Source organism: Rhinoderma darwinii, chromosome 6 (genome assembly GCF_050947455.1).
Source record: "Rhinoderma darwinii isolate aRhiDar2 chromosome 6, aRhiDar2.hap1, whole genome shotgun sequence".
Lineage (NCBI taxonomy): Eukaryota > Metazoa > Chordata > Amphibia > Anura > Rhinodermatidae > Rhinoderma > Rhinoderma darwinii.
This window is the reverse complement of record NC_134692.1, coordinates 7,304,054-7,367,100: the sequence shown is the minus strand read 5'-3', so window position 1 is coordinate 7,367,100 and position 63,047 is coordinate 7,304,054. Positions and strand designations below refer to the sequence as shown.

Sequence of the window (63,047 nt, the reverse complement as noted above, 5' to 3'; positions counted from 1 at the left end):
CCGCCACTGCTCCGCAACATCCATTGTATGCTGCGGACACCAAATTCCGCACCGCAGCCTATGCTCCGCAGCGGAATTTTCAGCCTCGTCTAAACGAAGACTACTAAAAAGAAGTGGAAGGCAATGGAGAAACGGGTCCGCCGCGGATTAACGCTGCGGAGTGTCCGCAGCGGAATTCTAGAGCAATTCCGCCACGTGTGGCTTTGCCCTAAGACATGAAGCAGTTCAATATCAGTACAAGAAAAGAAAAGCAAAGTAGTTTCAAAGTTACAGAAAATTTTTGCAAAGACTGAAGTTATTAAATTAGGTTGAACATTGCAAATGAAGCTACAGCAATCAAGGGTACAATGCAGATGAGGCTGCGAGGGACCAGCGGATGGATGTTTGGCACTGACTAAATCAGGGGAGGAAGATGAGACTCCACTAAAACAACAGTTCTGATCCAGAAAGAAAATCTTATACAGCAGATGGACATTTTGCCTGTAAAGACCAGTATGTGAGTAGGAGATAACAATGAAGGAAGGAGAGAGACTCCGGGGAAGAAGCTCATTACAATATTATTTCTCTGCATTATTTGAGGAAGGACAGATCCAAAACTAAAGTCACAACTTGAGAAAAACTTCTAGATAGATGCACATACAGCATGCGGAAAGATAATATAAAGAACCGGCGGCAAATCCGTATGAATCCCGCAGTGTGATGTAATATAACATTAAGGGCATGGCCAGACGTGGCGGAATTGCTCTGGAAATCCACAGCGGACATTTTCTTCATTGGTTTCCACACCTTTTTAGTTAGGTTCGTGCAGACGTGACTGAAAACTCCACTGCGGAGCATAGGCTGCGGTGCGGAATTTGGTGTCCGCAGCATACAATGGTTGTTGCGGACGTGTAGCGGACTGGTTGCGGACTTATTGCGGAATTTCTCCATTGACTTCAGTGGAGATTCAAAAATCTGCAATGAAATCCACAGATGTTATGTGTGGTGCGGAGCGTATTGGTTTTTTCGAACAGGATATTTCTTCATTCTGGCTGGACCTATGTATTTCTAGGTTTATAGCTAGATGCACACGAACGTAAAAACGCACGTAATCACGGGCTGTAATTACGGCACGGGCAGGCCCATAGAAGTCAATGGGTCTCCCGTAATTATGGGTGACTACGTGTGTGCACCCGTAATTACGGGAGCGTTGCTAGGCGACGTCAGTAAATAGTCACTGTCCATGGTGCTGAAAGAGTTAAGCGATCGGCAGTAACTGTTTCTGCACCCTGGACAGTGACTACCGATCACAATATACAGCAACCTGTAAAAAAAATAGAAGTTCCTACTTACCGAGAACTCCCTGCTTCTTCCTCCAGTCCGGCCTCCCGGGATGACGTTTCAGTCCAAGTGACGGCTGCAGCCAATCACAGGCCAATCACAGGCTGCAGCCAATCACAGGCCAATCACAGGCTGCAGCCAATCACAGGCCAATCACAGGCTGCAGCCAATCACAGGCCAATCACAGGCTGCAGCCAATCACAGGCCAATCACAGGCTGCAGCGGTCACATGGACTGCCGTGTCATCCAGGGAGGTCGGGCTGGATGCCGAAAGAGGGACGCGTCACCAAGACAACGGCAGGGTAAGTATGAATTTCTTTTACTAGGGAAAGTGCTGTCCCTTCTCTCTATCCTGCACTGATACAGAGAAGGGAAGCCCTCTACCCCTCAATATGCAACGGCTAGTCCGCATCAATTTAATGCCCATTTTAGGCAAAGCCGCAACAGAATCTGCAACGCAGATTATGTGCGGCATTGATGCGGACAGTAGCGGAATAAATACGCCATGTCTGGGCATGCCCTTATAGTAGTTATATTCTTGTATGTAGAGGGCAGTATTATAGTAGTTATATTCTTGTATATAGGGAGCAGTATTATAGTAGTTATATACTTGTATATAGGGGGCAGTATTATAGTAGTAATATTCTTGTATATAGGGAGCAGTATTATAGTAGTTATATTCTTGTATATAGGGAGCAGTATTATAGTAATTATATTCTTGTATATAGGGGGCAATGTTATAGTAGTTATACTCTTGTATATAGGGGGCAGTATTATAGTAGTTATATTCTTGTATATAGGGGGCAGTATTATAGTAGTTATATTCCTGTATATAGGAGCAGTATTATAGTGGTTATATTCTTGTATATAGGGGCCATTATTATAGTAGTTATATTCTTGTATATAGGGGGCAGTATTATAGTAGTTATATTCTTGTATATAGGGGGCAGTATTATAGTAGTTATATTCTTGTATATAGGAGCAGTATTATAGTGGTTATATTCTTGTATATAGGGGCCATTATTATAGTAGTTATATTCTTGTATATAGGGGGCAGTATTATAGTAGTTATATTCTTGTATATAGGGAGCAGTATTATAGTAGTTATATTCTTGTATATAGGAGCAGTATTATAGTGGTTATATTCTTGTATATAGGGGGCAGTATTATAGTAGTTATATTCTTGTATATAGGGGGCAGTATTATAGTAGTTATATTCTTGTATATAGGGGCAGTATTATAGTAGTTATATTCTTGTATATAGGAGCAGTGTTATAGTAGTTATATACTTGTATATAGGGACATTGTTATAGTAGTTATATTATTGTATATAGGGACAGTAGTTATATTCTTGTATATAGGAGCAGTGTTATAGTAGTTATATTCTTGTATATAGGAGCAGTATTATAGTAGTTATATTCTTGTATATAGGGACAGTGTTATAGTAGTTATATTATTGTATATAGGGAAAGTAGTTATATTCTTGTATATAGGAGCAGTGTTATAGTAGTTATATTCTTGTATATAGGAAGCAGTATTATAGTAGTTATATTCTAGTATATAGGAGCAGTATTATAGTAGTTATATTCTTGTATATGGGAGCAGTATTATAGTAGTTATATTCTTGTATATAGAGGGCAGTATTATAGTAGTTATATTCTTGTATATAGAGGGCAGTATTATAGTAGTTATATTCTTGTATATAGGGGCAGTATTATAGTAGTTATTTTCTTGTATATAGGGGCAGTATTATAGTAGTTATATTCTTGTATATAGGGGACAGTATTATAGTAGTTATATTCTTGTATATAGGAGCAGTATTATAGTAGTTATATTCTTGTATATAGGAGCAGTATTATAGTAGTTATATTCTTGTATATAGGGGCAGTATTATAGTAGTTATATTCTTGTATATAGAGGGCAGTATTATAGTAGTTATATTCTTGTATATAGAGGGCAGTATTATAGTAGTTATATTCTTGTATATAGGGGCAGTATTATAGTAGTTATATTCTTGTATATCAGAGCAGTATTATAGTAGTTATATTCTTGTATATAGGGGGCAGTATTATAGTAGATAAATTCATGTATATAGGAACAGTATTATAGTAGTTATATTCTTGTATATAGGAGCAGTATTATAGTAGTTATATTCTTGTATATAGGAGCAGTATTATAGTAGTTATATTCTTGTATATAGGAGCAGTAATATAGCAGTTATATTCTTGAATACAGGGGGTAGTATATAGTAGTTATATTCTTGTATATAGGGGCAGTATTATAGTAGTTATATTCTTGTATATAGGGGGTAGTATTATATTAGTTATATTATTGTATATAGGGGGAAGTATTATAGTAGTTATATTCTTGTATATAGGGGACAGTATTATAGTAGTTATATTCTTGTATATAGGGGCAGTATTATAGTAGTTATATTCTTGTATATAGGAGCAGTAATATAGCAGTTATATTCTTGAATACAGGGGGTAGTATATAGTAGTTATATTCTTGTATATAGGGGCAGTATTATAGTAGTTATATTCTTGTATATAGGGGGTAGTATTATATTAGTTATATTATTGTATATAGGGGGAAGTATTATAGTAGTTATATTCTTGTATATAGGGGACAGTATTATAGTAGTTATATTCTTGTATATAGGAGCAGTATTATAGTAGTTATATTCTTGTATATAGGAGCAGTATTATAGTAGTTATATTCTTGTATATAGGGGGCAGTATTATAGTAGTTATATTCTTGTATATAGGGGCAGTATTATAGTAGTTATATTATTGTATACAGGGGCAGTATTATAGTAGTTATATTCTTGTATATAGGGGTCAGTAATATAGTAGTTATATTCTTGTATATAGGAGCAGTATTATAGTAGTTATATTCTTGTATATAGGGAACAGTATTATAGTAGTTATACTCTTGTATATAGGGGCAGTGTTATAGTAGTTATATTCTTGTATATAGGGGACAGTATTATTGTAATTATATTCTTGTATATAGGGGGCAGTATTATATTAGTTATATTCTTGTATATAGGGGGCAGTATTATATTAGTTATATTCTTGTATATAGGGGGCAGTACTATAGTAGTTATATTCTTGTATATAGGAGCAGTATTATAGTAGTTATATTCTTGTATATAGTGGCAGTATTATAGTAGTTATAGTCTTGTATATAGGGAGCAGTATTATAGTAGTTATATTCTTGTATATAGGAGCAGTATTATAGTAGTTATATTCTTGTATATAGGGGCAGTATTATAGTAGTTATAGTCTTGTATATAGGGAGCAGTATTATAGTAGTTAGATTCTTGTATATAGGTGCAGTATTATAGTAGTTATATTCTTGTATATAGGAGGCAGTATTATAGTAGTTATATTCTTGTACATAGGAGCAGTATTATAGTAGTTATATTCTTGTATATAGGAGCAGTATTATAGTAGTTATATTCTTGTATATAGGAGCAGTATTATAGTAGTTATATTCTTGTATATAGGGAACAGTATTATAGTAGTTATACTCTTGTATATAGGGGCAGTGTTATAGTAGTTATATTCTTGTATATAGGGGACAGTATTATTGTAATTATATTCTTGTATATAGGGGGCAGTATTATATTAGTTATATTCTTGTATATAGGGGGCAGTATTATATTAGTTATATTCTTGTATATAGGGGGCAGTATTATAGTAGTTATATTCTTGTATATAGGAGCAGTATTATAGTAGTTATATTCTTGTATATAGTGGCAGTATTATAGTAGTTATAGTCTTGTATATAGGGAGCAGTATTATAGTAGTTATATTCTTGTATATAGGAGCAGTATTATAGTAGTTATATTCTTGTATATAGGGGCAGTATTATAGTAGTTATAGTCTTGTATATAGGGAGCAGTATTATAGTAGTTAGATTCTTGTATATAGGTGCAGTATTATAGTAGTTATATTCTTGTATATAGGAGGCAGTATTATAGTAGTTATATTCTTGTACATAGGAGCAGTATTATAGTAGTTATATTCTTGTATATAGGAGCAGTATTATAGTAGTTATATTCTTGTATATAGGAGCAGTATTATAGTAGTTATATTCTTGTTATTCTAGTCGGTTATTCTTATTTATATCATTTCATCTACATATTAACTGTATAATTGTCGTCACTATAGTGTTACATATAAGTTGCATTTTGCATACATAAAACATTAGGCATCTACATAAAGAACAATCCCTAATATATTATTGGAGACTTAACCCCTATTAACAGCAATGGTGATCTGAAATTATAGAATTGGCCAGAGATAAGGAATTTAATGTCCCTTTTACCCTCGTGTTAGCTGACCCCAGATTGCTGTAAATGGCTTTTAATTCTCAGAGGTTTCTCTGGCAGAAACTCATTGCATCCTCAGGGATTTTCACTTCCCTGCAGATGCTCCGCTATATTTTTTATATTGCTTTCAAATTGCTGCAAGATGATACTTTAATTTGGATCCATGTTAAAGGTTATATTAAGTACTCGTGAAACTAGCAATTCCCAAATGGCAAATCCCTAATATAAACTCAGTATTGAAATCACTCCCCTTACAAGTAAGGTTATGTTCACACGGCCTAAAAAACGCCCAAAAAACGGTCGAAAAATCGCAAAGCAGAACGCCTCCAAACATCTGCCCATTGATAGGGAAAAACTGCGTTTTGTTACGATGGGTCGTTTTTTTACGTGGCCGTTTTGAAAAACGGCCGTGTAAAAAAACAGCCGCGAAAAAGAAGTACAGGTCACTTCTTTGGATATTTTTGGAGCAGTTTTTCATAGACTCTATTGGAAAAAAGCTCCAAAAACGTCCGTAAAAAGTGCCGCGAAAACGCCGCAAAAACCGCAAGTGGCTTAAAAAACATCTAAAAATCAGGAGCTGTTTCCCCTTGAAAACAACTCCGTATTTTCAGACTTTTTTGCTAAGCGTGTGAACATACACTAATTGTCAGGATGCTATTCACACAATAAAATGCTGATGGCATCCAACATAATTGTTAAGTGGATCTAGAGACCCATACGGGTAGTAATAAAAGATTAAGAAATCGCTCATAGTGCAATACCCTAATATAAAAATCTGTCTTAAAACTGAGGCATCATCAATCGTAGCGATTTCCGAATTTATTATGTAAAGTACTGTAAATTCAGAGTTACCCCTTATTTATAGCAAACTTACTAGATGCTAATCTAATAATAACTGCTAAAGATTTGATCTTATGCCTTGTAACAGACCAGCATTTGGAATGAATTATATACAGTATGGAACAGACTATTACATTCAAACGTCTGTCCCTTATTGTCAGTAGTTGTAAAGATATATGCTGAAATTTAAAGCGTCTGTTCACTTCTAATTAACATTTTACCACCTACTGTTCATATGAAACAAATCTACTTGAAAAGCGGAGTCACTGTGTATTTACATTACTTATCCTGTACTGATCCTGAGTTACATCCTGTATTATACTCCAGAGCTGCACTCACTATTCTGCTGGTGGAGTCACTGTGTACATACATTACATTACTTATCCTGTACTGATCCTGAGTTACATCCTGTATTATACTCCAGAGCTGCACTCACTATTCTGCTGGTGGAGTCACTGTGTACATACATTACATTACTTATCCTGTACTGATCCTGAGTTACATCCTGTATTATACTCCAGAGCTGCACTCACTATTCTGCTGGTGGAGTCACTGTGTACATACATTACATTACTTATCCTGTACTGATCCTGAGTTACATCCTGTATTATACTCCAGAGCTGCACTCACTATTCTGCTGGTGGAGTCACTGTGTGCATACATTACATTAGTTATCCTGTACTGATCCTGAGTTACATCCTGTATTATACTCCAGAGCTGCACTCACTATTCTGCTGGTGGAGTCACTGTGTACATACATTACATTACTTATCCTGTACTGATCCTGAGTTACATCCTGTATTATACTCCAGAGCCGCACTCACTATTCTGCTGGTGGAGTCACTGTGTACATACATTACATTACTTATCCTGTACTGATCCTGAGTTACATCCTGTATTATACTCCAGAGCCGCACTCACTATTCTGCTGGTGGAGTCACTGTGTACATACATTACATTACTTATCCTGTACTGATCCTGAGTTACATTGTGTATTATACTCCAGAGCTGCACTCACTATTCTGCTGGTGGAGTCACTGTGTACATACATTACTTATCCTGTACTGATCCTGAGTTACATCCTGTATTATACTCCAGAGCTGTAGTCACTATTCTGCTGGTGGAGTCACTGTGTATATACATTACATTACTTATCCTGTACTGATCCTGAGTTACATCCTGTAATATACTCCAGAGCTGCACTCACTATTCTGTTGGTGGAGTCACTGTGTACATACATTACTTATCCTGTACTGATCCGGAGTTACATCCTGTATTATACTCCAGAGCTGCACTCACTATTCTGCTGGTGGAGTCACTGTGTACATACATTACATTACTTATCCTGTACTGATCCTGAGTAATATCCTGTATTATACTCCAGAGCTGCACTCACTATTCTGCTGGTGAAGTCACTGTGTTTATACATTACATTACTTCTCCTGTACTGATTCTGAGTTACATCCTGTATTATACTCCAGAGCTGCACTCACTATTCTGCTGGTGGAGTCACTATGTACATTACATTACTTATCCCGTTATACCCCAGAGCTGCACTCACTGGAGTATAATACAGGATGCAACTCAGTACAAGACAAGAAATGCAATATATGTGTACAGTGACTTTATTGTGTATGGAGATTTAATATATATGTAACTATGTAACTAATATATATATATATATATATATATATATATATATATATATATATATAATTACAATGTCAATAGAAGGGGAACAGACACTTTAGATATTTTAGTGACAATCTATACAAATAAAACAAATACAACAACTATGGCGTTTAGGATATAAGTTCCGTCCTGCACCGTTACATGGTAACAGTCGGTTGGGTGGATGTGTTGGATGGATCAGTCTCATGATGATGTTGTGTTAGTGCAGGTGTAATGATTTTTTTCTGCATTTCTCCATTAACAAGAAGAATTGTCACAGCTTTGAAAGTGGTTATTAAGAACAGGTCCAGAGGGGCAACGCTCCATTAATTCCTCGGCTTTTGTACTAGGAGGCTCCATGGTAAACACCTTAGTGACCACTCAGCCTTGGAGATGGATGTTTCCGGTGTCATGTCAAGAACAGATTTTCCAGTACATATTTCAGAGTGTTAGTGATGAGCTCCCTGAGATGTAAAGTGTCTGCTCTAACACATACATCTCAGTTATGGCGCTCTCTTTGTACAGCGCTGTAGTGTCGACCCGCCGTTGAGAGTGAAGCATCACATTGGCGCTGGTGTCCGCTTAGATAAAATATTCCTTTTTTGATTCGTCTACAGACTCCTGCAAGGACGGGTCGTTTTTCAGAGCGGTGTCAGAGTTTTCTGCAAATTCTGAGCCTTTATCCTCATTGGTGCGGTATGTACCCTTGTGTCGGTACAGGTAACGGAGAAGAATTATGACTAGAACCACAACCACGACTACCACAGCAGCCACGACGCCTATGAAGAAAAATATAAGAAATATAAAGAGAATTTCCTGATCAGTTCATCAAACTATAAAACTCATGGGAGAACAAAATAATATAATATACAGTAATATAACATATACAAATCTAATATAATGTAAAGTAATGTAATGTAATATAATGTAACATAATGTAATGTAATTCAACCTAAAGTGATATGATATAATGTAACTAAATGTAATATAGTATAATGTTCTGTGATATAACATAATGTGAGATCAGCAATATAATATAATGTAACTTTATATAAAAAAAATATGATGTAACATAATGGAACAGTAAAATATAAAGAGAAATAATTTAATATAATGTAACATAATATAATCTAATATACGGTAATACTAATGTACTGCAATTTATATAATGTAACATCAGTAATGTAATATAATATATTGTAATATAATAGTACACAAAATAAGGCAAAATAACATGACATTATAATATAAAGTAGTTTAATATAACATGAGGTAACATCACATGCTATAATATAATGTGATATGATATCCTGTAACACAATGTAACAATATTATATAATGTAACATAATATGATGTAATAAAATATGCGGTAACATAATACACTATAATGTAATATAATACAATACTACATTATATAACATACAATAATATGATGATATAATATAAAGTAACATATAATATGAGGCAACATAATATAATGTAGATTATGTTTTGTCATTAATTGTTGTTGCTTTTTTTTTAAAAAACATTTTTTATATTGTATCAATTTACAGTTAGACCCTGTTCACATCTGTGTTGGGCCATTCCCTTGTTCTGCTCCGTCAGAGGTGCAGAACAAGGGAAAACCGGAAGCAACGGTTCTTAAGCACCGCGGACACCACCAGCAGCCGACTGAACCCATTGACTTTAATGGGTTACTTCAGCTTTCTGTGGGGTTGTCTGTGGTTTTACCGGAAACAATAGCGCAGCATGCTGCGCTATTGTCTCCGGTAATCTCTACCAAATCTGCAATGGAGGCCCCTTAGTGCATGACCAGACGTGGCGGAGTTCTTCCGTCACTGTCCGCATCAATGCCGCACATAATCTGCGCTGCAAATTCTGTTGCGGCTCTGCCTAAAATGGGTATTAAATTGATGCGGACTGGCCGTTGTGTATTGAGGTGAAAGTACTTCCCTTCTCTCTATCAGTGCAGGATATCAGTGCAGGATAGAGAGAAGGGACAGCCCTTTCCCTAGTGAAAGTAAAAGAATTTCATACTTACCGGCCGTTGTCTTGGTGACGCGTCCCTCTTTCGGCATCCAGCCCGACCTCCCTGGATGACGCGGCAGTCCATGTGACCGCTGCAGCCTGTGATTGGCCTGTAATTGGCTGCAGCCTGTGATTGGCTGCAGCCGTCACTTGGACTGAAACGTCATCCTGGGAGGCCGGACTGGAGGAAGAAGCAGGGAGTTATCGGTAAGTAGGAACGTCTATTTTTTTTACCGGTTGATGTATATTGTGATCGGTAGTCACTGTCCAGGGTGCTGAAACAGTTACTGCCGATCGCTTAACTCTTTCAGCACCCTGGACAGTGACTATTTACTGACGTCGCCTAGCAACGCTCCCGCAATTACAGGTGCACACACGTAGTCACCCGTAATTATGGGAGTCCCATTGACTTATATGGGCCTGCCCGTGCCGTAATAGCGGCCCGTGATTATGGGTGTTTTTACGTTAGTGTGCATGGGGCCTCAGTCTGGCTGTAGACTTAGAAATACATAGGTCCAGCCAGAATGAAGAAATGTCATGTTAGTAAAACCAATACGCTCCGCAGCACACATAACATGTGCATGACATCTGCGGACTTCATTGCGGAATTTTAACTCTTCATTGAAGTCAATGGAGAAATTCCGCAATGAGTCCGCAACTAGTCCGCTACACGTCCGCAACAGTCATTGTATGATGCGGACACCAAATTCCGCACCGCAGCCTATGCTCCGCAGCGGAATTGTCCGCAACGTGTAAACAAACCCTACTAAAAAGCTGTGGAAAGCAATGGAGAAACGTGTACGCTGCGGATTTCCGCAGCGGACTGTCTGCAGCGGAATTCCAGAGCAATTACGCCACGTCTGGTCATGCCCTAACGGAGCCACCAACACAGATGTCAACAGACATTTAGGCCATGTTCAGATGTGGCGGAATTTTTCCGCTGCAAATGTTGGTGCAGATTCGGGGCAATTACGCAATGAATCTGCAGCAACATTTGCATATTTGACAGGTAATTCAGACGTTGCAGATATCACAGCGGACGAGCCACAGATTTCAGTTTTTGCATTGCAAAGGCTGAAATCCGCAGTGAAATTCCGCTTCTTCTCCGCAACGTCATGAGCTGCTGTGGAGGGAAAATTCTGCACCGCAGCCTGATTTCCGCACAGTTATTTTTCGCAACGTCTGAACTAAGTTTCCTAAAAATTTATTGAAGCAAATGTAAAAAACGTTGGTAGCAGAATTCCACTGCGGACTGTCTACAGCGCAATTCCACAGCAATTCCAACACGTGTGAATGTGCCCTTCAGGTCAGTTCACATGTAACATACACACTGTGGATTTTCCGCAACGGAATTCATTGCAGCATAATGCAGTAGCAGCAGAGTGGATTTGATTTGATTTTTTTTTTTTCAACCACTGTTTGGACATTCTGCCCGAAAAACTGCACCACAATTTGCTACAGTTTTTCGGCCGGGATTCCTTATCGGTTCCAGGTCGGATATGCTGTGTACTTTTACGCAGCATATCCACCCGGTGTGAACATGGCCTAACAGAGACACTCCACCATGACAAATGAGAAGATGACATTTCTTCCGCAGGGCATTACATCAGGCTGGGGGACCCGGGTGGGACAAAAATGGCGCCAAATTGTAAAAAAATATTTATATTCCATTTTCTAAGGGTTGTAAAACACCCTTTCATTTCTTTGTGGTTAAACTCTACCCCTTTGCATTTAATCAGTTATTATATGAGAAATATATAATGGAACCTTCTTATTAACCCTTTACATCACAATGGTGAAACATATCGGAATATTGTGAGCGCAAGGACCGATACACGGACGGATTTACGTTCTTATATGACACGGTCGTCTTATACGTTTTCTAAAAATTTCGCCCATTTTTTCTGCTTCTAAACGTTTCTGGAAGAAGTGAACTCTGGCATCTAATATTCTAATATTGGCCGCCTGCATCGGATCGCGGTCACATCTGCCATATTTTAGCTATTAGATTAGAGGCGGCTGTCTTACCCCCAACGATGGCGGCATCTGTTTCGCTGCTGGAGATTTCTGGAGCTGTGAACACATCAGAAAAGAGAACATTATTTATTGTGAATGCCACATTCTCGCTGTCTGATAGATACCGGTATGGGGGGGGAAGGGTCAGCAATGATAATATATACAGGATATTTTTATATCTCTATAACTGGAAATAACAAAAATACCTAAAAATTACCAATATGCTGTAACACAAACATTCCCGGGGAGCAGACTGCACAAAATGGCTTGTGCAGTGCATTATGGGAGATATATTATTTCTAGCTATTGTACATTACATGATGTAAATTATTGTCCCATAATGCAACACTGTAAAGCCTACTCTGTGCAGACACTAAACTTGCAGACTGGCAGCTGCCAGAAAACAATCAGAATTCTGAATGCAGCTTTGGATGTGGCTGGAGTATAAGACATGATGTAACTCAAACATCCATATAAGATTCATATAAGAGTAGCAACAGTTTTATGTCCACTGCACCAATATTGTAATCATGTAAGCTACCAGTGGTAGCTTTTTATGTCAGCCAGTCATCCAGAAGCTAGTTTAATAGATTAGTGAAGGAGGAAGTAGCTAACTTCTCCCCCTACTTGTCATCTAATAGAAATCAATAGAAATCAATATTGACCAGCAGGGACGTAACTAGGAAAGACTGGGCCTGATAGCAAACTTTTGACTGGACCCCCCTCCCCTAGGTGCCACATGCAGCCCCCCTTATAGATAGTGCCGCCTGTCGACAGTGCTATACAGCCCCCCTGTATACAGTGTCACACCCCACTTGTAGATAGCACCCCCACCTCCACCTTGTAGAAAGTGCCATACAGCACCCACTGTAGATATCGCCATAAAGCCCCCCTGTAGATAGCGCCATACAGCTTCTCCTGTATAGTGTCACACAGCCCCCTCCCTTGTATAAAGTGCCACACAGCCCCCCTGTAGTAGATAGTACCACACAGGCCCCTGCAGATAGCACCACACACAGACCCCTGTAGATTGCGCCACACAGCCCTCCCCCTTGTAAATAGTGGCATACAGCCCCCCTAGTAGATAGTGCCACACAGCCCCCCTTGTATATAGTGCCCCACAGCCCCCCTTGTGTAGGGCCACACAGATCCCCCTTGTATTTAGTGCCACACAGCCCCCCACCCTTGTATATACTGTCACAAAGCCCCCTCCCTTGTATAAAGTGCCACTAAGCCCCCCTTGTATATAGTGCCACACAGGCCTCCCGTTGTATATAGTGCAACACAGATCCCCTTGCATATAGTGCCACACAGCCCCCCCTTGTATAAAGTGCCACTAAGTCCCTCCTTGTATATAGTGCCACATAGCCCCCCCTTCCTTGTATATAGTGCCACACGGCAACCCTCCCATGTATATAGTTTTACAGAGGCCCCCCTTGTATATAGTGCCACACAGTGCCCCTCCCTTGTGTATAGTGTTACGCAGCGCCCCTCCCTTGTGTAGGGCCACACAGCTCCCCCTTGTATATAGTGCCACACAGCCCCCCTTCCTTGTATGTAGTGCCACACAGCAACCCTCCCATGTATATAGTGCCACAGAGGCCCCCCTTGTACATAGTGCCACACAGTGCCCCTCCCTTGTGTATAGTGTTACGCAGCGCCCCTCCCTTGTGTAGGGCCACACAGCTCCCCCTTGTATATAGTGCCACACAGCCCCTCTTCCTTGTATATAGTCCCACACAGCAACCCTCACATGTATATAGTGCCACAGAGGCCCCACTTGTATATAGTGCCACGCAGCGCCCCTCCCTTGTGTATAGTGTTACACAGCGCCCCTTCCTTGTATATAGTGCCACACAGCACCCCTCCCTTGTATATAGTGCCACCCCCCTTGTATATAGTGCCACACAGTGCCCCTTACTTGTATATAGTGCCACACAGCACCCCTTCCTTGTATATAGTGCCACACAGCCCCCCTTGTACATAGTGCCCCACAGCCCCCCTTCTGTAGGGCCACACAGCCCCCCCTTGTATTTAGTGCCACAGTCCCCCTCCCTTGTATATAGTGTCACACAGCCCCCCTCCCTTGTATATCGTGCCACACAGTGCCCCTCCCTTGTATATAGTGCCACACAGCCCCCTATATATAGTGCCACACAGCACTCCTCCCTTGTATATAGTGCCACACAGCCTCCCTCTTTGTATATAGTGGCACCCTGCTCCTTCTCTTGTATATAGTGTATATAGTACATATATTCTATAGATTCATTACACACAGAGGGATTTATTTCCAGCATTTTTTTCTTTTAATGTTGATGATTATGGGAACAGTTGATGAAAAACGCAACATTTCAACGGTGCCACCGGGCATGGGGGTGGGCTGTGTCGGCAGGGGGCACAGGCCCCCTCATGCCGTAGGCTCCTTTGCAGCCGCTAAGACTGCTACAGCGGTAGTTACGCCACTGATATTCACCCTGAGACACGGACCCTGAACAGTTTTGGTTAAAATCTCTGAATATGTTCTTTGAATAGCAGCTGCACTAGGGCTGCAATGTAATGAAATACTATTTGTGTAGTAAATCGTGTCCCCTTCATGTACATATAGATGATCACAGACTGTAGTCACACGATGCAGCAACGCATTTGGTCTCAGGGAATGACGGCTCTTCCTGGGCAGTTTACGGTCTGGATCAGTATCGGATCTCCCCCTTACAGCGCCCGTGTGGCTGATGCGGTCAGTATTTTTTCAGCATTGTTTTCCCTCATTCCCGCATTCTGCCTCCTGCTCATAATGTTCACTGTCAAAATATTCCCTCAGATTTATCTTGATATACTTTCCATTTGTAAAGTGAGCGTTTCTCAGAATAATAGTACATTAGGGAATTGCTATATATGCAATTGCCCAATTAACTCATTAAACCAGTTTTGAACTGGAGTTCCCCTTTAAAAAAAAATTATACCAGCTAAAACGAAAGCATGGATTGTGGTATATGTATCAGATGGATCAACCCAGGGGTGTAGCTGTAGCGGGTAAGGAGGTAGCAAGTAGAAAGGTTATTCGAATATTGCTTTGTCCTTGTTAGAGTATTATAGCCGGTACTCTTTAATTTGGCAAATATTCAGTTCACTGCCCTAGTCCTGTATCTAAAAACCCTGACCCTGGCAGAATAGCTTTTTGGTGCCCCACTGGCAGACAGGGCACGTTCCCTGCAAGCCTCTCCATAGCTATGCTTCTGCATGAGATCATTCCTATTTTAGATATCACAATCTACTGCAGTAACTCTAGTAACTACATGTCCCATGATGCCTTTCCCTGAAACTACATGGGGGAGGTGAGGCCACATCATATTTATCAGAACCTATAGTTATATAGATCACTCCAAATCATGAGCAGGAAGCTGGGAGCCACAGATGGGGGTGTAAGGCATAGGAGAGGCTGCAGACTGTGCAATGTGCAGCAGCATGCAGCATGCAGCATGTCACAGGCAGTGAGAAAACTCCACCGCACTGATGGAAGAAGCAAAGATTATTGGTTGTCAATGTCCTTACATCATCTACAAGAAGCAGCGTGGGGGAGATTCAGTGACAACAGCAGAATACACAGCGCTAAGAAGAATTGTGGCGGTCACATTCCGGGATTAATGCTATGCAGCGGTCCCCGGCACATTGTATATTCTCTACAAAAGTCAGCAGTGACACCGGACATCATTATAGGGCAGAAATCAATAGGAAACTATGATTTCCCCTGGAGTTCACCTTCAAGCGAAGGAAATTCATCAGCAACATTACAAGAGGCAACACAGTTTTCTTCTCCAATGATTCTCCAAATGCAAATTATTTAGATTTACAGCGAATCTCAAAAATGATTAAACCATCTGTATTGGGGAATTGCTAGTTAAGCAATTCCATGATATAATTAAAAGGTGGACTAATGTGGAGTACAAACTGAATCTAAAAAGTGAATTTCTGGAAATTTTATAAGGAATCTCAATAGTTACATTTAATAAAAAAACAAATAAAGGGCTCAATGATTAATAAAAAGAAGATTCTGCTCCGCTAATGTGTCACATGCTGGAAGACAGAAGCGAGTCCGGGATTGCCAAAAAAAGCCTTGTGCCAAAAACATGACAACATGGTATTTTTCAAGGCACCAAAAATAGCAGCGAGATAAATAACTTGTCTCTTGGCTCCGACTGCACCGTGGGTGACAAGTGATTGGCAGCAGGTGGTGGCGCAGGCAGCGTGAACCTCTGTACTACAGATGGTTTCAGCAAAATATTGTTGTTCTGGAGGAAAAGCGATCGTCCTACTTCTAATAATGATTGCACATTGCACCAACGCTTTATTACTTTCCTAACTGAAAGCTTTAATTACAAAGAAAAATCAAATACTATCTTATATATGAGGAGCGAAACGTTGTATCTAAAGTCACACCACATGTCAGAAGTGTAAAGTCCTCGTCATCCAGGAGCATTATCAGGAGGAAACACACGACAGCACAATGTACACGTATAAGAATCTCCCCCAAATACCTGATCTTAGAGAAACTCACCAACATATTCCATTCCGTCATTGCTTATGTACATCAGTATTATAGTAGTTATATTCTTGTATATAAGGGCAGTATTATAGTAGTTATATTCTTGTATATAGGAGCAGTATTATAGTAGTTATATTCTTGTACATAGGGGGCAGTATTATAGCAGTTATATTCTTGTATATAGGGGGCAGTATTATAGTAGTTATATGATTGTATATAGAGGGCAGTATTATAGTAGTTATATTCTTGTATATAGGAGCAGTATTATAGTAGTTATATTCTTGTATATAGGGGCAGTATTATATTAGTTATATTCTTGTATATAGGAGCAGTATTATAGTAGTTATATTCTTGTATATAGGGGGCAGTATTATAGTAGTTATATTCTTGTATATAGAGGGCAGTATTATAGTAGTTTTATTCTTGTATATAGGAGGCAGTATTATAGTAGTTATATTCTTGTATATAGGGCAGTATTATAGTAGTTATATTCTTGTATATAGGAACAGTATTATAGTAGTTATATTCTTGTATATAGGAGCAGTATTATAGTAGTTATATTCTTGTATATAGGGGGCAGTGTTATAGTAGTTATATTCTTTTATATAGGGGGCAGTATTATAGTAGTTATATTCTTGTATATAGGAGCAGTATTATAGTAGCTATATTCTTGTATATAGGAGCAGTATTATAGTAGCTATATTCTTGTATATAGGGGGCAGTATTATAGTAGTTATATTCTTGTATATAGGGGCAGTATTATAGTAGTTATATTCTTGTATATAGCGGGCAGTATTATAGTAGTTATATTCTTGTATATAGGGGCAGTATTATAGTAGTTATATTGTATATAGGAGCAGTATTATAGTAGTTATATTCTTGTATATAGGAGGCAGTATTATAGTAGTTATATTCTTGTATATAGGGGCAATATTATAGTAGTTATATTCTTGTATATAGGGGCAGTATTATAGTAGTTATATTCTTGTATATAGGAGGCAGTATTATAATAGTTATATTCTTGTATATAGGGGCAGTATTATAGTAGTTATATTGTATATAGGAGCAGTATTATAGTAGTTATATTCTTGTATATAAGAGGCAGAATTATAGTAGTTGTATTCTTGTATAAAGAGGGCAGTATTATAGTAGTTATATTCTTGTATATAGGGGGCAGTATTATAGTAGTTATATTCTTGTATATAGGAGCAGTATTATAGTAGTTATATTCTTGTATATAGGAGCAGTATTATAGTAGTTATATTCTTGTATATAGGGGGCAGTATTATAGTAGTTATATTCTTGTATATAGGAGGCAGTATTATAGCAGTTATATTCTTGTATATAGGAGGCAGTATTATAGTAGTTATATTCTTGTATATAGGGAGCAGTATTATAGTAGTTATATTCTTGTATGTAGGAGCAGTATTATAGTAGTTATATTCTTGTATATAGGAACAGTATTATAGTAGCTATATTCTTGCATATAGGGGGCAGTATTATAGTAGTTATATTCTTGTATATAGGGGGCAGTATTATAGTAGTTATATTCTTGTATATAGAGGCAGTATTATAGTAGTTATATTCTTGTATATAGGGGCAGTATTATAGTAGTTATATTCTTATATATAGGGGCAGTATTATAGTAGTTATATTCTTGTATATAGGGAGCAGTATTATAGTAGTTATATTCTTGTATATAGGAGCAGTGTTATAGTAGTTATATTCTTATATATAGGAGCAGTATTATAGTAGTTATATTCTTGTATATAGGGGGCAGTAATATAGTAGTTATATTCTTGTATATAGGGGCAGTATTATAGTAGTTATATTCTCATATATAGGGGGCAGTATTATAGTAGTTATATTCTTGTATATAGAGGCAGTAGTATAGTAGTTATATTCTTGTATATAGGGGCAGTATTATAGTAGTTATATTCTTGTATATAGGGGCAGTATTATAGTAGTTATATTCTTGTATATAGGGGCAGTATTATAGTAGTTATATTCTTGTATATAGGGGCAGTATTATAGTAGTTATATTCTTGTATATAGGGGCAGTAATATAGTCGTTATATTCTTGTATATAGTGGCAGTATTATAGTAGTTATATTCTTGTATATAGGACCAGTATTATAGTAGTTATATTCTTGTATATAGGACCAGTATTATAGTAGTTATATTCTTGTATATAGGACCAGTATTATAGTAGTTATATTCTTGTATATAGGGGCAGTATTATAGTAGTTATATTCTTATATATAGGGGCAGTATTATAGTAGTTATATTCTTGTATATAGGGGCAGTATTATAGTAGTTATATTCTTGTACATAGGAGCAGTATTATAGTAGTTATATTCTTGTATATAGGAGCAGTATTATAGTAGCTATATTCTTGTATATAGGGGGCAGTATTATAGTAGTTATATTCTTGTCCATAGGAGAGGATAGACGTGTGCTTGTGAGCTCCCTTTTAGGACTATGCATGGCTTCTGACCCAGGTGGAGGGGAGGGGTCCTGGGCTGATGATCCTGGGAAAACCCAGAGTCTGGAGTTTAGCCTGCAGCATGGAGATGGTGGAGGTGATGATCTGGAAATGGTGGCTGGTGAGTCAACTGAATCTCATGATGTTGGTGAATTGTGCACAAAAATGACAAAGAAAAATATCTTTAAAATGGAAATGCAAGTTCGCAAGTTGAGAACTGAAATTAACCAAGAGACTGATCCAAAGGCAAAGCTGATGAAATGTGAGTGTCTGGATGTTTGCACACGTGAGCTGGTGATATTGAAGGAGAGATTGCAGAAAGAATCATGCACAGTACCCAAAATAAAGAACCGGGCAATGGGGAACAAAAGGGAGACCAGAGCCCAAACTGTGAAGAGAAAAAATATCATTGCAAAAAAAGACACTGACTATAAGACTGTGTATAATATTGTGGAGCAGGGAAACCCTGGAAGATATGAGTGTGCAGTGGCTGGAGGTTCACAACTCCCATCATGTGTGGGGTCTGTGCAATCAGTCAACAAAAATGCTGCTAAAGCTGCAGAGAAATGTGTGCCAGCTGACGAGGGGTTAACTGCAGTAGACTCTATGTGCAGTACTGATGAAGTGAATGCGAGTGGCACTCCTGTGAGTGAGCAAGAAAGTGCCTCATGTCCTGATATTATAAGTGAGACCTCGCTAAGCGCGGTGATTGACAGTCTGATATCTGATGAACCAGCGGCACAGGCTGAGGCGGACATTGCAGACCCTGTTCTGGAGGTTCAGCCGTCCGCAGTGTCAGTGAATGGAGTGCAGGTTACACAGCGATCAGGAGCAGACACAGGAGGATCTGCAGTACAATCAGCTGAGGAGAGGTCCAGTCCTGACCCACCTGCTGATAGACCTCAGTACAGGAGACTGTTCTCCAGCGTCACAAGACCGACTAACCCCACACCTCAGAGGAGGAACGCGGTCAGAATCAGGTACTCAGGACCAGAAGAAAACCTCCCCTCCAGACTCTACATTGGGAAAGTTTTGTTGAAGGAGTTTATGAAGTTTAAAGCTTCTGAGGTGTTCGCTCTGATCCACGTTCCCTCCAGCAGGAATTATGACATCAGTTTCAAGCTGCAATATAGTCTAGACTTGTTCTGGAGTATTTATAATGATACAAAGGAGCACGCGATGTGGGAGCATCTACATGTCATCCAGCTGACTAAACCCCAGGTAGTCACCGCCACCGTCCTGTTCCAGTCTGAGGTGGTGGCTCTGGCAGATTTGCAGCACTGGTTGAGCAGATATTGTGAGGTGAAGAGACTGCCAACAAAGATCTATGATGAGGAGGAGATCTGGAATGGAGGATATTCTGTCAAGATCCAGCTGGTTCAGGAGAATGGAGTGACCAGACATCTGCCGCACTCCTTCTACCTGGGCTCAGAGAGAGGCGTATGTTACTACCCTGGTCAACCGCGGCGGTGCCATAGATGTGGGGGCAGACACCTGGCATTCAACTGTTCCCGTATTAAGTGCTCACTATGCGGTCAGTTTGGGCATGTGAAGGATGATTGTACAGGACCTGTCATCTGTAACCTGTGCTTAGGACCTGGACATACATTCCGGGAGTGTCCACATGCAGAACATAATAAGGAGGATACCTTTAAAGAAGCCATGGAGGAAGACCAGGAGGATGTTTCCATATGTGTAGATACAACCCCAGAACCTGGAAGTCCCAACGATGATGTGAGCCAAAGTACCAGAGATCGTGCTCCAGAGAAGAATGTCCCATCTGTGGATGCTGCACAAGTGTCACCAGCCACTGAAAATAGAGGTCATGCTAAAAGCGAAATATCCAGTCACTCTGTCACCAAAACATCAAAACATCTGCCCAACACCAGTAAAGAACCAGCTGATCCAGCCGCAGCGAACAGTAAGGAACCAGCTGATCCAGCCGCAGCGACCAGTAAGGAACCAGCTGATCTAGCCGCAGCGACCAGTAAAAAACCAGCTGATGTAGCCGCAGCGACCAGTAAAAAACCAGCTGATCCAGCCGCAGCGACCAGTAAAGAACCAGCTGATCCAGCCGCAGCGAACAGTAAAGAACCAGCTGATCCAGCCGCAGCGACCAGTATGGATGAGGAGGGATTTCAGACGGTTAAAAGGAGAAGTAAAACAGATGATTCTTATAGGAAAAAAAATCACTGCTGCAAAGAAATCACCGGAGTCTCCAGTGCTGGCGATAACTGGAGGACGTTACTGTGCGCTGGGGGAAGATGACCGAGAAGAAGAAGCAGAGATGGAGCAAGTCTCCTCACACAACACAGATGACGAACCTCAGGATGAAGATGCTGACCCCCCAATGTCCACCAAAAGATGGGGTGTTACAGGACATAGCAGTGGAAGAAAAAAAAAAGTAGAAAAGACCTGTAACCAGGATGAGGCTGAAAATCACCTCCTATTAATGTGAACAGTGTGAAGAATAGGAGCAGGCGGCGGGCAATATTCCAGCGTCTGTCTGACGACAAAACCAATGTCATCTTTATACAAGAGACTTATCTACAGAGTAATGTCCCTGCTGTGTCCCTGCAGTCACCACATCTATTGGGACAGTGAAATTCTCAGCTGCTGTATGGAGACTTCTAGCCCGAACTCCGTTTATATCATAGAGGTTTACTATATGTCATAAATGTGGTGACCATGTACCATCTGTGGTGTGCGCGATGCTGCCCGGTCACCAATAAAGAAGAACTCTCCTGTAATACTGTCTAGAAAAATATCATGAAAAATAGTTGAAACAATCTATACTGGAGCAATATTCATATATTATGGTTTGTTTAATGATTGTGACGTTATTAAGAGACATACGTTTATTTTATTTATCTGTTATGAGTGTATTGCAAAGGTATTGTAATAAGTTGTTGCAAGTTTTCAAATAAAAAAGATAATTATAGTAGTTATATTCTTGTATATAGGGGACAGTATTATAGTAGTTATATTCTTGTATATAGAGGCAGTATTATAGTAGTTATAGTCTTGTATATAGGGGCAGTATTATAGTAGTTATATTCTTGTATATAGGGGCAGTATTATAGTAGTTATATTCTTGTATATAGGAGCAGTATTATAGTAGTTATATTCTTGTATATAGGGGCAGTATTATAGTAGTTATATTCTTGTATATAGGAGCAGTATTATAGTAGTTATATTCTTGTATACAGGGGCAGTATTATAGTAGTTAATTCTTGCATATAGGGGGCAGTATTATAGTAGTTATATTCTTGTATATAGGAGCAGTATTATAGTAGTTATATTCTTGTATATAGGAACAGTATTATAGTACAGGGTGGGCCATTTATATGGATACACCTAAATAAAATGGGAATGGTTGGTGATATTAACTTACTGTTTGTGGCACATTACTATATGGGAGGGGGGAAACTTTTCAAGCTGGGTGTTGACCATGACGGCCATTTTGAAGTCGGCCATTTTGTATCCAACTTTAGTTTTTTCAATGGGAAGAGGGTCATGTGACACATCAAACTTATCGAGAATTTCACAAGAAAACAGTGGTGTGCTTGGTTTTAACGTTACTTTATTCTTTTTATAGTAGTTATATTCTTGTATATAGGGAGCAGTATTATAGTAGTTATATTCTTGTATATAGGAGCAGTATTATAGTACTTATATTCTTGTATATAGGAGCAGTATTATAGTAGTTCTATTCTTTTATATAGGGGCAGTATTATAGTAGTTATATTCTTTTATAAAGGGGCGGTATTATAGTAGTTATATTCTTGTATATAGGAGCAGTATTATAGTAGTCATATTCTTGTATATAGGGGGCAGTATTATAGTAGTTATATTCTTGTATATAGGAGCAGTATTACAGTAGTTATATTCTTGTAAATAGGAGCAGTATTATAGTAGTCACATTCTTGTATATAGGAGCAGTATTATAGTAGTTATATTCTTGTACATAGGGAGCAGTATTGTAGTAGTTATATTCTTGTACATAGAGGCAGTATTATAGTAGTTATATTCTTGTATATAGAGGCATTATTATAGTAGTTATATTCTTGTATATAGGGGCAGTATTATAGTAGTTATATGCTTGTATATAGGGGGCAGTATTATAGTAGTTATATTCTTGTATATATGGGCAGTATTATAGTAGCTATATTCTTGCATATAGGGGGCAGTATTATAGTAGTTATATTCTTGTATATAGGAGCAGTATTATAGTAGTTATATTCTTGTATATAGGGGCAGTATTATAGTAGTTATATTCTTTTATATAGGGGCAGTATTATAGTAGTTATATTCTTTTATAAAGGGGCGGTATTATAGTAGTTATATTCTTGTATATAGGAGCAGTATTATAGTAGTCATATTCTTGTATATAGGGGGCAGTATTATAGTAGTTATATTCTTGTATATAGGAGCAGTATTACAGTAGTTATATTCTTGTAAATAGGAGCAGTATTATAGTAGTCACATTCTTGTATATAGGAGCAGTATTGTAGTAGTTATATTCTTGTACATAGAGGCAGTATTATAGTAGTTATATTCTTGTATATAGAGGCATTATTATAGTAGTTATATTCTTGTATATAGGGGCAGTATTATAGTAGTTATATGCTTGTATATAGGGGGCAGTATTATAGTAGTTATATTCTTGTATATAGGAGCAGTATTATAGTAGTTATATTCTTGTATATAGGAAGCAGTATTATAGTAGTTATATTCTTGTATATAGGAACAGTATTATAGTACAGGGTGGGCCATGTATATGGATACACCTAAATAAAATGGGAATGGTTGGTGATATTAACTTACTGTTTGTGGCACATTAGTATATGGGAGGGGGGAAACTTTTCAAGCTGGGTGTTGACCATGACTGCCATTTTGAAGTCGGCCATTTTGTATCCAACTTTAGTTTTTTCAATGGGAAGAGGGTCATGTGACACATCAAACTTATCGAGAATTTCACAAGAAAACAATGGTGTGCTTGGTTTTAACGTTACTTTATTCTTTTTATAGTAGTTATATTCTTGTATATAGGGAGCAGTATTATAGTAGTTATATTCTTGTATATAGGAGCAGTATTATAGTACTTATATTCTTGTATATAGGAGCAGTATTATAGTAGTTCTATTCTTGTATATAGGGGGCAGTATTATAGTAGTTCTATTCTTGTATATAGTAGCAGTATTATAGTAGTTATATTCTTTTTATATAGGGGCAGTATTATAGTAGTTATATTCTTGTATATAGGGGGCAGTATTATAGTAGTCATATTCTTGTATATAGGGGGCAGTATTATAGTAGTTATATTCTTGTATATAGGAGCAGTATTACAGTAGTTATATTCTTGTAAATAGGAGCAGTATTATAGTAGTTATATTCTTGTAAATAGGAGCAGTATTATAGTAGTTATATTCTTGTATATAGGAGCAGTATTATAGTAGTTATATTCTTGTATATAGGGGCAGTATCATAGTAGTTATATTCTTGTATATGGGAGCAGTATTATAGTAGTTATATTCTTGTATATAGGAGCAGTATTATAGTAGTTATATTCTTGTATATAGGAGCAGTATTATAGTAGTTATATTCTTGTATATAGGAGCAGTATTATAGTAGTTATATTCTTGTATATAGGAGCAGTATTATAGTAGTTATATTCTTGTATATAGGGGCAGTATTATAGTAGTTATATTCTTGTATATAGGGGCAGTATTATAGTAGTTATATTCTTGTATATAGGGGCAGTATTATAGTAGTTATATTCTTGTATATAGGAGCAGTATTATAGTAGTTATATTCTTGTATACAGGGGCAGTATTATAGTAGTTATATTTTTGTACATAGGGGCAGTATTATAGTAATTATGTTTTTATCCATAGTGTGCAGTACAGCAGCTGAATTGACAACCACCATTCCTCTTGCACGGTACATTACTCAGCATGGCGCAACAATGAGCAAAGAAAAAAGCTTCTACTAGGGTAAAGAGATTATTCAATCTGTGCTCCATTATAAGGCTGGGTTCACACGTGGCGGAATTTCACTTAAATTCCGCTGCGGACACTCCACAGCGTTAATCCGCAGCGGAGCCGTTTCTGCATTGACTTCCACTTCTATTTAGTAGGGTTCGTTTAGACGATGCGTAAAATTCTGCGTAAAATTCCGCTGCGGAGCATAGGCTGCGGAGCGGAATTTGGTGTCCGCAGCATGCTCTGTCTGTTGCGGAGCAGTGGCGGACTCATGGCGGAATTTCTCCATTGACTTCAATGGAGATTCTAAGTTCCGCAATGAAGTCCGCAGCTGTCATGCACATGTTATGTGTGCTGCGGATGCGTCTTGCTTTTTTGACATGACATTTCTTCATTCTGGCTGGACCTATGTATTTCTAGGTCTACAGCCAGACTGAGGAAGTCAATGGGGCTCCCGGAATTACGGGAGCGTTGCTAGGAGACGTCAGTAAATAGCCACTGTCCATGGTGCTGAAAGAGTTAAGCGATCGGCAGTAACTGTTTCTGCACCCTAGACAGTGACTACCGATCACAATATACAGCTACCTGTAAAAAAAATAGAAGTTCATACTTACCGAGAACTCCCTGCTTCTGTCTCCAGTCCGGCTTCCCAGGATGACGTTTCAGTCTAAGTGACGGCTGCAGCCAATCACAGGCCAATCACAGGCTGCAGCAAATCACAGGCCAATCACAGGCTGCAGCGGTCACATGGACTGCCGCGTCATCCAGGGAGGTCGGGCTGGATGCCGAAAGAGGGACGCGTCACCAAGACAATGGCCGGTAAGTATGAAATTTGTTTACTTTCACTAGGGAAAGTGCTGTCCCTTCTCCCTATCCTGCACTGATAGAGAGAAGGGAAGCACTTTTACCGCAGTCCGCAGCAGCTAGTCCGCATCAATTTACTGCACATTTTGGGCAGATCCGCCGCAGAATCTGCAACGCAGATTCTGTGCGGCATTGATGCGGACAGCTGCGGAGGAAATCCGCCACGTCTGGCCGTGCCCTAAAGAAAGAATTTGCCCTTTAAATCTCTACAACTTTCAAGTAGCTCAAACCATTCAAGCTAAGGCTGCGGAGCGTCAGTGACAGATCTTTTATCAGACTCCGCTGAAAGTAAATTGCATCCCCTCTTTTTTTATATCAGGCCGAGCACATTAGTCTGGTAATGAACTGCTCGTGATTTAATTAATGATTCGATCATTGATGGTCAACACCTCCATTTAATACTCACTGCGTTCTGATGAATGTATATTATATAGGGGCTATAACGGCTCAGTCTTTGCAGTCACCATCTTATAGTAAATGCAGCTTTCACAAATCTGTTATTTTCATTGTTTCAGGTAGTTTTTTGATCCCAGACCATGATGCACTGCGTCGCCAATTCTATGTCCCATTAGTTTTTTTTGTTCTGAAAATTGTATCATTGACAGGATATTTTATAAAAAGTGGAGCACGATTCCTGGAATGCCCTAATATTAGAAGTGTAAGGAGGCCTGGATGACGGATATAGTCTGCTGTTGCTGGATGCTATATATAACTGGTTTTATTGAAGGATACATTTGTTGTTTGCCTATACTGACATATTGCAACAAACTCAACAGCCGGGATAGGTCAGGACTGTTTTTCCGCCTCTGGACTTAAACAAGCAATATTTCCATTCACTGACAGCAAGCAGCAATATGGAAATGGTGAAAAATGTACACAAAAGACTAGAAAACCACTTTAAAGTAATTGTTAAGTGGCAGGAGAGATGTTACTGCAGTTCACATTATATCAAATTCATACAATTCAGCAAAGACAAACGAGGAATGAAGACGTCATATAGACCGCAGTCATGCACATCATGTGTCTATACAACCCTCCTACCCCTAAAGCACACATATAAAATTGTAAAGTTATATTCCACCCAAAATCACAAGGTACATTACAAAATATTTACCATAAAGCTATAGTGAAGCTGCAATGGTATAAAAAGCAATTGCATTAATAGCAATTCGCTCGTATCACAAGAAAATCCACTCATAAAGCAAGGCAGCTGCAGGGTATTTATGTCCCCACAGCTTCTCTCTCAACCCATTAGCAAGAAGAGGTTGCTCTGTTAGGGTTAAACTTCCTTTTTTCCCTGTTATCTCACACCGAATAACCACCTCTGTAAATTGGAAACTGAATGCATGCATGGAAAAAGGTACACCACACAGACAAATGTTGGTAGACATCTTTCCCTCAGTCAAGTAGCAAGTGAACTAACTTTATTTGAACAAAGAACACAAATAAGTCTTCTCTGTAGGAAGGTGGGACGTGCTTAAAGAGGCTCTGACACCAGATTTTGCAACCCCTATCTGCTATTGCAGCAGATAGGCGCTGCAATGTAGATTACAGTAACGTTTTTATTTTAAAAAACGAGCATTTTTGGCCAAGTTATGACCATTTTTGTATTTATGCAAATGAGGCTTGCAAAAGTACAACTGGGCGTGTTTACAGTAAAAGTACAACTGGGCGTGTATTATGTGTGTTACATCTGGGCGTGTTTACTTCTTTTACTAGCTGGGCGTTAGGAATGGGAGTGTATGATGCTGACGAATCAGCATCATCCACTTCTGTTCGTTAACACCCAGCTTCTGGCAGTGCAGACACACAGCGTGTTCTCGAGAGATCACGCTGTGACGTCACTCACTTCCTGCCCCAGGTCCTGCATCGTGTCGGCCACATCAGCACCAGAGGCTACAGTTGATTCTGCAGCAGCATCAGCGTTTGCAGGTAAGTAGCTACATCGACTTACCTGCTAATGCCGATGCTGCTGCAGAATCAACTGTAGCCTCTGGTGCCGATGTGTCCTCGCTCGTCCGACATGATGCAGGACCTGGGGCAGGAAGTGGGTGACGTCACAGCGTGATCTATCGAGAACACGGCTGTGTTTGCACTGCCAGAAGCTGGGCGTTCTGAAGAGAAGTGGATGATACTTCTATACACAACGCCCAGCTAGTAAAAGAAGTAAAAACGCCCCGATGTATGCACATAATACACGCCCAGTTGGACTTTTACTTTAAACACGCCCAGTTGGACTTTAGCAAGCCTCCTTTGCATAAATACAAAAATGGTCATAACTTGGCCAAAAATCCTCGTTTTTTAAAAATAAAAACGTTACTCTTATCTACATTGCAGCGCCGATCTGCTGCAATAGCAGATAGGGGTTGCAAAATCTGGTGACAGAGCCTCTTTAAGCCCCATTGGCTCCTCAGCTGTAAGTTCTTCTGTACACTCCTCTTGCATTCCAGGGGCGGTGTCTCCATAGGCGTGTTTCTCATACAGACTCCATTTTGTTAGATTCCAGTTCTTTGTGTAATATACTGATATATACATACATATATGTGAGGATAATATTTTTGCAAACAATATACATGGTAATGATCCCTGACAGCTCCACATCAAAAAGGCTCTGCTACACCATAGGCAAGCATGATATACGATCCCTTAAGCAGTGCCTGTATTTCTACCAGACATACTGGAAGGTGCAATTAGTAATAGCTATGGCCGATGGGAGGGGGCTTGAAAAATTGAATCCCATTCTAAATTTTAATATGGAGTCCCATGGTTACATCTGCTGTGTGGATTATCCCTATTTGCGGCATTACTTTTTGCAATATTTCTGTGTTGTGACATCACTGTTTTATCCCTGTACTGTTGTGACATCATCTGTGGATTATGCATGTGTGTGACATCATTATATGTTTTCTTTCCCTGTGCTTTGATGCCACTATGTGCATTATGCCTATACTGTGCCATCACTGGTTGTGTAATGAATGTGCTCAAACACCACTTAGAATATTATCCCTGTTCTGTGACAACACTGTGTGTATATTATCCCTGTACTGTCCATTATTCCTGCACTGTGACATCATTGTGTTCATTATTCCTGCACTGTGGCATCATTGTGTTTATTATTCCTGCACTGTGACATCATTGTGATTATTATTCCTGCACTGTGGAATCATTGTGTTTATTATTCCTGCACTGTGACATCATTGTGTTTATTATTCCTGCACTGTGACATCATTGTGTTTATTATTCCTGCACTGTGACATCATTGTGTTCATTATTCCTGCACTGTGACATCATTGTGTTTATTATTCCTGCACTGTGACATCATTGTGTTCATTATTCCTGCACTGTGGCATCATTGTGTTTATTATTCCTGCATTGTGACATCATTGTGTTTATTATTCCTGCACTGTGACATCATTGTGATTATTATTCCTGCACTGTGGCATCATTGTGTTTATTATTCCTGCACTGTGGCATCATTGTGTTTATTATTCCTGCACTGTGGCATCATTGTGTTTATAATTCCTGCATTGTGACATCATTGTGTTTATTATTCCTGCACTGTGACATCATTGTGTTTATTATTCCTGCACTGTGACATCATTGTGTTTATTATTCCTGCACTGTGACATCATTGTGTTTATTTCTATACTGTGATATTACTGTGTTTATTATCTCTCTACTGTGGCATCATTGTGTTTATTATCTCTAATGTTTCTCAAATATGTAAGGATGCACACCTTCTATGGACGTGATATTGGTGCTATGAAGGTTCGGGCTGGATGACCCACAATAGTGATCAACAAAAACCTAGAAGCACTCCAATGATTTTTCCGAGATATTTTCAAGATGATTTTATTATGAAATAATTCATACACGATTTTCTTTTTCAACTTTTCCAAGCGATATTTCTGACGTTTCGACCTCACCTAGGTCTTTATCCCAATCGCTGATAATCGTTAGGATGTGAAGTGGACGGCGTCTACCAGACGCTCTCAAAATGCAGTGATATTACTGTGTTTATTATCTCTCTACTGTGGCATCATTGTGTTTATTATCTCTAATGTGACATCATTGTGTTTATTATTTCTATACTATGACATCATTGTGTTCATTATTCCTGCACTGTGACATCATTGTGTTTATTATTTCTATACTATGACATCATTGTGTTCATTATTCCTGCACTGTGACATCATTGTGTTTATTATTTCTATACTGTGACATCATTGTGTTTATTATTTCTACACTATGACATCATTGTGTTTATTATTTCTTTACTGTGACATCACTGTGTTTATTATTTCTTTACTGTGACATCACTGTGTTTATTATTTCGATACTGTGATATCAGTTTATTATCTCTCTACTGTGACATCACTGTGTTTATTATTTCGATACTGTGACATCACTGTGTTTATTATCTCTCTACTGTAACCTCACTGTGTTTATTATCTCTCTACTGTGACATCACTGTGTTTATTATTCCTGCACTGTGACCTCACTGTGTTTATTATCTCTCTACTGTAACATCACTGTTTATTATCCCTGTACTGTGACATCACTGTTTATTATTCCTGCACTGTGACATCACTGTGTTTATTATCACTGTTCTGTGACATTACTGTGTTCATTATCACTGTACTGTAATAGTCCTGTGCTTATTTTCCCTGTACTGTGACATCACTGTATATATTATCTAGGGCTGGGCAATTCATCGGAAAATAATCTAAATCAAAATTTAGCGCAATTAATCGACATCATCTTGCGATTTTCAGTTTTAGCGATCATTTTTCCTGGTTTAAACTATATCTGCATCTTCAAGATGCAGATACAGTTGAATCCAATGGGAGAACAAGGGACCGTAAGGTCCCTGCTCTACTAGCCACTATATATCGCCGGACGTTATCGCACCTGTCTGTGCCGCACAGACCAGAGGAGCAGAGGGATCTCCTCCACTCGTCGTTGCAATGGGTTAAGGAGTATGTCTATTATTATTTTTATCAGGCACTATTGGGGGCAGCTGTGGGGGCATTATACAGTATGAGGGCAGCTATGGGGGACTTTATACTGCGTGCGGTGCAGCTATGGGGGCATTATACTGCGTGGAATCAGTTATGGGGCATTATACTATGTAGGGGCAGCTATGGGGGGATTATGCTGTGCGGGGGCAGTTATGGGGCATTATACTGTGTGGGGGCAGTGTCAGGGGGTGACATACAGTAGTATACAGCCGGCTCAAGGGATAAATATGAATTCAATTGCGTAGCATGCAAATAGGGGACATGGTATGCAAAAAGGGGTGTGGTCTAAATAATCGTTATCGAGGTTACATGTTCAATTAATCGTGATTTTGATTTAGGTCATAATTGCCCAGCCCTAATATTATCTCTATACTGTAATATCACTGTTTATTTTCCCTGTACGGTGACATCACTGTGTTTATTATTTCTGTACTGTGACATCAGTGTTTATTACCTTTGTATATTATCTTTATACTGTGACATCACTGTGTATATTATCTCTGTACTGTGACATCATTGTGTTTATTATTTCTGTACTGTGACATTACTGTGTTTATTATTTCTGTACTATGACATCATTGTGTTTATTATCCCTGTACTGTGACATCACTGTGTTTATTTTCCCTGTACCGTGACATTACTGTATGTATTATCCCTGTACTGTGACATCACTGTGTTTATTATTTCTGTACTGAGACATCACTGTGTTTATTAGCTGTGTATATTCTCTTTATACTGTGACATCACGGTGTTTATTATTTCTGTACTGTGACATCATTGTGTTTATTATTTCTGTACTGTGACATTACTGTGTTTATTATTTCTGTACTATGACATCATTGTGTTTATTATCCCTGCACTGTGACATCACTGTGTTTATTTTCCCTGTACCGTGACATTACTGTATGTATTATCCCTGTACTGTGACATCACTGTGTTTATTATTTCTGTACTGTGACATCACTGTGTTTATTATTTCTGTACTGTGACATCACTGTGTTTATTATTTCTGTACTGTGACATCACTGTGTATATTATCCCTGTACTGTGACATCACTGTGTATATTATCCCTGTAACGTGACATCTCTGTGTATATTATCTCTGTACAGTGACATTACTGTGTTTATTATTTCTGTACTGTGACATCACTGTGTTTATTACCTTTGTATATTATCTTTATACTGTGACATCACTGTGTATATTATCTCTGTACTGTGACATCACTGTATTTATTATTTCTGTACTGAGACATCACTGTGTATATTATCTCTGTACTGTGACATCACTGTATTTATTATTTCTGTAACGTGACATCACTGTGTATATTATCCCTGTAACGTGACATCTCTGTGTATATTATCTCTGTACTGTGACATCGCTGTGTTTATTATTTCTGTAACGTGACATCACTGTGTATATTATCCTTGTGTATTAGAGAAACCAAAACAAACATAAGTTTTTCATGTTCTGATCTTACTACTGAAATTGATCAAGGTGGAGTGGGGCCTCATTTCAAGCTTTGTAATGGGACCTCATGGTCATTTGGGGCCCTATCCCAAAATGTGCAATAATGTTAGCTATCACAGTCATACAATAAAAGTAAAGTGTGTGTAAATATGACCAATTGACTATTCAGCAGATTTGTCAGGTGTTGGACGTTCACGCCGTATTTCCACACAAATATCAGAAGAATCAGATCATGGAAAGGAAGTGTAAGCAAAAAAGAAACCACTTGTGCTGGTAGAAACCAGGACTAGGAGGGTTAGCCGGGCCCCCTGTCCCCTGTTTACACCCCTGACTAAGCCATTGGGTATGTCTTATGTAGTAAAGCTAAGTTTGGCATTTGACACAGCTCATGGTGATAACACTGCAGGTAAACCAACTTATATGTACTCGGAGGGTTATTACAGGACACAAACCATACAGCCACAAAGAGTTCAACTAATTACGACTTAAATTGCAGTAAATGGTAATTCTATAAGGTGATTGCAGCCGGGCGGCACACAGTGGCAGGTTCTTTATCTCTAGCTGGTACCAGTGCACACTTCATAGACTAGCCTCCCCTTCTCCGGCCCAACCTGCACTCTTCTGCCTCCCTTCCACTTCTGCCCTCCCTCCTTCCTAGCTTCCTCCAGACTTCTGCCTCCCCTCCACTCCTTTCTTCCTCCATTCTTGCTTCCTCTCCACCGCAGTCTCCAATATTTTTCTACCTAATTCTCTCTGGCTTCCCATCCATTCCTGCTTCCTCTCTGCCTCCCCTCCACCCCTGCTTCCTCTGCATGCTTACCTGCCCTCTATTGCTGCTTCCTCTCTATTTCTGCCTCCCCTCCTGCTTCCTCTTCCCTGGGCCCCCAGTCGTGCCTAACCTTAACCAGGCTTCCTCTCTCTCCCCTGCTACTACTCCTGCTTCCTCTCTGCTTCTGCCACCCCTCAGTTTTTTTTCCACCCCCTGCCTCCTTTCTACTTCTGCCTTCCCTCCTCTCCTATTCTTGCCTACACCTTTTTACTCCCTCCCTCTACTCTTGCTTCCCTATCTTTCCTTCCTCCTCTCCCATTCTTACTTCCACATCTCTCCTGCCTCCCATCTTGCTTCCCATCCTCCCTCCTCTCATACCCCTGCTTCCCCTTCTCTCCTACTCTTGCTTCTCCTCCTGCCCTGCTTCCCCTCCTCTTCTATTCTTTCTTCTCATTTCTTGCTTCCCCTTCCCTAATACTTTTGCTTCCCCTCTTCTCCTGCCTACCCTTCTCTCCTGCCTCCCCTCCACTCCTGCCTCCCCTCCTCTCCTGCCTCCCCTCCTCTCCTGCCTCCCCTCCTCTCTTATTATTCTTCCTTCTCCTGCCTCCCCTTCTCTCTTATTATTCTTCCTTCTCCTGCCTCCCCTTCCCCTCTTCTCCTGCTTTCCCTCCTCTCCTTTCTCCCCTCTGCTGCTGCTTCCCCTCCTCTCCTTTCTCTCCTCTTCTCCTGCCTCCTCTTCTCTTCCCTCCTGCTTCCCCTCGTCTCATATTCTTGCATGCCCTCCTCTCTTGCTTCCCCTCCTCTCCTGCCTCCTCTCCTCTCTTGACTTCCCTCTTTTTCTGCCTCCCCCCTCTCCTGACTCCCCTCTTCTACTGCCTCTCCTCCTCTCCTGTCTCCCCTCTGCTCCTGCTTCCCCTCCTCTCCTGACTCCCCTCTTCTCCTGCTTCCCCTCTTCTGCTGCCTCCTCTTCTCTCTCCTCCTGCTTCCCCTCGTCTCCTCTCCTGCTTCCCCTCGTCTCATATTCTTGCTTGCCCTCTCCTCCTGCTTTCCCTCTTCTCTCCTGCCTCCCCTTCCCCTCTTCTCCTGCCTCCGCTCCTCTCTTATTATTTTTCATTCTCCTGCCTCCGCTCCTCTCCTGGCTCCCCTCAGCTCCTGCCTCCCTTTCTCTCCTGCCTCCCCTCCTCTGCTGCCTCCTCTCCTGCCTCCCCTCCTCTCCTGCATCCCCTCTGCTCATCTCCTGCCTCCCCTCATCTCCTGCCTCCCCTCATCTCCTGACTCCCCTCTGCTCATCTCCTGACTCCCCTCTGCTCATCTCCTGACTCCCCTCTGCTCATCTCCTGACTCCCCTCTGCTCCTCTCCTGACTCCCCTCTGCTCCTCTCCTGACTCCCCTCTGCTCCTCTCCTGACTCCCCTCTGCTCCTCTCCTGACTCCCCTCTGCTCCTGACTCCCCTCTGCTCCTGACTCCCCTCTGCTCCTGACTCCCCTCTGCTCCTGACTCCCCTCTGCTCCTGACTCCCCTCTGCTCCTGACTCCCCTCTGCTCCTGACTCCCCTCATCTCCTGACTCCCCTCATCTCCTCTCCTGACTCCCCTCATCTCCTCTCCTGACTCCCCTCATCTCCTCTCCTGACTCCCCTCGCCTCCTCTCCTGACTCCCCTCGCCTCCTCTCCTGACTCCCCTCGCCTCCTCTCCTGACTCCCCTCGCCTCCTCTCCTGACTCCCCTCGCCTCCTCTCCTGACTCCCCTCGCCTCCTCTCCTGACTCCCCTCGCCTCCTCTCCTGACTACCCTCCTCTCCTGACTACCCTCGCCTCCTCTCCTGACTACCCTCGCCTCCTCTCCTGACTACCCTCGCCTCCTCTCCTGACTACCCTCGCCTCCTCTCCTGACTACCCTCGCCTCCTCTCCTGACTACCCTCGCCTCCTCTCCTGACTACCCTCGCCTCCTCTCCTGACTACCCTCGCCTCCTCTCCTGACTACCCTCGCCTCCTCTCCTGACTACCCTCGCCTCCTCTCCTGACTACCCTCGCCTCCTCTCCTGACTACCCTCGCCTCCTCTCCTGACTACCCTCGCCTCCTCTCCTGACTACCCTCGCCTCCGCTCCTGACTATCCTCCTCTCCGCTCCTGACTACCCTCCTCTCCGCTCCTGACTACCCTCCTCTCCGCTCCTGACTACACTCCTCTCTGCTCCTGACTACCCTCCTCTCCTCTCCTGACTCCCCTCGCCTCCTCTCCTGACTCCCCTCTGCTCCTGCACACTGCTGATAAACAGCTCAGCTCCTCCTCAGGAGTTATCAGAAGCTGCTAGAAATAAAGTCAAGTAAGAAAGATAAGAGACATGTGTCTGAGTCCTTAATACCTCTGCTGCACTGTACACCCATGGCAGGGGGCCATGTCATTAGGAAAGAAAGCTCATTAGGTGAGGAAGGAAGATGAAACTTTAAACTTAACCCCCTCGGTGCTAGAACAGATGTCAATGTGAGGATGCAGCAGGGAGATGCGGGGAGCAGAGAGAAAGGCGAGAGAATGAGATATCACATTGGAACACAGACAGTGCCATACTATTGGGCCATGTAATCTGTTACAGGAAAACATACCATAAACCACTGGTATCTGAACTGGCCATTTTAGAAGATCTGGAGATAGTCTAACCAGCACCATAGGGGTCTGTCTCCGCTCCCCACTGCATAGACCATAGAGATAAAATAGATGAAGGCTGAACTACAAGGCAATGGCTGCCTTTGAACTGAGTCGGGACCCCCACCAATTGCTAGAATTAGTGTTCATCCTCTTGGTGGAAAACTTTGCATATCAATCTAAAATGATGAGTGTGGGCTGTCATGTGTGCATTTTTCTATCTTCGTGTAAAGTGACGTCCCATTGTGCACTAATCCAAGCAGACACAAAAAGCATGTGGGCATGAGAGTAGCCCATTGTCAGACCTAGAGAATTGAGATAGTCGGGAATGAGTGGCCAGGTGACCAAATCTCTTCATGACATCAATAATGGCAGATAATGGTTGCGAATTCCCAAGCGGCAGTAGAAAGAGCAGCTCTGAAGCACCAACTTCTGCCCTAACAATTGAAATATTGTGCAGTCTACGAAAGATTCATGAGTAGAGGGCAGCTTTAGTATTTTGGCATAGAGGCTCTTTATAAGCTCAATTCTACAAATTACCATTAAAGATTCCTTACAAGTTCAGTCTAGTTTCCTGATGTCTTCTTCGCAGCCTCACAGGATTTTTTTTTTTAATACAATCTCAGTTAATAAGCAGAAGCTTAGAAAGACAGACCCGGAAAATCAGTGGGGAAAACGGAGACCGGGGGTGAAATGTTATATTATCTTGTCTGTTCCTTGCCCTGCTCCTCCGGGCACAGTGCCCTTCACGTCTCAGCCTGGTTTAATTGAATTTAGACTATTAATTTTATGAACTAATGGAAAGAAAGACCCCTGGGATGTTTTATGCATTTAGCTTAAAGCGTTCAAAAGAATAGAAAATGAGCCATTTCCAAGTCAGCCGCGGTTATCAGGAAGGCATGACGGCATCCGGCAAATGACCAGACAACGACCGACTCCACGAGTGAGCTCACCAGGCAGCTGTACAGTCACGATTGTATTTGTAGAAACATTTTGTAGATTTAATTTTATTTTTTGTTACTTATTGAACAAACATTCTACAAATAATTTAAACAATGAAATAGACGTCTTACATTGTTAACAAAATCGGGGATAAATCTACTAGGGAGGCAGCTATAGCAGCCGATAGGGGGTTACTTTATCCTATTGTTTATAGGCCCAGTGTTTGGACCGGCAAACTAAACCTAAGGGTATGTTCCGAAAAATGGTAAAAAAATCTGAAGCAGAACGCCTCCAAACATCTGCCCATTGATTTCAATGGGAAAACAGCGTTGTGTTTTCCGAAGGGGCGTCTTTTACGGGCCGTTTCTCAAAACGGCCACATAAAAAACGAGAGAGAAGATGAATTCCTTGTCACTTCTTCAACCAATTTTGGAGCCGTTTTTCATAGACTCTATAGAAAAACAGCCATTAAAAACGCGACTTTGATGAAAAAACTTCTGAAAACAGCTCCGTATTTTCAGAATTTTTTGATTTTGTGTGTGAACATACCCTAGAAGGGGAGCAAAACATTTTTGCCCCTACTATCACTGACTGTTGTATTTCATAATACCCCCGCTATGGAAAATGATCTACATTTTATAATACTGCCCCTATATACAAAAATATAACTACTATAATACTGCTCCTATATACAAGAATATAACTACTATAATACTGCCCCCTATATACAAGAATATAACTACTATAATACTGCTCCTATATACAAGAATATAACTACTATAATACTGCCCCCTATATACAAGAATATAACTACTATAATACTGCCCCTATATACAAGAATATAACTACTATAATACTGCTCCTATATACAAGAATATAACTACTATAATACTGCCCCCTATATACAAAAATATAACTACTATAATACTGCTCCCTATATACAAGAATATAACTACTATAATACTGCCCCTATATACAAGAATATAACTACTATAATACTGCTCCCTATATACAAGAATATAACTACTATAATACTGCCCCTATATACAAGAATATAACTACTATAATACTGCTCCTTATATACAAGAATATAACTACTATAATACTGCCCCTATATACAAGAATATAACTACTATAATACTGCCCCTATATACAAGAATATAACTACTATAATACTGCTCCCTATATACAAGAATATAACTACTATAATACTGCCCCTATATACAAGAATATAACTACTATAATACTGCTCCCTATATACAAGACTATATCTACTATAATACTGCCCCTATATACAAGAATATAACTACTATAATACTGCCCCTATATACAAGAATAAAACTACTATAATACTGCCCCTATATACAAGAATATAACTACTATAATACTGCCCCTATATACAAGAATATAACTACTATAATACTGCTCCCTATATACAAGAATATATCTACTATAATACTGCTCCCTATATACAAGACTATATCTACTATAATACTGCCCCTATATACAAGAATATAACTACTATAATACTGCCCCTATATACAAGAAAACTACTATAATACTGCCCCTATATACAAGAATATAACTACTATAATACTGCCCCTATATACAAGAATATAACTACTATAATACTGCTCCCTATATACAAGACTATATCTACTATAATACTGCCCCTATATACAAGAATATCACTACTATAATACTGCCCCTATATACAAGAATATATCTACTATAATACTGGCTCCTATATACAAGAATATAACTACTATAATACTGCTCCTATATACAAGAATATAACTACTATAATACTGCTCCTATATACAAGAATATAACTACTATAATACTGCTCCTATATACAAAAATATAACTACTAGAATACTGCCCCCTATATACAAGAATATATCTACTATAATACTGCCGCCTATATACAAGAATATAACTGCTATAATACTGCTCCTATATACAAGAATATAACTACTATAATACTGCCTCCTATATACAAGAATATAACTGCTATAATACTGCTCCTATATACAAGAATATAACTACTATAATACTGCTCCCTATATACATTAATATATCTACTATAATAAGGCCCCTATATACAAGAATATCACTACTATAATACTGCCCCCTATATACAAGAATATAACTACTATAATACTTCTCCCTATATACAAGAATATAACTACTATAATACTGCTCCTATATACAAGAATATATCTACTATAATACTGCTCCCTATATACAAGAATATAACTACTATAATACTGCCCCCTATATACAATAATATAACTACTATAATACTGTCCCCTATGTACAAGAATATAACTACTATAATACTGCCCCTATATACAAGAATATAACTACTATAATACTGCCCCTATATACAAGAATATAACTACTATAATACTGCCCCCTATATACAAGAATATAACTACTATAATACTGCCCCATATATACAAGAATATAACTACTATAATACTGCTCCTATATACAAGAATATAACTACTATAATGCTGCCCCCTATATACAAGAATATAACTACTATAATACTGCCCCCTATATACAAGAACATAACTACTATAATACTGCCCCCATAATACTGCCCCTATATACAAGAATATATTTACTATAATACTGCTCCCTATATACAAGAATATAACTACTATAATACTGCCCCCTATATACAATAATATAACTACTATAATACTGCCTCCTATATACAAGAATATATCTACTATAATACTGCTCCCTATATACAAGAATATATCTACTATAATACTGCCCCTATATACAAGAATATAACTACTATAATACTGCCTCCTATATACAAGAATATAACTACTATAATACTTCCCCCATATACAAGAATATAACTACTATAATACTGCCCCTATATACAAGAATATAACTACTATAATACTGTCCCTATATACAAGAATATAACTACTATAACACTGCCCCTATATACAAGAATATAACTACTATAACACTGCTCCTATATACAAGAATATAACGACTATAATACTGCTCCTATATACAATAATATAACTACTATAATACTGTCCCCCTATGTACAAGAATATAACTACTATAATACTGCCCCTATATACAAGAATATAACTACTATAATACTGTCCCTATATACAAGAATATAACTACTATAACACTGCCCCTATATACAAGAATATAACTACTATAACACTGCTCCTATATACAAGAATATAACGACTATAATACTGCTCCTATATACAATAATATAACTACTATAATACTGTCCCCTATGTACAAGAATATAACTACTATAATACTGCCCCTATATACAAGAATATAACTACTATAATACTGCCCCTATATACAATATAACTACTATAATACTGCTCCTATATACAAGAATATAACTACTATAATACTGCCCCTATATACAAGAATATAACTACTATAATACTGCCCCTATATACAAGAATATAACTACTATAATACTCCTCCTATATACAAGAATATAACTACTATAATACTGCCCCCTATATACAAGAATATAACTATTATAATACTACCCACTACATACAAGAATATAACTACTATAATACTGCCCTTATATACAAGAATATATCTACTATAATACTGCACCTATATACAAGAATATAACTACTATAATACTCCTCCTATATACAAGAATATAACTACTATAATACTGCCCCTATATACAAGAATATAACTACTATAATTCTGCCCCCTGTATACAAGAATATAACTACTACAATACTGCTCTGATATACAAGAATATAACTACTATAATACTGCTCTGATATACATGAATATAACTACTATAATACTGCTCTGATATACAAGAATATAACTACTATAATACTGCTCTGATATACAAGAATATAACTACTATAATACTGCTCTGATATACAAGAATATAACTACTATAATACTGCTCTGATATACAAGAATATAACTACTATAATACTGTCCCTATATACAAGAATATAACTACTATAATACTGCTCCTATATACAAGAATATAACTACTATAATACTGCCCCCTATATACAAGAATATAACTACTATAATACTGACCCCTATATACAAGAATATAACTACTATAATACTGCTCCCTATATACAAGAATATAACTACTATAATACTGCCCCCTATATACAAGAATATAACTACTATAATACTGCCCCTATATACAAGAATATAACTACTATAATACTGCCCCTATATACAAGAATATAACTACTATAATACTGCCCCCTATGGACAAGTATTTTAATTTCCCTCTTTCTCTGGTATGTTCTGTACTTCCGATGTCTCCACTTTGTGTATTTTATAATCGGTGATGGACGGGTCGGCTCTGTCAGTAGAAGTAGAATTTACCTGTCGTGTGCGGAGCTTGTTACAGTCGTCTCCAGGAATACAGCGTTTAGTAAACAGTGTTAATTATGAATTAGGTAACCTGACAGAACTGCGGTAACAGCTGCTGTGTAACGTCCCGTGTGAGCAGGCGGCCTTCGCCAGTAACACAGAATCTGTTAGATTTGGGACTTACGGCCTAAAGAGAAATTGTCTCCTTTTTTTCTGGAATGTTAATTAAATGTAGAAAAATAAAATATATTCTGACATCACGGGACCTGGAGACAAGGAGTATATGGCGGCGCGCACCTGTCCTAAGCGTCACAGAGAGAGTTCAAGCAGATCCGCGGCCATGAGAACTTCAGGTTAGATTTGTTAATTTTTTTTTTTATACGAATAGCAGATGAAGGGAATGAAGTCACTGTGTCACCTGGTACAATGTGCATATATGTAGCAGAGCTGGATCTGTCAGGTCATTACTACGTTTTGATGTAATCCGATTAATTGTTATTGTAGATAGCAACAATCGCTTTACGTAAATGACTTACAGGTGCTGTCTATGGACACCATATCCCTCCAATCGAATCACAAATTGGGTTTCTGTAGAACCACAGCGTTTAAAGCCAACGTGACCCTATCAAGTATACACTACAACAAGGAAGCAAAGAAAAATGGGGGTATCCAGAAAGGCGTGGCTGATATCCAGAGGGTTGAAGATCAGAGTTATTTATTATTAATTGAATAAAGAAATAAATATTACATAAAATCCATAAATGATGTGGCTACGCGTTTCAACAGGTAATGAATGACCTGATGAAGACACCAGACCGGTGTTGAAACGCGTAGCCACATCATTTATGGATTTTATGTAATATTTATTTCTTTATTCAATTAATAATAAATAACTCTGATCTTCAACGCCCGGGATATCAGCCACGCTTTTCTGGATACCCCCATTTTTATTTTCTTTGCTTCCCTGTTGGAGTGTATTCTTGGTATAAAGCGGAGGTGATCCATCACCCACCAGTCGGGGATAGCAGCAGCTGACAACTTACTGTCCGAACGCACACACAATTGTTGTATCTCGCCTGTACAACTAGACAAGTTGAGAGCTTATATTCTTGGATATATTGCACAATGTGGCGCCGTATGTTCCACTTTTCGCCATTAGATACAACCTGACACTATGTCCTAGATCAAGGTGTCATATAACAAATTAGATTTACCTGCAGTCCTATGTAAAACCAGGGTTAGTGATGTGATGTCTCCATTAGTGCCATGAAAACTTCAGCTCTGCTACTAAACGTCTGACCTACTTAGCGCTACCTAGCTCCCAAAAGCAAAAGTGAAAATGTCTATCCTTCCTAGTGCTGGTTCTCACCACTATTATCTTACGCCTACCTGAAGTTGGGTAAGTTGTGCTAAACTGAGCACTGCTATATTTGACACTCCACATTACTGCATCACACACACTTAGATCTACTACATCTGAAATACTGGACTGTGATACACATATCACACACTCCTCCACACTCAGCTTTGCTGCAACTCACACACTCTGGTCTTCTAGATTTGACACACTCAACTCTACTATACTGCCGCACACTCAGCTCTTCTGGATATGACACTTCCAGCTCTGTTGCATCGGACACACTCAGCACTACTATATCTGATGATTTTCACTGGTTGTTTATTCCATGTGAAGGTCCTGCAAGGATTCAGATTTTGTTTTTCATAATAATGATCATTCTTTCTGTATGTTGTTTTACTCCTTGCCCTAGAAGCTTACACTTTGTTCTCATTTTGGAATGGAATACCTATACTGGCAGCAGCAAGGGGTGACCTATGATCTCTCACCCATACTGGCAGCAGTGAGGAGCGACCTATGATCTCTCACCCATACTGGCAGCAGTGAGGGGCGACCTGTGATCTCTCACCCATACTGGCAGCAGTGAGGGGCGACCTGTGATCTCTCACCCATACTGGCAGCAGTGAGGAGCGACCTATGATCTCTCACCCATACTGGCAGCAGTGAGGAGCGACCTATGATCTCTCACCCATACTGGCAGCAGTGAGGAGCGACCTATGATCTCTCACCCATACTGGCAGCAGAGAGGAGCGACCTGTGATCTCTCACCCATACTGGCAGCAGTGAGGAGCAACCTATGATCTCTCACCCAAACTGGCAGCAGTGAGGGGCGACCTGTGATCTCTCACACATACTGGCAGCAGTGAGGAGCGACCTATGATCTCTCACCCATACTGGCAGCAGAGAGGAGCGACCTATGATCTCTCACCCATACTGGCAGCAGTGAGGGGCGAACTATGATCTCTCACACATACTGGCAGCAGTGAGGTGCGACCTATGATCTTTCACCCCCGCTGGCAGCAGTGAGGGGCGACCTATGATCTCTCACCGCAGTGAGGGGCGACCTATGATACCTCACCCATATTGGCAGCAGTGAGGGGCGACCTATCATATCTCTCCCATACTGGCAGCAGTGAGGGGCGACCTATGATTTCTCACCCATACTGGCAGCAGTAAGGGCTGACCTATGATCTCTCACCTGTGCTGGCAGCAGTGAGGGGCGACCTATGATATCTCACCCATATTGGCAGCAGTGAGGGGCGACTTATGATATCTCACCCATATTGGCAGCAGTGAGAGGCGACCTATGATATTTCACCCATACTGGCAGCAGAGAGGGGTGACCTATGATCTCTCACCCATACTGGCAGCAGTGAGGGGCGACCTATGATATCTCACCCATGTTGGCAGCAGTGAGGGGCGACCTGTGATCTCTCACCCATACTGGCAGCAGTGAGGGGCGACCTATGATATCTCACCCATGTTGGCAGCAGAGAGGAGCGACCTATGATCTCTCACCCATACTGGCAGCAGAGAGGAGCGAACCTATGATCTCTCACCCATACTGGCAGCAGTGAGGGGCGACCTATGATATTTCACCCATACTGGCAGCAGTGAGGGGCGACCTATGATCTCTCACCCATACTGGCAGCAGTGAGGGGCGACCTATGATCTCTCACCCATACTGGCAGCAGTGAGGTGCGACCTATGATCTTTCACCCCCGCTGGCAGCAGTAAGGGGCGACCTATGATACCTCACCCATATTGGCAGCAGTGAGGGGCGACCTATCATATCTCACCCATACTGGCAGTAGTGAGGGGCGACCTATGATTTCTCACCCATACTGTCAGCAGTGAGGGGTGACCTATGATCTCTCAGCTCTGCTGGCAGCAGTGAGGGGCGACTTATGATATCTCACCCATATTGGCAGCAGTGAGGGGCAACCTATGATATTTCACCCATACTGGCAGCAATGAGGGCGACCTATGATATCTCACCCATGTTGGCAGCAGTGAGGGGCGACCTGTGATCTCTCACCCATACTGGCAGCAGTGAGGGGCGACCTATGATATCTCACCCATGTTGGCAGCAGTGAGGGGCGACCTATGATCTCTCACCCATATTGGCCGCAGTGAGGGGCGACCTATGATTTCTCACCCATACTGGCAGCAGCAAGGGGCGACCTATGATCTCTTACCCATGCTGGGAGCAGCGAAGGGCGACCTGAGACTACTCACCCTTACTGGTAGCAGTGAGGGGTGACCCGTAACTCCTCACACATTCTGCAGCACCACGGGGTGACCTATGATCTCTCACCCATACTGGCAGCAGTGAGGGGCGACCTATGATTTCTCACCCATACTGGCAGCAGAGAGGAGCGAACCTATGATCTCTCACCCATACTGGCAGCAGTGAGGGGCGACCTATGATATTTCACCCATACTGGCAGCAGTGAGGGGCGACCTATGATCTTTCACCCATACTGGCAGCAGTGAGGAGCGACCTATGATCTCTCACCCATACTGGCAGCAGTGAGGGGCGACCTATGATCTCTCACCCATACTGGCAGCAGTGAGGAGCGACCTATGATCTCTCACCCATGTTGGCAGCAGTGAGGGGCGACCTATGATCTCTCACCCATACTGGCCGCAGTGAGGGGCGACCTATGATTTCTCACCCATACTGGCAGCAGTGAGGGGCGACCTATGATCTCTCACCCATACTGGCAGCAGTGAGGGGCGACCTATGATCTCTCACCCATACTGGCAGCAGTGAGGGGTGACCTATGATCTCTCACCGCAGTGAGGGGCGACCTATGATACCTCACCCATATTGGCAGCAGTGAGGGGCGACCTATGATATCTCACCAATACTGGCAGCAGTGAGGGGTGACCTATGATCTCTCACCTGTGCTGGCAGCAGTGAGGGGCGACCTATGATTTCTCACCCATACTGGCAGCAGTGAGGGGTGACCTATGATCTCTCACCCATACTGGCAGCAGTGAGGGGCGACTTATGATATCTCACCCATACTGGAGCAGTGAGGAGCGACCTATGATCTCTCACCCATACTGGCAGCAGTGAGGGGCGACCTATGATCTCTCACCCATACTGGCAGCAGTGAGGGGCGACCTATGATCTCTCACCCATACTGGCAGCAGTGAGGGGCGACCTATGATCTCTCACCCATACTGGCAGCAGTGAGGGGCGACCTATGATCTCTCACCCATACTGGCAGCAGTGAGGAGCGACCTATGATCTCTCACCCATACTGGCAGCAGTGAGGGGCGACCTATGATCTCTCACCCATACTGGCAGCAGTGAGGGGTGACCTATGATATTTCACCCATACTGGCAGCAGTGAGGGGCGAGCTATGATCTCTCACCCATACTGGAGCAGTGAGGAGCGACCTATGATCTCTCACCCATACTGGCAGCAGTGAGGGGCGACCTATGATCTCTCACCCATACTGGTGCAGTGAGGGGCGACCTATGATCTCTCACCCATACTGGAGCAGTGAGGGGGGACCTATGATCTCTCACCCATACTGGCAGCAGTGAGGGGTGACCTATGATCTCTCACCAATACTGGCAGCAGTGAGGAGCGACCTATGATCTCTCACCCATACTGGAGCAGTGAGGGGGGACCTATGATCTCTCACCCATGTTGGCAGCAGTGAGGAGCGACCTATGATATCTCACCCATACTGGCAGCAGTGAGGAGCGACCTATGATCTCTCACCCATACTGGCAGCAGTGAGGGGCGACCTATGATCTCTCACCCATACTGGCAGCAGTGAGGGGCGACCTATGATATTTCACCCATACTGGCAGCAGTGAGGGGCGACCTATGATCTCTCAGCCATACTGGCAGCAGTGAGGGGCGACCTATGATCTTTCACCCATACTGGCAGCAGTGAGGAGCGACCTATGATCTCTCACCCATGTTGGCAGCAGTGAGGGGCGACCTATGATCTCTCACCCATACTGGCCACAGTGAGGGGCGACCTATGATCTCTCACCCATACTGGCAGCAGTGAGGGGTGACCTATGATCTCTCACCGCAGTGAGGGGCGACCTATGATACCTCACCCATTTTGGCAGCACTGAGGGGCGACCTATGATCTCTCACCCATACTGGCAGCAGTGAGGGGCGACCTATGATCTCTCACCCATATTGGCAGCAGTGAGGGGCGACCTATGATCTCTCACCCATACTGGCAGCAGTGAGGGGCGACCTATGATCTCTCACCCATACTGGCAGCAGTGAGGAGCGACCTATGATCTCTCACCAATACTGGCAGCAGTGAGGGGCGACCTGTGATCTCTCACCCATACTGAAGCAGTGAGGGGCGACCTATGATCTCTCACCTGTGCTGGCAGCAGTGAGGGGCGACTTATGATATCTCACCCATACTGGAGCAGTGAGGGGCGACCTATGATATCTCACCCATACTGGCAGCAGTGAGGGGCGACCTATGATCTCTCACCAATACTGGCAGCAGTGAGGGGCGACCTGTGATCTCTCACCAATACTGGCAGCAGTGAGGGGCGACCTGTGATCTCTCACCCATACTGGCAGCAGTGAGGGGTGACCTATGATCTCTCACCTGTGCTGGCAGCAGTGAGGGGCGACTTATGATCTCTCACCCGTGCTGGCAGCAGTGAGGGGCGACCTATGATCTCTCACCCATACTGGCAGCAGTGAGGGGCGACCTATGATATCTCACCCATACTGGCAGCAGTGAGGGGCGACCTATGATCTCTCACCAATACTGGCAGCAGTGAGGGGCGACCTGTGATCTCTCACCCATACTGGCAGCAGTGAGGGGTGACCTATGATCTCTCACCCATGTTGGCAGCAGTGAGGGGCGACCTATGATCTCTCACCCATACTGGCTGCAGTGAGGGGCGACCTATGATCTCTCACCCATACTGGCAGCAGTGAGGGGCGACCTATGATACCTCACCCATTTTGGCAGCAGTGAGGGGCGACCTATGATATCTCACCCATACTGGCAGCAGTGAGGGGCGACCTATGATTTCTCAACCATACTGGCAGCAGTGAGGGGTGACCTATGATCTCTCACCTGTGCTGGTAGCAGTGAGGGGCGACATGATATCTCACCCATATTGGCAGCAGAGAGGAGCGACCTATGATCTCTCACCCATACTGGCAGCAGTGAGGGCGACCTATGATCTCTCACCCATATTGGCAGCAGTGAGGGGCGACCTGTGATCTCTCACCCATACTGGAGCAGTGAGGGGCGACCTATGATCTCTCACCCATACTGGCAACAGTGAGGGGCGACCTGTGATCTCTCACCCATACCGGAGCAGTGAGGGGCGACCTATGATCTCTCACCTGTGCTGGCAGCAGTGAGGGGCGACTTATGATATCTCACCCATACTGGAGCAGTGAGGGGCGACCTATGATATCTCACCCATACTGGCAGCAGTGAGGTGCGACCTATGATCTCTCACCAATACTGGCAGCAGTGAGGGGCGACCTGTGATCTCTCACCCATACTGGAGCAGTGAGGGGCGACTTATGATATCTCACCCATACTGGAGCAGTGAGGGGCGACCTATGATATCTCACCCATACTGGCAGCAGTGAGGTGCGACCTGTGATCTCTCACCAATACTGGCAGCAGTGAGGGGCGACCTGTGATCTCTCACCCATACTGGCAGCAGTGAGGAGCGACCTATGATCTCTCACCCATACTGGCAGCAGTGAGGGGCGACTTATGATCTCTCATCCGTGCTGGCAGCAGTTAGGGGCGACCTGTGATCTCTCACCCATAATGGCAGCAGTGAGGGGTGACCTATGATCTCTCACCCATACTGGCAGCAGTGAGGGGTGACCTATGATCTCTCACCCATACTGGCAGCAGTGAGGGGCGACCTGTGACTCTTTCCCATATTCCTGATGTTCCTAGTTCTGCAGGGATTCTTCCCCCACTCTTGAATCTCCATATAATTGAGCAGATTTACAGCCTGGGAGCAGTGAATATTTCCTAGGAACAGATGAATAGAACTTTCAACAACTTGACAGACGACTGTTTAGGATTTCAGGGGAAATGCTTTTATATTGATGGTGTTTTGACCCCCCGGATCTGCTCACGGGACAGGATGCAGGAATATCCTGTTTGTATTAGTGGGAAGATTAACGGTGCGGCCGTCACAGGACAGATGGGGAACTAATTGAGTGTGATGGTGGCGGCTTCACAACATGGTACAATGTGCGGCTCTGTGTACCCCGAGCACCAGGCCTGTGTACATGGGAGGGCGACGAAAGCTGAACATACGGAAATGCGAGGAGCGCAGCATCAATCACCGAGCGCTGCGGCTACACCCAACGCATTTCTCTCCGGCTTATTTAAAGGTCCAATAAACCCAAACGTAGCAGCTACTTTATATATATATATATATATATATATAATGGGACAATGGCGGGCAACGTCCTCACATAGAAAGGCATCTTGCACACAACCGTAGTTTTGCAGCCGTATGCTATCCGCAATAGCAAATAGTATAGGACACATTCTTTCCTATTGGCCAATGAACACGACCGTGGTCCATGCATTGCCCGGAGCATGCATAAAAAATAGGACATGTCATCATACAGACCGCATATGCGGTCCGGGCTCATTTAAATGAATGCACATCTTGTGTTCGCACGCTCCGTGATTGCAGACAGCCCGCGGATGACACTTCGTGGCCTGTCCGTGTGGTAATCACGGACCATGCACGCATTTATGGCCGTGCGCAGGAGGCCAAGGTATTAAAGTAGAATCAAGAGAACGGCTGCAGAGGAAGACAACAAAAAGGAGGGAGCGGCACCATTGGAAATACTGCGGAACTATACAGGAACCTTCCGGGGTGGAACGCGACAACTGTGTTCTTAAAACGCACCTAAGAACGCAGCAAAAAGCACAATGGGGGGGCGAAGCGTGAACTTTTTCTCCCTGCCAACATGTTGACGACAGACTCATGTTTGAAAGTGTTTTGCCGTTTTATATTTTAAAGATCTCTGCTTGCTGTCGATGGATGAAAACATGCCTAAATAAATTACAATGCATCAGTGCGAGTAAAATATATGAGTCCGTGTAACTCACAGAGGATTATCTAGACTGGATACAATTGTAGCCGGAGAGGTAACTTAAAAATCTTGAGCCACAATGTACTGCAGAAATGGCAACAAGGCCCCCACCTATCAGGTTCCCCACCTAAAATGGGCCATTTGTTATACTTTTGGACCCTCTCAGGCACCAGTGCTTGGATGTGAGGGCTATCTCTGCGCCCTCTATAGCTATGGCCTTGATTGTAGCAAACCCTCAGGTGTGAGAAGTATTATGTCTGCAAAGGTTTTCAGCCTCTGGCTATAAACAAGAATGTTACCATTCACTGACAGCAAGCAGACATGTTGAAAATGGTGAAGAATTGAAATACAGAGAATATCAGAAATTCACCGAACTTTTAATTGTACAATAATTAAACTTTACATCAAAACAAACCCCCCCTAAAATAAATATTGGCACATTTATAGCCACAATAAGGGGTTGTCCTGAAATGCCCATTCACATTCAGCAACGCTAAAATACAGAATTAGGCCTCATTTACACGAGCGTATTATACGCGCGTGCGACGCGCGTGCTTTTCACGCGTGTCGTACGCACCTATAATAGTCTATGGGGCTGTTTAGACGATGCGTGAATTTTGCGCTGCGTGAGTGCGTTGCGTAAAACTCACGACATGTTCTATATTCTTGCGTTTTTCACGCAACACGCACCCATTGACTTCAATGGGTGCGTGAAAACAACGCATGCCACACGGACGGTCCAGCGTTGCATGCGCGAAAATCACGCAAGAGCTGTCAAAAGGATGAATGTAAACAGAAAAGCACCACGTGCTTTTCTGGTTACAAACATCCAAACGGAGTGTCAAATTCGAGATGAGCGCACCGAACTTCACCGGGTTCGGCCAAACTCGTTTTGACCGAAACCGGTAAAAAATGTTCGCGTACGCGACGTCAGGAGACAGTCACTGTCCACGGTGCTGAAAGCGTTAAACTGGTTCAGCACCATGGACAGTGACTTCCGCTCCGAAAATCCATGAACCTGTAAAAAAAAAAAAGACGTTCTGACTTACCGATAACTCCGGTCCGACCTCCCGGGATGACAGTTCAGTCCAAATGACAGCTGCAGCCAATCACAGGCCAAGCACAGGCTGCAGCCAATCACAGGCTGCAGCGGTCTCATGGACTGCGGCGTCATCCTGGGAGGTGGGGCCGGATGACAAGAGAGGGACGCGTCACCAAGGCAACGGCCGGGAGCCCGGACTGGGGGAAGCAGGAAGTTCTTGGTAAGTATGAAAGTCTTTTTTTATTCACAGATTGGTGTATATTGTGTTCGGCATTCACTGTCGAGGGTGCTGAAAGAGTTACTGCCGATCAGTTAGCTCTTTCAGCACCTTGGACAGTGACGGGCGTCGACTAGCCTCATCTCTATGATGGCGGCTGCGCGAAAATCACGCAGCCGCGCATCATACACGGATGACACACGGACCTGGCAAGTGCCTTTTGCGCGCGCAAAACGCAGCGTTTTTTGCGCGCGCAAAACGCACACGCTCGTGTAAATGAGGCCTTACATGTCGCCCATTTATTACAATGGATGGTCACGGGTCTTTGCTCTGGGTGATGGAGGGGGTTCTAATTGGGGTACCTTAGAACAGGTGTTGGGAACGTCCGGCCTGTGGGCCGTATAATGCTCGCAAAATAATTTGTTCCGGCCCGACCTCACTTAGACCGTGCTGCCGCCGCGTGAGTCGCTGCTTGACTTCATCCGCCCTACTCACTCGCACTTTGCAGCAGGAGAAGGACGGACGGAGCCAAGAATGGCGGCGGTCTGGGTGAGGTCAGTCCGTGCCGGCCCAATAATGTACCAGTCCGGTCACCTGACCTGAGTCAGTGACGTGAGGTCAGGTGACCGGACTGGTCCACTCCCATCACAGCACGCCCCGATCTCACTCTGACCGCCGCTGCGGTCGTGTCATTCCCTCCTTGCCTCCGTCCGCCCGCCCAACTTACTCGAAGTGATGTCAGGTGACATAAAGGTTTTTTTTTTCATCAAGGACATTTATGATATATCCACAGGATCCACAGGATATGTCATAAATGTCAGATAGATGCGGGTCCCACCTCCAGGACCTCCACTTATCTCTAGAACGGGACCCCTAAACACTGTTCCACCTCTTTGTGTTGTATCTGAAGCGTGTGATTTCCGACCATGAAGAAGGACACAGCGTAACTCGCACGCTGCGCTGCTTCCGTAACTGCTGTTACGCGGTTTTCTTCTTCATGGTCGAAAATCAGCCGTAGCACAGAGAGGAAGAACAGTTTTTAGGGGGTCCCGTTCTAGAGATAGGTGGAGGTCCTGGAGGTGGGACCCGAAGTATCTGACATTTATCACATATCTAGTGGATATATTAGAAATGCCCCTGATGGGAAACCCCTTTTAAGTCGGAACAACTTACTGCTGCGAGTTCTTTTCACAACTTACCAAAGAGACGACTGCGCTCCAGACTGACCGACGCATCATCATCATCATCATCATCATCAATACCGGTAACATCACGCGCCGCACCACAGAGAAGCAGCTCCAGACTGACCGACGCATCATCATCATTATCATCAATACCGGTGAACATCACCCACCGCACCACAGAGAAGCAGCTCCAGACTGACCGACGCATCATCATCATTATCATCAATACCGGTGAACATCACCCACCGCACCACAGAGAAGCAGCTCCAGACTGACCGACGCATCATCATCATTATCATCAATACCGGTGAACATCACCCACCACACCACAGAGAAGCAGCTCCAGACTGACCGACGTATCATCATCATCATCAATTCATCATCATCATCATCATCAATACCGGTAACATCACCCGCCACACCACAGAGAAGCAGCTCCAACCATCACATTAGGGGGCAGTTAAGTAAATGTTTGACCAAATATAGCAGGCAAGTTTGTAAATTGATCATTTTGAATGGCCCGAGAATGATGTTATAAATATCCAAATGGCCCTTGACAGAAAAAAGGTTCCCCACCCGGCCTTAGAGCATATGGAAGAGGTTCTCTCCTCTGCACTTGGAGGGTTTGTACAGAATTGTTTTTGGAAGATAGCAGACATGTTTTTCTAATCCTGGACAACACTTTTTCCATCCCCTTTTCATGACAAATTCATCTCTACTACATTAGTAGGTGACAGGCGGGGGAGGGGGGATCCTATAGATTTGCAATGCTTACTATTTCTTTATCAGCAGACACAGAACCAGCATTGTCTTATCTCGTCACTCCCGGATATGTGCCAAAAATATAGAGCGGGGCCAGTCCCAGGACCCACGACTGAACCTGTCCATGAGGTGTAGAAGGAGCTGTACGCGACCAATGCGTCTCTGGGAATGGGGCTACAAGAACCTGTAATTAATTGGTTAAACTTGCAACATCATTGAGGTACGAGGCTCCAAAAACCTCATATCCCAGAAATGCATTTGAGATCACCCCCTTAGAGATAAATAAGTCCAGAGCTGTGTTTGTTTGTAGGGTTTGCGGAGGAGCATTATATATGGAATGACATCAGTCACAGGCGCGGTCAATCTGGAGAAATATGGCGGCCATATTGGTGGTCACCCAGCTTTCCTAGAGACGGATAGAGGAAGATTTGTGTGGACTGGAGACTGTGCCCTGGATACCGCACATTCACCTTCTGTTCATCCAGACTCATGATTGACAGTCGCGGTCTCACTGGGGTTTCGCCTCGGAAATCTCGAAATGCCGCCTTGGCACATGTTACTCTGGGTCAAATCTGCAAAATCAACTGAGTGTGACAGCCCTGGCATGTGTCTAGGGTTTCGCACACGGCCTGGTAATTCTACTCATAGATAAATCCCCCGGCACTAAGACCCAGCAGCCCCTCCTCCTCCTCCACCCCCTCTCTATCTCACTCTTTTCTTCCAAATTTTGGAATATTTTTAGACACTTCCTGTGTTCTGCTCTCCCTGCTGCAAACTCACAGGACTCATGTACCTCACATCTGTGTACTACAAGCCTGTACAATAAAGTCCACTCCAACTGTACGGCCAAAGTAATAACAGAACATGTCAATAGTCCTCACATGATCCTGGAGATCTTCAGCGCCTCGTGACTGATTCGGGGTCACATGTTGAATGTTTGCTGATTTTTTTTAAAATATCTTTGGAAGATTTTCCTTCATTCACTACAAAAAGGGGAACCCCGTCCGTGCGAAACTCAACAGCCTGCGCTCGTACACGTGGATAATTTTCAATTGTCTGTTGCTTTAAATAGAATCGCAACATTGTTGCACCAACCCCATTGTACATGTTACATTGTCATGTGTTTTCTCAGCTGCACTGGGCTCCCTATGTGGACCCGGCCTTCACAGCCTTGAACATTAGATTGCAAGCTTCATGGGTGACATAAAGTTCAATGTATATACAGTTTACAGCTGCCGGCCGACATACCAAATCCCCAATAACAAGCATCTAATGGTCTATGGAGGGGGCGAAAAAAATCCATCACAACTGACCCTGTTTTGCCCGCGGGGTCTGACTCCGGTATTCCATATTGGTCGTTTCTATGTGAATGTGCGGCTTAAATATTGCACTTGCCATATGCATTTCTGCTGCTGCATCCAGGGTCAAGGCGAGGGGCAGGCAAAGTGGGCAGCGGCCTAGGACACAATTGGGGCTCGCGCAATTTATTACAGTTACCTTCACATATATATACACAAAGGGGTCTCAACTGTACAAACATACATAAACATTGCATGCACCCCCATAATATGTATGCTGAGCAGAGCTAAACGTGCCCGTTACTGGGTGCTTCAGGCTACATGCACGCAATGCGTAATTTTATACGGAAAATCCGCACCAAAACCGCAGGTGTACGCACGTAATCCCGCCGCTGTAACCGCACCTAGTGATGCAGGGTTTTTTTTAATGCGTTTTTAGGTGCATTTTTTACATTTCGATGCGGAAAAATCTGCAGTTTAATGCTGCGTATTTTGGTGTGTTTTTCTTTAAAACCATCCAGGCGCAATTCGCAAGCGGAAACGCAGGGCATATTGCCAAATACGCACCGCAAGACAATTTACGCACAGAAAAAAATCTGCCCCGTGTGGATGAGATTTCTTAAAATCTAATTTACTTTGCTGGTGCTGTATTACGCTACGGATCTGCCGCATGAAAATCCACGCGGAAAATCCGCACGTAATATGCAACGTGTGCATTCAGCCACAGAGGGGGGGGGGGGACGCATTCTGAAACCCCTGCCTTGAGCACCAAGAGAGGTTGTCCCGCCCCTGGCTGCATCTCCGGTAATGAAATGGTTAATTCATGAGGGTCTGCGGTATTTTAACATTATGACAACTTGGTTGGAACCCTGTGTGACTTCCTGAGTAGTCGTAGATTGCAAGCTTCATGGGTCACATATCCGCGCTGTAATGTATGCAGTGCACCCTATGGACATGTAGGCTATCTGTATCTCTGGTCATACTCACAGCTAGGAGCAGGAATACTCTCATCAGTTGCAGACATGGTCACGGTCCCCCCTGGGTTGGTGGTTGGTGGGTGGTGGTGGCACCGAAGCTCCAGGCACAGGACTCCTCTCCTGTTGCACAGGCAGTTTCCTGACCTCTGTGGAGGAATAACATGTGTCAGTGGGTTGTGGATCATACAGGAGGGGAGGGGCGCACCAGTTTACAGATAACAGGAACTGTTTTTAGGACGAGGCGGCTGCTATCAGGACTGCTCTTCTGTAGAAAGTGATGCTCAAAAAACAACTGCAGGAACGTTCCCGGAATCAGCAGAAAATCAAAAGAAATGTAAAATAAGGACAAATAAAATGCAGCGTTTTCTGAAGTTCTTCGCTTATTACATAAAATGGACCTGCAGCCGTATAACTATAGCCGTAGCAGCTGCCATGGGGCCCAGAGGTTGAGGAGCCCATTTATGTGCGAGAACATTGTTCCCTTTTGTGGGGAATGACAGGATGGTGATTTTCTAGCACTATTGTGGGTTCTCTGATATATGGCGCTATTATCCATACCATTAATTATTGCTACTTACCGTATTCTGCTGTTTTAGTTCCCAACCACTAGGTGGTGAGGGGCCCAACTCATTTTGCTATAGGGCCCTATGAAGAATTGTTACGCCTCAGCAGCTTTATCCCATTGGATTCTAATGGTAACCAACTTCGTCATCATTGTATCCTTACACTACCCCCTCTCCGGGTTTGGAGGGAGACCCCCATGCGTGCCATTTTCTTATCTCTGTTACTCCAGGACCAAGATTGTCTTTCACCCACAGAACAACGCCACATGTAATCCGACGCGGCACCCGACTACCACCTGATTTATTGGAACTAGATGGCGCAATACCAACTTTATTCTGAACAACACTGAGCCTTGAGATCTCACGTGGTACGAGAACTTGATCATCCAAGACAAATCCCTTAAAGGCCTTTTTACACGGGCCGATGATTGTGAACGATGTAAACAGGGCAACGATCGGCCAATGAACTAACAAACGCTCGTTCATCGGCTGATCTGCTTGCCAGTAAAATGGTCACTAGTCAGCATGTGAGGGGTGGGGGGCAGGAAGGCTGTACAGAGTCCTGTGGTGTGGTGGGGGGCAGGAAGGCTGTACAGAGTCCTGTGGTGTGGTGGGGGGGCAGGAAGGCTACACAGAGTGGTGTAGTGGGGGGGGGGCAGGAAGGCTGTACAGAGTCCTGTGGTGTGGTGGGGGGGCAGGAAGGCTACACAGAGTGGTGTAGTGGGGGGGGGGCAGGAAGGCTGTACAGAGTCCTGTGGTGTGGTGGGGGGCAGGAAGGCTGTACAGAGTCCAGTGGTGTGGTGGGGGCAGGAAGGCTACACAGAGTCCTGTGGTGTGATGGGGGGGGGGCAGGAAGGCTGTACAGAGTCCTGTGGTGTGGTGGGGGGGCAGGAAGGCTACACAGAGTCCTGTGGTGGGGGGGGGCAGGAAGGCTGTACAGAGTCCTGTGGTGTGGTGGGGGGCAGGAAGGCTGTACAGAGTCCTGTGGTGTGGTGGGGGCAGGAAGGCTACACAGAGTCCTGTGGTGTGATGGGGGGGGGGCAGGAAGGCTGTACAGAGTCCTGTGGTGTGGTGGGGGGGGCAGGAAGGCTACACAGTCCTGTGGTGTGGTGGGGGGGCAGGAAGGCTACACAGAGTCCTGTGGTGGGGGGGGGGGGCAGGAAGGCTGTACAGAGTCAGGTGGGGGGGGGGCAGGAAGGCTGTACAGAGTCCTGTGGTGGGGGGGGGGGGCTGGAAGGCTGTACAGAGTCCTGTGGTGGGGGGGGGGGGGCAGGAAGGCTGTACAGAGTCCTGTGGTGGGGGGGGCAGGAAAGCTGTACAGAGTCCTGTGGTGGGGGGGGGGCTGGAAGGCTGTACAGAGTCCTGTGGTGGGGGGGGCAGGAAGGCTGTACAGAGTCCTGTGGTGGGGGGGGGCAGGAAAGCTGTACAGAGTCCTGTGGTGGGGTGGGGGGGCAGGAAGGCTGTACAGAGTCGTGTGGTGAGGTGGGGGGGGGGCAGGAAGGCTGTACAGAGTCCTGTGGTGGGGGGGGGCTGGAAGGCTGTACAGAGTCCTGTGGTGGGGGGGGGGGCAGGAAGGCTGTACAGAGTCCTGTGGTGGGGGGGGGGGCAGGAAAGCTGTACAGAGTCCTGTGGTGGGGGGGGGGGCTGGAAGGCTGTACAGAGTCCTGTGGTGGGGGGGGGGCAGGAAGGCTGTACAGAGTCCTGTGGGGGGGGGGGGGGGCAGGAAAGCTGTACAGAGTCCTGTGGTGGGGTGGGGGGGCAGGAAGGCTGTACAGAGTCCTGTGGTTGGGGGGGGGCAGGAAGGCTGTACAGAGTCCTGTGGTGGGGGGGGGGCAGGAAGGCTGTACAGAGTCCTGTGGTGGGGGGGGGCAGGAAAGCTGTACAGAGTCCTGTGGTGTGGTGGAGGGGGCAGGAAGGCTGTACAGAGTCCTGTGGTGGGGGGGGGGGGCAGGAAGGCTGTACAGAGTCCTGTGGTGGGGGGGGGGGCTGGAAGGCTGTACAGAATCCTGTGGTGGGGGGGGGGGCTGGAAGGCTGTACAGAATCCTGTGGTGGGGGGGGGGCAGGAAGGCTGTACAGAGTCCTGTGGTGGGGGGGGGGGGGCAGGAAGGCTGTACAGAGTCCTGTGGTGGGGGTGGGGGGTAGGATGTTTGCTGCCTTGTTGTGCAGTGGGCGAGTTGCACATTTTTGGAGAGTCTCTGTCTGGTCACAGTTGCTGTTGAAATTTCTCAGCCCTCCCCAGATACTAATAATATTACAGAGAGTCCTCCAACAGCTGCGGAGACGATTAACCCCTCACTGCCTGCAGAGTCCCTCACCCAACATGACCTGCACATTACACAGTCACCGAGGATAATCTATCCATCTTATATCTATCTATCTATCTATCTATCTATCTATCTATCTATCTATCTATCTATCTATCTATCTATCTATCTATCTATCTATCTATCTATCTATCTATCTATCTATCGCATATCTATCTATCTATCTCTCATATCTATCTATCTATCTATCTATCTATCTATCTATCTATCTATCTATCTATCTATCTATCTATCTATCTATCTATCTATCTATCTATCTATCTATCTATCTATCTATCTATCTCATATCTATCTATCTATCTATCTATCTATCTATCTATCTATCTATCTATCTATCTATCTATCTATCTATCTATCTATCTATCGCATATCTATCTATCTATCTATCTCTCATATCTATCTATCTATCTATCTATCTATCTATCTATCTATCTATCTATCTATCTATCTATCTATCTATCTATCTATCTATCTATCTATCTATCTATCTATCTCATATCTATCTATCTATCTATCTATCTCATATCTATCTATCTATCTATCTATCTATCTATCTATCTATCTATCTATCTATCTATCTATCTATCTATCTATCTATCTATCTATCTATCTATCTATCTATCTATCTATCATCTCTCATATCTATCTATCTATCTATCTATCTATCTATCTATCTATCTATCTATCTATCTATCTATCTATCTATCTATCTATCTATCTATCTATCTATCTATCTATCTATCTATCGCATATCTATCTATCTATCTCTCATATCTATCTATCTATCTATCTATCTATCTATCTATCTATCTATCTATCTATCTATCTATCTATCTATCTATCTATCTATCTATCTATCTATCTATCTATCTATCTATCTATCTATCTATCTATCGCATATCTATCTATCTATCTCATATCTATCTATCTATCTATCTATCTATCTATCTATCTATCTATCTATCTATCTATCTATCTATCTATCTATCTATCATCTCTCATATCTATCTATCTATCTATCTATCTCATATCTATCTATCTATCTATCTATCTATCTATCTATCTATCTATCTATCTATCTATCTATCTATCTATCTATCTATCTATCTATCTATCTATCTATCTATCTATCTATCTATCTATCACTGATACTGTTACATCCAGGGAACTTGTTTATTTTGACAAGAATTTAGTTGTTTTGAGAAGTTGAAGGAAATGGAGCAGAGAAAAGTTCTTAACATTCTTTTATGACGTTAGTTATTCTGGAATTTCCTGACCTCTCCCGTGATTCCACTTCTACTGCATGTGATGAAGCGTTTGGGAATAATATGCGAGTATTGACTCGGCTTATCCTTCCCTGGGAGTCCATTTCCCACCATATAAGCTTTGCTGAGTATTCGCTTCACTGTGCAGGTCACAATCTCTGCTTTACAGAAGATCAGGATTCAGGAGGATTATTAGATCCATCAATTCCCAGAAAACGTCTGTCCTGTCAGCTGTGACATAACATTTATCCTGTGGTTTGACTCCTAAGTCATCAGTTTGTGTGGTAATAACGTATGTGATTATATCGATCACCTTCTGTCGCATCGATCTGCAGCGCTTGGCCACTAACTCATCGCTGTCCATAAAAAGTGCAATATGTATTTAGTCATGGTAAAAGGGTGTGTAAACTTTTGCAACCAACTGGAGATCAGGGATGTATCACTATTACTCTGTTGATTGGCCATTCAGGAAAGTCTAGAATAAATGGATAATGTCTAAACTTCTTTGGCGCAGATTATAGTCTTCCGTAACGTCGCTGCTTCAGACGCACTATTGATTACAATATCACCCAAAATATGAGCCAGAAAAAGTCCTTGTAGTATCACGTTGTTATATTCCACATTCCGGAAATCTCTGACCAGCGCTGGAGTGGTTTGAAGCATTACGGATTCGTACAGTCCCATCATTCTCGGAATGGACTCGTACGGGGCGCAGAAAAATGTAACCAAACTTTCACAAATTGAAATTCTAGGTCAAAAGTGACAAAAAGCCGAATATAATTTGCCAACAGACAGCAATGTGTGTCCAAAACTTCACTTTAATACCAAATTGAATATTATACAAGATTAGATTCTGTGTCATAGAATTGTTTTGTATATTGCCGCTGAGCAGCATTTAGTGTCACATGATAGATTTAAGCAAACAAACATTGAATATTTTAATTATATTATCACCATGTTTGGGTGAAGGGTAAGTCCACCTTTGCAACAATTTCCTTGTTGTTTTCCCAATGCATCAAAAAAGAAAAATGACGCGACTACAACTTTGCAGTCTTAAAAAAAAGTTTGCGTTTTGTGTATCCAGCTCCTATGGAGACGCATGCATCTCCATGGTGACAGACTACAAACCAACTCTACGTAGTCTAATCCTGCAGTTATTTTCCCTTCCATCTCCCCCAAACTTCTTACTAACATACATTCGGAGTATGAATGCAATGACTACACAGGCATTGTTTGTAGTCTGTTGCTATGGAGATGCATAAGTCTGTATAGGAGCTGTGTACACAAAACTATAGTACAGTTTTAATTAAATCTATTTGCAAAGTTGCGTTGTCACAACTCACCTCTTCTTGTTCTTGCAGTTCTTTTGGAGTGAAGAGGACTACAGGAACGGGAAGAGGTGAGTATCTGCTGGTCTGTATTAGTTTAGGGGGTCTGATCTGGGGTCCGTATTAGTTTAGGAGGTCTAGTCTGGGGTCTGTATTTGTTTAGAGGGTTTGTATTTGGGGGAGCTTTTATTTATTTATTAGGTCTGGTCTGGGGTTTGTATTAGTTTAGGGGTCTTGTCTGGGGTTTGTATTTAGGTGGCCTGGTATGGGATCTTTATGTATGTAGGAGGTCTGGTCTTGGGTCTGTATTTAGGGTTTGGTCTGATGTCTGTCTTTATTTATGGGGTCTGGTCTGCTGTCTGTATTTAGGGGGTCTGGACTGGTGTCTGTATACGTTTAGGAGGTCTGTCTAGGGTCTATATTTAGGGGGACTAGTATGGGGTCTGTATTTGTTTACAGACACTGGCAGAGAAGGCCTTGAGAGGAATTGACAAGGTAGGTATATTGCTTACTTTATCATTTTGCACTTTTAAGCCCATGTGCACATACATTTAAACTCTAAAAAACGTTGTCCATGAATATAATGCAGAAATAACAGTGAAGACTGACACAGACAGAGAGTTGAGGGGGAGCGGGAGGAGCATGTATGCAACTTCACATAGTAACGCCGATTTACATACCACTCCTTATGTAGCGCCACAACCCCAATGGGCAGTGTAATGGCGGCCATTGGTAATTGTCACTCAGCATCTGTGTGAAGGTCAGAAATACTTAGAAATGGCTGAATAGGAAAGTGAAGGCTCCTCATTCTCCCCCTCCCCCTCCACGTCGTCATTATTTTGTTTTGATATGTTTAACTTGAATGCATCATTGGTAATAATCGTTTCTGCTGCGCACGGAGCGTCTTCCAGAGCCGCATGTTAATCCACTGTAAATTATAAATCTTGGCTAAATTACTGGAGACGTGACACTAATAGCAGGTAACGGAGGCTCCGAGGCTCAGCGGTGATGGGGATTTGGCATCACACTCATTATAACAATATGCACTGAATATCTGAGATAAAGGTGAAACGTTCTGCGCTTCCAGCAAAGCCCTTCAGCTCCAGCGATTGCTTTTACTGTGTATCTGTGAGGTGCCTACAGGGACCCATGGCTTTATTACCGGGGAAAATAAAATGGCAAATGCCCGAGGTCCGTAAGTAAAGAAGTCAAATGGCTGATAACAGAGAGCAATAGATTGCATTCACCTATTCTTAAGTCAGTCTTTACCTAGCCTCAACTGGCTGTTAACAGAGAACAATAGTTTGAATTCACCTGTCTATTAGTCAGTCTCTCCCTAGACTGAAATGGCTGATAACATTGAGCAATAGACTGCATCCACCTGTCCTATATTCTCCATTTGTAGTGGTGACCGATACTTTTTTATAAAATATGACAGGTTGTCACAGCCCCGCCCTTCTTACTAGCAGCACTGAACCACTAAGATGACCCGACCTGCAGGAGCATTGAAAGGAATCACAGGCTCCATAGTAAAAGCCAGGAATAGGCCCATATAAAAGAGTGCGCTTTCCCTTACCTCACAACATTTAAGCCACACCCTGATCCACGCATTTTGGGGCATATTTACATAAACCCCACCTCTTTTTAGTTCCTCTTCACTGAACAATTCAGAAAAAAACGGGACGATTGGGAGGTGTTCATACACAGACATTCATACTTACCTACATTTCAATCCCAAATGCAGGGACATTTTAAGCTCTGCCCCTGTTCTGGCCAGGAACACCCCATACCGAAACATATTAGAATTTTTTTTAGGTACACTTTGTTTATGCAACAGATTGAGTCGAGGCTTGACAGGGCGTAGTGTGTGCTCCTCACTATGAGGACCTTCCCATGAGGACAGTGTAAAGGGAGGGTTCCCAGTAGGACACATGATCACTGTGGCCAGTGATTGGCTGGATTGTCATGTGCTCCTATAGGATATTACAGCTTCTGTGTAATGTCGGGGTAGGGAGACGGACAGATGAGCCCTAATCTACCCGCCACTCAGTCCCTGCCTACTTTCACAGTCCGTCCTAGGCGACGGCGTACAACTGGGCGACGGTCCCTATGCTCTCTATGTGCACGACAAACAAAACAGACAAGGGAACACAGACGCAAGGGAAGAGGGGCAGTTGCCCACGGAAACACCGTGAGCAACAGAGTAGTGAAGGAGCCGAGTCAATCCAGGAGAGTACGCGGTAACAAAAGCAGAACAGGAGAATAGTAGTCAAGCAGGGTCAATATGAAGCAGAGGTCAATGGTATTAGCCGGA

General features: G+C 42.5%; 1 protein-coding gene across 1 annotated transcript; it reads right to left on the bottom strand.

Annotated features, from left to right (window-relative positions):
- Positions 1-7,026: 7,026 nt before the first annotated feature.
- On the bottom strand, positions 7,027-55,457 carry GYPC (glycophorin C (Gerbich blood group)). Its single transcript, XM_075831047.1, has 3 exons — positions 55,263-55,457; positions 12,228-12,272; positions 7,027-8,949 (listed from the first exon to the last, which is right to left on the bottom strand). The coding sequence occupies exons 1-3, from the start codon at positions 55,435-55,437 to the stop codon at positions 8,753-8,755; spliced, it is 417 nt and encodes a 138-aa protein (XP_075687162.1). The 5' UTR covers positions 55,438-55,457; the 3' UTR covers positions 7,027-8,752.
- Positions 55,458-63,047: the final 7,590 nt, after the last annotated feature.

Excerpts from the sequence above, each read along its gene's own strand:
- GYPC (XM_075831047.1), bottom strand. The coding sequence starts at position 55,437 with ATGATCCACAACCCACTGACACATGTTATTCCTCCACAGAGGTCAGGA. Across the intron at positions 12,273-55,262 it reads GAGTATTCCTGCTCCTAGCT|CTCCAGAAATCTCCAGCAGC; the intron begins GTGAGTATGACC and ends ATGTGTTCACAG. Across the intron at positions 8,950-12,227 it reads AGATGCCGCCATCGTTGGGG|GCGTCGTGGCTGCTGTGGTA; the intron begins GTAAGACAGCCG and ends TTTTCTTCATAG.